Genomic DNA, 72,089 nt, shown 5'->3' with positions numbered 1-72,089 from the left:
TACAAGTGACAAGAGACACTAAACTTGAGGACTACAGTGGGTGTTGGTGTCAAGTCTTGGTTTTCTTTTGATTTTATCTTTCTGGTGACATGTCTTTTAGCTTTTCTAGGATGTCTTTGACTAGAGATTCTATCTCCAAGATGTCTTTGACTAGAAAGGCGAGGATGGGGTATCGTCACCTATTTGTATTTTCTGTCTGTGGATTGTCTCTTAGTAATGCTATGACTTGTCCAAGGATATGAGGACACTGTGAGTCTAGTATGAATTGGGGCATTCCTTGTTTGTGACTGTCTTATCTCCATGCAAACAGGTACAATGACTTTCTGGGTCGAACATATACCTCGATTGTCATAACCTATTTTGCCATAATAAAGCTCAATGATGATAACGCACAAGAAGCTCTTTTCACTTTCATATCTTCTGCCTTCCATCCCCCTTTCTTGATTGACTTCCATCATCCTTCTCGAGTCCGTGTAGCTTGCTATCATATGACTGAGTATAATGACACACCAAAAACATTTGCATTTCATGTAGTTGCACCTGCATTACCACATATAAGCATTTCATACATACATATAGCTATCACGACTGCATCACATCCTGCACACAATACCTGTTAGCATAAATTTCATTTTGTATTTGCATTATCATATTCATTTGCATTACATACATTCGCATTTGCATTATCATAACATTTTAAAACATAAAAGAACAAAAATATTGCATTACATACATATTTGCATCCATAGCATAAAACATACATCATAAAACATCTCATCACATAGGTACACATGCATATAGCTGCCGCAAAGATGAATCATCTCATATATATAATCAAAAGTGTCATGATACAATGATGTCAAAATCATATGGCTACAAAAGCACCCGCAGGTGTCTACAATACAAAAATGGTACAAAACTGATACATAGGGAGCCCTCTACGGCTATGATGAACTCCCTCCCTCGGAGCCGCCTGGCCTCGGTGGAATCTGAGCCCCTGAAGGACCCACCCCAGGATCATCCCTCCTGTCTCCTCTATCTGGTGGTGGTGGAGGACCCATAACCCCACCACTCAATGCCTTTCTCCTCTGGCTCCCTCCCGTAGCTGTCACTGTACGCGACGGTCTATGGAAGCTCCTCGCCCGCTGATCTGCTGGCACTGCACCGTAGTAGAGGTCTCTCCAGTAGGCTATCTCCTCTCCTGCCCGCAGGACATAAGCGTATCCTGCCCCTGTATCCTTAGCTGCATGTCTCCCTGCCCTCAGTGTTGTCTCAGCCTCTGTGTAGCGCTGGATAGCCTGATCCCGCTCTCGCTCAGTATCCCTGAGCCTCGTCCTAAGCCGATCCCTCTCCAACTCCTAGAACTCATCTGCCTAGCCCTGGCAGATCTCCCTCAGATCTAGCAGCTCGGCCTCCACCGGGTCATCCCCCTCTGCCTCTTCCTGTGGCTCCCCCTGTCCAGGTGCCTGCCCCTATGCCTGTACCTGTACCTGTACTGGTGCCTGTACTGGTACCTGTCTCTGCCTCTGCCCTTGTGCCTGTACCTGTCCAGGACCCTATGCTGCTGGTACCTGTAGCGGCAATCCACCGTGACCCCTCACCACCCGAGCCTGCCTCTCCTCACCACCCTCCCTCCGAGCTGCCACCCTCCTCTCTCCAACTACTCCCCTACTCCTCCGTCGGCCTCGGCCCCCATCACCTCCACCATCATCATCATCTCCCCCACCATCTCCCTCTAATGCCTCTCCAAGATCTGTCAACCGTGGGAACGGATGCTCTACCCAATACGCTGTATACTCGGCATCCATGCTGGCATCCTCGATCTCTGGCCACATGTCCTAGGGTAGAGGTATCATCTCCACCAACTGTGTCACTGCCTGATCATGTGACAGCAACGGCCCAAACTGTGCCTAATCTCTAACTGTGCGGGCATACATGCCTGAGCCCCGGGGCATCCTCTGAATCCAGCCAAACTGTCAGCCAATCCTGTCTACCAGCTGCCTCTCCAGCACATAGGTCGTCCGCCCAATCAAATACCTGCTCTGGAAGGTATAGGGAAGCTCAACTGCATCATCCTCCCACTGCTCGCAACCCAAATATGGTCGCCATATGACCTCATCAATGTCATCAATCACCCGCCGCCAATGCTCTAGCCTGCCAATCCATGGCTGCGATGTGATCATATCATATAAATGCACAAAGTTGCGTCCATAACCTCTGCCCCTGAAGTGTATCGGTCGGGTAACTGGCAGATGCTCGCAAGCCCATACCTGTAGCAAGGTAACTCCACAACCCAATCCCACTGACCCATGGTAAACAAATTGATGAAGCTCATAATACAGGTGGGCCAACACACATGGTCCCCAGGCATATCTGGTATGCTGTGTCACCAGCGTCTCCAATGCTCCTCCCCAGCCCACAGCCAAACCCCGTGTCGCCCTATCCAGACATAGAAAACCACTGATAGCTCCTTCGATCACTGCCGACAATGCTAACCCGGTGGCTGTCATGGTGTCCCATGCCACGTGTCCTGCCCTCATCTCCAGTCCAGGGTCCTGGAATACTCGTCTCAGGGCCTCTCTGTCGCCATCTTGATCGTATGGGATCAGCTCCCCATTGATCGGTATCCTCATAATCTTGTACACATCCTCCAGGGTGACTGTCATCTCACCCATCGGCAGATGAAACGTGCACGTCTCAGAGTGCCATCTCTCAGCTAATGCAGTCAGCAGTCCCATGTTCGCCCGAAACTCAGGCACATACAACACGTCTCAAACCCATCTCCTCGATAGCGGCTCTGTCCTCGACTGTCAACTCAGGTCGCAACCTCTGAGTAGACGGGAATCTCTCCCGTGACTCTAGCATCGGCAAATACTCCTGCAGTCAAACAACTCAATCATGTCAGTTATAGTGACACTCACTGTTCATCACAAAGTGTTGCTTCTACCCTAGTGACACTCACTATTCATCACAAAGTGTTGCTTCTACCCTAGTGACACTCACTGTTCATCACAAAGTGTTTCTATTTATCCTAGTAGTACGCCCTGTTCATCACAAAGTACTACGTGTGTGACACTCCCTGTTCATCACAAAGTGTTACTCACATTTGCACTCCCTGTTCATCACAAAGTGTTGCTCATATTTCAGTACTCCCTGTTCATCACAAAGTACTCTATCTTGGTACTCACTGTTCATCACAAAGTGCCTTGATCTATCCTAGTCTTCCTAGAGGACCTGCCTGAGTGTATCCTCTCAGCAGCTTATCCAATCGACAGCGTATGTTCATCACAGAACTGCCGATTTGACCTAGAAGATGCAAATTCATACTTTTCAAACGCAAACGCGCTTACATGACAGAAACGTGCTCAAAGACTGCACAGACGTGCCTGCCTGACACAGATGTGCCTATGCTCTACATAGAAGCGCCTAGTTGACATAGACGTGCCTTCTTGGCACAAACGCGCCTGAACAGCACAGACACAGCCGCAATTGACGCAGACGCAGGTCCAGACATAGACGCGCCTGGCACAAACACAGACATGCCTAGCGAACACAGACGTGCCTGGCACCAACGCAGACGCGCCTAAACATTTTTTGACACTTTTTTGACCCTAGTCTAAGCGCATTTATTACCCTATTCGACATGCATTAATGATAAGATTAAATGCGTCAAAGTACGAGGAGGTTTGGTGGTACTTACCGGCTCTCCTGCCTCTGCTGGCCTCTGAAATCGACGAACGCGGTCAAATCTGTGAGTGAAAGCCATCGCTGTTGACTACTCCTGCTCTATTTTTGCTCTGCAATATGCTCTTGTGAATGTGTAGATGACAATGAGGATGTATTTTCCCCCGTGGTCTATCTTATAGCCTACCCTAGCTCTCGCATTCATTTCCCGAGTCAGTCTTCGTTATCCCGTGACTTTGTCACTTTATCCAGTCAGTCCATTCTAGGCTTTCTTTCTTATCGAGAGATTGTCTGCGATCTTTTCAAACATTTTCATCCAATCTCTCGAGGGGGCATATCATTCCCATTCTGGGGCAACTCTGTATTAGTTCATCTGATCTTCTTTGAAACAACGCGACAAGCCGCATTGTCTCAAAGAGGGGCAAAATGTAGACACCTAAAATTGTCATGTCTAATTAAATAAATATTTTATTTATTTAATTACGTTAGCCTAATTCTTCTATTAATTAAATAAATCCTTATTTATTTAATTAATTCATTTATCCTCTTCTAGCCTTATTTCTCATTTAAATAAATACATTTATTTATTTAAATTATCCTTTTCCTAAATTAAATAAATATTCTTATTTATTTAATTATCCTACTTCTTCTATTAATTAAATAAATCTTTATTTATTTAATTAATTCATTAGCCTTTTCTACCCATGACACATGTCATTCATCTCTTAATTCATACACTACCTACCCCTTTCATTATTTTATTATTTCTTTTACCTACCCTCTAATCATAGCCGACCTCCTTTTACACCTCTCAATCTTATCCCTCCATTTCATATAGTGTCTTCTATATAAGGAGATGCTTCCCTCATTATCAAACCCTAATGATGCATGCTAATGAACTAACTAATTGATCAATTGACTACACTACGATCCTACTTGCAACCACATTCCGTTCTTTGTTGAGCTCTTGTGCATATAAAATCTGAGAGCAAATATATCAAGCAAGATCAATGGAGATAGGAAGAATGGAGATCAAAACCCTATTGGACATGTGATGGTATAATCTTTGTGATTTCATGTGATTTGCATTGTCTTAGGTAATCTTCATATGTTATGGTGGATCTTTGTTGATTGTTAGGCTAGGGTTTTGTGGTTGAATTCATTTAGCCTTTCAATATTGTTATTATTGTTATCCATTTTCACCATATACACTAGGAAAGGTGTGGTGTACACCTTGTATTATAATGTGATACTTTTATTTAGTTATTATTCATGTTAGGATATGCATTCCAAACTGGGATAGGCATTCTTGTGACACTAGTAAGTTGTATGGGACATTAGACATGTATTTAATTTTGGGGTCATGGTTTAGTTAGCATAGGGTTTTGGGTTCACAATTTATGTAACTGTACTTAATGGTTTTGTGCAAGATTGTCTTATAAAAGGAAGCAGGTGGGTAATGGCATGAATATAGATTGGAGAGTATCTTAAGGAGATTGCATATGTGATAGGATCTTAGAAAGGCACAAATTGGGATGCATGTTTCTCACATACTATTAGATTGATCACATGAGTTGTACAATTAAGTTTTTTAATATTGTTGAAGTTCTACATGTAGAACTTTTTAAGTGTATTTTAATATAACTCTTGAGATAATACAATGAGTTTGTGGTGTTTTGGAGGCCCTACTTTTTCCTGAAATGATTTTTCCAAGGTAAATGTGGTGTTACCTTTTTATTTATGATTTGTTATCCTTTCATATTATGGATTTTGTATACACTATTTCAATGTAGTTTTTTCATAAAGGTTAAATGGAATTAACATTCCTAGCTTGAAATTCATAAAAAAATATAGTATTAGCTTGCCTAGTTTGAGGCTACAAGAGAGTACATTCTCCTCCCTTAATTAATAGAAAAGAATCTAGAAATCAAAATAAAAACACACTTGAAGTCATGCCATCTTTAGGACGAGAACTTTTCCATGAATATTGAATTCAATGGTTCTCTTTATTGTCCACCACCTAAAATTGAGGGAATAATCCCACCAAAATGTAAAAAGGTGGTAAGTTTTATTAAGGATAAATTATTTGACTCATTTGCAATATTTTTAAATGAGGGTTTAAATAGGTATAAAAAATAAATCTTATCAGAATTGAGGGACCCACAAAATCACCAGGGTGCCTTATAACCCTAACAGAAAAAATCAAGGGATAAGACAATATTTTCAAGGTTGAAAATTAAACCTATCTATAAATTTATGGTACAAATGTAACTTCATGGAAAAGTATCATGGAACATTATTTTAAACTTCATGTTATATATGATAATGCAATATTTAGCATATAAACCTTATTAATGGTACCGATTGGTGATGAGTGAAAGAAAGGGAAATTACTCAGTTGTAAATAAATTAGTAATGACTTAGTAGTCACTATGAGAAACAATAGAAAGGGAGCTATTTTACTCAGCTAAAAAATTTCAAATAGGGTCTATAGTCGAATATAATGTTGAGCATATGAGATTGGAAAATAAAACTCAAGATGTGACACCTTATTAAAGGCTACAAATCTACATCAATAGATTTAATGGCCAAATTAAACATGTTTTTCATTTGTTGAACCTTGTATAGGTAGAAAAGATATGTAAAATGCATTACATATCAAGCAAAAAAACCTCACTACCAAAATAATGCATTACATATCAAGCAACAAAACCTCACTACCAAAAGATTGCATTACATATCAAGCAACAAAACCTCACTACCAAAAGATCAACACAAGGGAAAACATAGGATGAAAAGCTACAAATGTCACCAATCCTATTAACGAAAATGGGGCTAATGTATATAATCCACATGTGATAAATAACTAAGACCTCTCCTCAACAAGAGGCATAGAAAAGAGAAAATGGTCTATATTGGCATTGTGATAGAAAATGATCTAGGTGTTATAAATGTGGCAACAATGAGAATGAGAAGAGTAATTATTTTTGAAAATGAGGTTGAAGAAGATGAATAAGTAGCTCTATAAGAACTAAATATTTATTTTATTTAGCATGCAAATTTAGAGGAAGAAGAAAGTGATACTATTACCTTACACACATTGAATGAAGAAAGAACAGGCATAAACATTTAAATTGTTTGGTTATATGAAAAAGAGGAACATGTGATAGTGTTTATTTATACAAGTAGTACACAAATTTATTGGTAGAAGAATGACTAATGAGCTCAATTATTTTGTTTATCTAGTCTCTAACTTCAAAGTTGTGATACCTAATGGAATATAACTCACTTGTGTTAGGGTAAGTGGACCAAGATGGTGAACAAAAAGGGGGTATAAATGACCACCTTTTTTTGAAATCAGCTAAACTTGAACTTGGAAGAGCAATTTGAGACTTGTCCACTCAAAATTTGAAGATAGCCAAAGACCAAAAATTGTAGTATTCTGGATCTAGTTTCCAAACTAATAATTTCAAAATTGGATAAGATTAAGGGGGTCAAATCTTTCGCGCACACAAAAGTGTTCCTTTTTTTTTTTTAGCAAAACATAACATAGTGTCTGATGTGCGCATCAAAAAAGTTATAGTTGCATTTAGTATTTTAAAAAACCCTTTGGTGGAAAGATATTTAAGAGTGAGCACTAGAAGTATATTTTTTTGTAATTTTTTGTTGAGTATTTTTTTAATTATTTTTCGGAGTGTATCATGAAAAATTAGGTACCTATTCGTACGTGTCACTTTACTTGCATCAAAATAATAAAAAATCCATTTATTTTTTTAAAGTGTAAGGAATGAAGTGTAGAACAATAATATATAATTTTTTTAAAATTTGGACAAGGAGTTCAAAATTTATTTAAAAAATAATAGTACACTTATGTCTATGAGAACTCTAGACACATTGGTAAAAGAAATTAAAAATTAATATGTTAATGTTGTTCAATTTAAAAAATATATATATTCTTAGAAAACTTGAAAGATGCGTGAAATTATGGTGGGGATATTTTACAAATACCCACTTGATAACATGTAAACCTAATGACGAGGAAGTTGAGAAATAAGATTTGAAGAAGAAAACACGTAAAAAGGAGACAAATGAAGCCCCCACGCCTCAACCCTACCATCCAAGGCTAATTACAAGTTGTATCGCATTCGTGGTGTTAATTTAAAAAACCCAATCAGTCTTTTGTTTTTTAAATAACCCATTAGGGATTTTTATTCGTTAAAAACTCAATCAGGTTATGTTTATTTATATTCATATTTGTAGACATACATATACTCATATATGTAGATATAAATATATTCATTTATGTAGACATACATATATTCATATATTTGTATCTATCTCTCGCTGTCTCTCCCTCCTCTCCTCTCTCTCTCTCTCTATCTCTTTCTCTCTTCATGTCTCCCTCTCTCTCTCTTATTCTCTAGATCTCATTCCCTCCCTCTCTCTATCTCTCACACACACTCTCTCTCACTATATCTCCCCCTATCTCTCTCTTTCTATCTCACAACACCTCGCTCCTAAGCTCTCTCTATCTCTCTCACTTAACCTCTCTCTCTCTCTCACTCAACCTCTCTCTCCCTCTCTATAATTTTATCTCTCTCAACCCCTCACTTTCTCGCTCTCCCACTCTCTATCTCTTTTTCTCTCAACCCCTCTCTACATCTCTCTCTATCTCTTTTACTCTCAACCCCCCTCTCTCTCTCTTTATCAACCTCTCTCTCTCTCTTTATCAAACTCTCTCTCTCTCTCTCTCTCTCTCTCTCTCTAGTGTCAAAATAATATTGATCATTTTTTTAATGATGAAAACTAACCGATCGGGTTTTGGTCACTATAGGTGGATTCATAACAACCGAAAAAGCACAATTTCTAGTGAGGACCCACGACATTCTCGGACACTATAATTTTTTTTGTTTTATATAATTTCAAATGATTGAAATGCATAATTAGTTTGATTTTTCAATGTTTTTTTTTCTTTAATACTTTTGATTGTCAAATTCAATGATTTTCATGGATTTATGAAATGATTTGTTTGTTTGATTTGTATAATATTTACTAATGTATATGATGTTATTTAGGATAATTTATATTAATGATCGAAAGGAGCAAGTGAGGAACCATTGAGTCACAAGAGGCAACAAAGGAAAGGCAGAGGAAGCACATGAAAAGACTATGTGAAATGAGAAAATTAGAAGGAGAAGGTACACCATCTACACTAGCTCAATTACATGAATTGAATACAAATTTAAGAATAATTGCTAATCAATTATCAAACAAATATACTTAATGCAAGCCAAGAACACACACAAATATTAACACCTCCTAGAATTATTTGTAGAAAACCAAAGTATATAATTGACATTGATGAAAATATTTCGAAGCCAATGCCCAATTAAATTTTTGAATGCACTTGTCGATGAATGGCTAATAGAGTATGGAAAAATTATTTTGAGAGCTTAAATAAAATTGTAAGATGACAATCAATTGTTGAAATGATAAAAGATTTCAATTTTAGAGACACAATGAAAATTATTGGCTTAAGATCATCTAAAAATAATAATGAAAAAACTATAGTAAAAAATCTATTTGATGCATATCAAGCAATTGGTTCAACATCATGCTCTAAAGATGCAAATTTTACTCGACGTGTTCTTACGTCAACCATAATGAGCAAGCAAACTAAAAAGTCATGTTTAATAAGAAAAATAAGTAAGACATTAAAGATAAGTAGAACACCACTACACCATGCCTTAGGGAGGCGTGAAATTTTGAGAATCCTAACAATAACTCTCTTTGGGCATTTTCGGGTAGACTTTCACAGAAAGACAAGGTTATTGTCGATGCATTAAGATAATTAATTGAAAATTTTTGGCATGACAACACAAGAGTTTTGCCCAATCAAAGAGATGTTGTAGAAGGCGAATTGGATCTAGAAATAGTGAGCCACATCTGAAACACTCTTTGGATATGACTCAAACACATTTTAATGAGAAATTCATTCAAACCTATCCTCAAATAAGAATTAGTCAAAGGTTTTTTGAAATGATAGAACCCTTTTATGTTAAGATAAATCATGCACACACTACATGTTGTTGTAGAATTCATATTGATTTTTTCATGCATTATTATATATATCATCATATATGTTGTACTTTGCACACTAACGATGTTTTGCAATAATGTGGTATATAAGTACCTTCAAAGTCATCAAGAGATTTTATTTCATGTGTATTATATCAAAGAGATGATGGGTGAACCTTTTATAAGATTACGTGTTTGAAATATTCATGTGCTACATGCGATGGTTCGCAATAGTTGCATAGATGTATACATTTAGAGAGTACACATGAAATTAGAAAGAAACTAGTCTCTTATGGAAATTACAAGTCAGACAAATATGGGGTTAAAGATGGAAAAGAGTTGAAGAGATGTGAATTGGTGAGTCAAGATATACCTATAGTAGAGTTTATGAGTATTTTTTAGGAGAAACTAGTTTATAACTATACAATACATACACATGATCTCGATGGTTGGATGAGCAATTCAAGATATGTAAGGATACATTTCCTCTCGGTGCCATCATCTCTATTGTAGATTTTGCAAAGAATTATATGCTACAACCTCAAAATGAAATGCAATCCTAGTATTACCACTCTCAACTTGAGTTACTATTTTTTTACACATAGCATTCATGCATGCACATGATAGCATAGAGAAGGATAGAAAGATAGTAAGAGAATATCACTTCTACATAAGCGATTATTGTAGTCATTCAATAAAGTTTGCACAAGGATTCTTTCAACTCTACTATGAGAATTTAAGGGAAAGTAATATCAGATATAACCAACACATCATATGGTCGGATAATTGCACATCACAATTCAATAATGCAAGGATGTTCTATTGGTTGAGTAGGATGCACGTGAGGGATAGTGTACAACATTTTTAGAATTTTAGCGAGGCTGGACATGAAAAGGGAGAGAATGATGGTGCAAGAGCATGTGTAAAAAGAGCCCTTGCTAGAGAAGAACTAAAGTATGAAGGTGGTGCTAAGTTAATAGATGCAACAATGATTCAACAATGGTATAATTTAGTAATGGGACTGGGTAATCAAGGGACTTCTACTATTTATAGATATTTTTGGCTGATACATGAACCTGATGTTGCAGACTATATAGATTAATGTACACTTACGAGATCGAGTGACTGGCACTCATTTAGAAGTTCAAATGCAAGCTCACCAATTATTTATACTAGAGAGATTGTATGTTTTTTCTCTTCATGTATGGATTTTTTGTGGGAAGACTGTGAATCACATGAGTGGCTTGATGAATGGTCTTGTAGACCTTTACTTCCCATTGATACATATCAACTTCCCAAAGCACTACAATTGAAATGGATCGAAGTTTCTATAGATTTTGACCATGTATCCGACCTAGTGCAACTAGATATTGTGACTTATTACTTACTTGAAATTAAAAAAAAAGCTCATTTTATTTCATTTTAGATTGTTTTTGGTACTTATTTACCATTCAATAAAATGCAAGTACACAGTTATTTGTGATGAAAATAATGAAGAAGGCACAAATTACTTTTTGTGTCATTGTATTGAAACAAAAAAAATAAAATTGACAACCACAATCATCGATGGAGAGGGTATTTAGTACCCAATAGAGTTTATTGTTGTAACAAGAGCATTGCTTAAAATGTACCCTATCAATAAATCTTATGTTTGGTTGTTCGAAGACTTCGACGCATATAGGCATATTCTTCATTACTCTAGCCTTCTTGTTGCAATAAATATTTAGTTGATTAAATATCGTGGTAGACCGCTCAATAAGAATTTATGAAAAGTTCACAAATATAACCATGAGGCAATACTTGACACAATAAAGGTTAGAGTTGATCCACAAGGCTCATAAGATTGAATTTGGGCCAATCATAAGTATTCAATGTGCTAGAAAATTATGGTCAAGAATGATTTTGCAAAAGGGTAGAATGATTTTAGAAATTTTGTATATATATCCTTGGCACTATTTTGTATATAGATGCCCATGAGCTGATTTGTACCTATTTAGAGGTCATTTTTTGTATATAGATGACTGTGAGCTGATCATATACCTTTTTAGAAGCCAAATTTTGTATGTAGATGGCCATGAGCTGATTTGTACCTATTTAGAGGCCAAATTTTGTATGTAGATGACCATGAGTTAATGTGTACCTATTGAGGCACAATTTTGTAAATAGATGGCCATGATCTAATTTGTACCTATTTAGAGGCCAAATTTTGTATATATAAAATGACCAAATGATTATAAATGCATCAATAAAATTTGTGATGAATTCAGTATCTATGATTCTACTTGAAATTCATGCATTAAAATTGTCTCAATGTGTAATCCATGTGTTATTATTTTTTCAATGTATAATTCATGCGTTATTCCTCTGTAAATTTTTAAATTTTGCATGCTTTTGACAATATTTGCATTAATAGAAAAACTGAACGTTATGGTGCTTAAGAGATAGTGTCACTACAGTAGGGTTTTGAATATTTGAGCAACCTAGGAAGAAAACCATGACCATACCCAACATAAACATGCCTACCTAGACATGTTTGCGCTAACAGATTGTGCTTGGGATGAATAGAATGAAAGTTACCCTATCTTGCAACTTTACATTGCATGCATCTGACGATTTTTGCATCAACAAAAAAAATTCTACCTTAAGAAAATGGCTTCGAGTCTTGAAAATCAATGATGAGGCTATTGTAGAGGGGCCTCACATGGCCCCATAGGGTCAAATGAATTGATCATATGTACCTCAAATTTTGAGAAACGGCCTGTTAAATTTTGACAATTTTTCAACTTAGGGAACTTAAGAGATAATGTCACTATAGTAGGGGATTGAATGTTTGGGTGACCTGGGAAGCAAACCAAGACCATGCCCAACATAAAATTGCCTACTTGGATATATTCACATTAACGAATTGTGCCCAGGTTGAACAAAATGAAATTTACCCTATCTTGTAACTTTGCATTGCATGCATCTAATGATTTTTGTATCAACAAAAAAATTGATGCCCTAAGAAAATGGCTTCAAGTTTTGAAAATCAATACTGAGTTTATTATAGAGGGGCCTCACATGGCCCCATAGGTTCAAACAGATCAGTAGTATGTGTCTCGGATTTTGAGAAACAACCTACCAAAGTTTGATAATTTTTTGAACTTAGGGAACTTAAGAGATAGTGTCACTATGATAGGAAGTTGAATGTTCGAGTGGGTTTGGACCATGCTTAGCATAAACCTACCTACTTAGAAATGTTCACGCTAACAGATCATTCCCAAGACAAACATAATGAAATTTACCCTATCTTTCAACTTTGCATTGTATGCATTTGACGATTTTTGCATCAACGGGAAAAATTGTTGCCCTAAGAAAATGGCTTTGAATCTTGAAAATCAATACTAAGGTTATTGTAGAGGGGCCTTGCATGGCCCCATAGGTTGATTGGTCATATGTGCCTCTAATTTTGAGAAACAACTTGTTAAAGTTTGACAATTTTTTGAACTTAGGGAACTTAAGAGATAGCATCTCTAGGATAGGTTAATGAATGTTTGGGCGACTTGGTAAGAAAACCTAGACCATGCCCAAATTAAACCTACCTACCTGGACATGTTCGTACTGATGGATCATGCCCAAGACAAACAAAATGAAATTTACCATATCTTGTAACTTTGCATTACATGCATTTGACGATATTTGCATCAAGAGAAAAATTGTTGCCCTAAGAAAATGGTCGAGTCTTCAAAAGATGAGATAGATTATTGTATTGGGGCCTCATGTGGCCCTATGGGTTCAAATGGATCAGTCGTATGTACCCTAGATTCAGAGAAACAACCTTTCAAAGTTCAACAATTTTTTGAACATGGGACACTTGAGATATAGTGCCACTACAATATGTTCTTGAATATTCGAAAAACTAAGAAGCAAACTAAGACAATGCCTAGCATAAACTTGCCTACTAGACATGTTCGCACTGATAGATCATGCCCAAGACAAATAGAATGAAATTTGATATTTTTTTACAATTTTTAACCATTGTGCAATTTTTGACAAATTTTGCAAATGTTGACAACTTTTGCAACATTTGATAACTTTTAACAACTTTTGACAACTATTGACAACTTCTAACAACTTTTGAACCTAGGTCATTTGTAATGAATCTAAGTCAGTCCTAATGAAGCTAAATCATAAATGAATGAAAATGAAAATGATGATGAATGCAGAGACAAAGACTAACACCTCTATATAAAGTCTTGATGTAATCATAGTTTTTCATCCATTGTTTCTAAGCATCTATACTTTTCATCATGATTAATAACAATACAAAAAGTATCGTAAAATTTGGTGAAGTTGCCCAAGACAACCAAATTTAACACTTGGAATTTAGATAATACCAATTGTCATTCATAAGTTCCATTGAGTTTCAATATCATTAATGCATAACATGCTAAATTATTCATAATTGAATATACATTGTTCATAAGTTGTTCAAAACATAACCAATCTTATTTGACTATACATTATTTCATAACTTAACCATTCTTAAGATGTTCATAAATTGTTTAAAGTATAAATATATGAACACAGTGAACAAATTAAATTGAATATCACCTTTTATATATATCCAAATGTAGAATACAATTTTTGAAAAAATGTGGCATATGTGACAACTCAATAAAATATACAAAATGACATATGTGCCAACTCAATCAAATGTACAAAAATGACATATATACCAACTCAATACAAGTTTTACAAAACTATGGCATATGTCATCTCAAGATAGATATACAATAGCCATAACCAACAATATATTACTTTAACAAATCATATAGTTGTGGTGGATCATCAAAATCGAGCCTATTTGAAATACTATGTGGCTTTGTAGATGCCTATAGAATAACAATTCAAACAACAAATTAGATTACTTATCTCAATAATAATTTATAGTTGTTAAATTAACATCAAAATAACTATTAGAGTTATCTTTTATTAGCTAGTAATTATTTATTTAATTATTAGTCTATTATAGTCTATGTTTAAGCTAAACTTAGGAATCTTATAATTCTTTAGGGTTTTCTCCTTTAGGGTTTCGATTATCCTCTTATAAAGATTCTCTCTTTGTATTTTCATAACAACTGTAATTATTGAATTGCATTCTTGTTTCACAATCAATATGACTCCTCTTTTCTGGATCTCTGAATTCTAGGCTCCATAGCTTTTTTGCTTCTCTCCTTCTGTGACAGGTTTGCATGCAGGTGATTTTTGGGAGCTATAGAGTTGATTTTTCCTCAACTTCAATATGGTATCAGAGCTCCAGATTTGCATGCCCATGTTCCCTTCAAGAGAGATTTTGGCCCTTGTTCTTCAGATATGTGTATTCGGGGATTTGTGCGGTTGCTTTTTTCCATTTTTGGGGGTAGCTGATTTTTTGGTATATTTTGGTGCCAAAAGGACCTCACGGTTGGATTCAGGAGGTTGTTTCCACAAATTTTGATATAAAATTTGATATATTTTGGTGTCAGGTGTTCGGGAGGCAAAAAAATTTGGGCCCCATGCCGTATGGCCTCGGGGCATGTAGATCAAGAAATTTTTTTTATTTTTTTGGCAGTTTTACAACTTGCCTAGGCCGAACCAAACATGGGAGCCACCGACGGTCTATAACCCGTCAGGGCCAGCCTAGAAATTTACCAAGCGGTCTTAACACCGTTGAATCCCATGGCGGTCACAAGCGCCATCGCCACTACCGCCCGGGAGCTGCTGCCGTCACCACCTGGAAAGGACCCATCGCCATCGCTCGGAAACCCACCTTCAGCTTCCACTCGAAAACCTACTAGCCCTCCACCTGGCTGCCACCTAGCCCCCGCCCGGCCGCCACCCAAACACCACCTCCCTGCCACCAGCAGGGGGGATTTTTTTCTTGAAGGGTTTTTTGGCAGGCTATTGGTCTTTTTGCCATAACTTGGGCAAACAAAGTCATTTTTTGCAAAACCTTATATCGTTGGAAAGCTCTTTCTAAGCTCTATCTAGATCTAGAGGTTTGATCTTTTGATTTTTATTTTTTGATGGTGTTTTTTTCTATCAAATCCAAAGGTTCTTTTTTGCACTCTGGGAGACATAACTTGAGCATCCGAACTCCGTTTTTCGAAAATTGTTGGAAATCTTGTTATGTGTTCTTTCCATTCATATGAGTTTTCTTTCTAGATTCTGCTCCAGGTATATTTTATTTAGTTTTTTTTCTTTTCAACACTCTGGTGAATATCTTGGATGTTTTAGGTCCCGGGATCTCTTTCTTTGAGTAGGATGTCTCGTCTTTGGTTGTTCCTTTTGTTTCTAGTCTTATGTCTCTTCTGATCATTGTAGCATTTTATTTATGCAAACACACTAAGATAAAGTACCACCATGCATTGTATACTTGGGATCTTGCACATCTTGTGCCTTATTGTACATGCACTACTTAGAAAGTGCCATGGGGAGTTGATGTTTGCCTTTGTTTTCCATCTACCTTTGTCACATGAGTGTTCCTTCCATGACATTAGCCTCATGATGTGTGTCAAGTGAGTGCTCCTTCCATGATACTATGTACTTCCTTTGCACCTTCAATGTTTATGGTTAATCGTCATGCAGTTATTGTTGGTTGTTCTTTTTAGTGTACTTGTCCCTCTCCCTTTTCAACATTATGGGGATGTTTGTCCTATTGTTCTAATGTTTCCTTGGTTTGATTGATCAGCTCTTCAGGCTTTGGTGTTTCATGCCACTTGTATCTTCGAGTTCAATTATTTTCCTTTATTTGCCATATGATTCGAGTAGTATCATTTGAGGGCACTCATGCAGATTACAGTCTTCACTACCTGGTCATGTTCTATTTCAAAGGAGGTTCTTCAGATCAACAGTTACTCTTCAATAGTGCTTGCGGCTATTTTATGCTTCAGTGGTGTTCTTCATGCTCTTTTTTTGGTTCCTATCTTCTAGAACACTCTTGTTTGGAGGCTTCTTAGTCCTTCACTTGAGCTTTCATCTCTTCTTGGAGAGGAGTTTTGTTCCTACAGGGTTTTCTCCTTTTTATTCACTTTACAAATATTTTATTGTACTTGGGTACCTTATCAGGCCTAGTTGTCCGAACCCATAGTTGCTTTCATGCTTTTTAGTCCTTAGTTGTTTTTTAGCTACTCCCTAAGTTCATCTTAAGGAGGGGTGCTAGAGTTATCTTTTATTAGCTAATAATTATTTATTTAATTATTAGTCTATTATACTCTATCCTTAAGCTAAACTTAGGAATCTTATAATTCTTTAGGGTTTTCTCCTTTAGGATTTCGAGTATCCTCTTATAAGGATTCTCTCTTTGTATTTTCATAACAACTGTAATTATTGAATTGCATTCTTTTTGCACAATCAATATGACTCCTCTTTTCTGGATCTCTAAATCATGGCCTCCATATCTTTTTTGCTTCTCTCCTTCTGTGACAAGTTTGCATGTAGGTGATGTTTGGGAGCTGTAGAGTTGATTTTTCCTCAACTCCAATATTAACTATATTGTACTATTATTTCTCTGCAATTGAATTGTTGATTACCTCATGTCATGGTTTTTTTTGCTGAAATGCATTTTGAAAATGATGGTCCCTTTGACGATTAGGAGTCCTACCAAATCGGTGAGGTAGAGGATCTGTGTTATGCTAATATCATGAAGGGGGCTACACTAGTTAATGTTGGACATTGTTACTGCTAGGATATGTTGTTGTCATTGATGTCAACATATTCCTATGATTTATTGCTCTAGTGATTGCATATTGGTATATTGGGATCATGGTTTGGTATTTGGATTATTTCTAGTATCAGTACATCTTTCTATTTCTATTTCAGTGATCTGGGAAGCTTAATTGATCATATCATATGATTTGGTTTGAAGTTTGGTTTTTTTTATCAATGCTTTGTAGAGTTCGGTATTTCCTCCAGTATATTCTGGTGTGATTAGATCTTGAGCTAAGACTTTGGGATATTGTTTGGGATGTTCTTGTGTATCTTCATTTTAGATGGTTCATGATTTGGTGCTCTGCAGGTTATCTTTCTTTGTGACAGTTGTTGTTGTTTGAGTGTTCTTGAGGTTCAGATGTTGATCGATGAAGATTTGATAAGTGGTGTTGGTATAGTTGTTATTGATAATTATAATGTGCTTGTTAGTGTTTCCTATTTATGTCCTATTTGTTTTGATGATCTGCATTGATCGTTATGCGATTTTTTTGGCGATTTTGCTAAACCGATGTTGTCTTCGTGTTATGCGGTATTCATGGTGGTGTAGCGTGTTGCGATTGATCTTGGTGAGATTTCTAGTTGTGTTGTGTGTTTGGAGATTTGATTTAGGTCCATTTTATGTCATGTATATCATTATATTGGTTCAATGGCCATTCTTTGTATCGCGTAATGTAATTTTGTAATTGGGTGCTGAGGATTTGGTCGACCTTGCTGTCAAGGCTAAATAATTGTATAAATAGGTGTCATATTCATGCAATTTAATGTATGGGTATGATCTCTGCATTATCTGAGAGTGGAAAAGGTGCAAACAAATGAATACATCTTTCGGCATTGAGGTTGAGCAAATTTTTTGAATGGTGCGGAGAATCCATATGTGCTTAACTGGAACTATCATCAAGCATTAGCAAATGCTATTATTACAGTTCATTTGACTCTAGATTGTTGTCCAAATATTGTGTAAGTCAGTGAGACTTCCTTGTAAAGTAGTGAACCTTCCCTGAGGGTTGTATCCTTCTAGGTTATTATATTTTGAGCAATGAGCTCTAGGGAGTGAGCCTGAATGCAGGTGCATTCCCCATTGTAATATTTATACATACTACTGTAGAGTATCATCTTATTGTGGGTAGGTTCCCACTGTGGTTTTTCCCTTAACCAAGTTTTCCACGTCAAAATCTTGGTGTTGTGTGTTGTGCTGTTAATTTTCTTATCCTTGTTGTTACTGCATTTTATCAGATTTGCATTTGTGGTTAAGTTTGTTAATCTAGTGAAAACAAATTCACCCCTCCCCCCCTCTCAGTTTTCCTTCTTTATTGTTGCCAACAGTTAAAATACAATTGATACAAGTTAACAGTAGCAAACAAATAAATATAAACTATAAATATATCTACTTCTATCTAAATGAATATTTACAATATAGAATAAATGTGTATCAGAGATTCTAATGATTCTCATGTCCTAGAGAGGTCATCATTGATGAAACTGATATTGATGTTCCCTATATATGTTAAATGATAATATTGTAATACAATGAATGTGTTGGTGCCCAAAACCACAGATTGGAAAACCCAAAGACTTGCCAAATCCTCAAGTAGTCCAATCAGCCTTGGCCAACGAACAAGGATAGTCAAAGACTAAATTCCTCTGCACTTTAGGCTCCACTAAACCTAGGCGGGTATACCTCAAACTCTCAAGCACAAAAGAGATTATTTAAAGTGGATTTAAGCCTTTTGGCAAATTACAAACTGGTAAATTGTTGTCTACAATTATGCTTTATTATGTGCTTTAAATAAATGCCTTTGAAAAGAAATGATTGTGAATGTATATTGAAAATGAGATTGCTTTCAGGACCTAAAAGACATATGCATAAATCAGTTCATATAGGATTTGGGAAGAATGTTTTTCTGTCAATGACCTTGAATGCATACAGATCAAAACCTTGAAAAATCAATAGCAGACCAGTGCCTCTATCCAAGGATATATATGACACTTTATGGATAGAATATCTTATCAACTCAAGAGACAATTTCTCATCAACTATGAAGGTTCAGTGTGTGTTACACAAACAATAAGAACTCAATCTTTCACTTAATGCAACAACATGTGATTCACATCATAGAAAATCTATAAACAGATTTATCCAGAGGACAAAGATAACTCATCAACACAAAAGTGTACACAATATTTGGAAAAAGAGACAGTGAACCTTGTATATTAATCTTCAGGAAATAATTGCATACATAAGTTGCACTTTTAAATACTTCATTACATATTGCTTGCACAAAATGATACTTCTTCTTCCTATAGACTTCTCTAATACAAAATGATATTCAATCCTTACATCATTATGTTGTTCTTATGACTCCCCCCATATCTACATTTTTTAACCACTTATATATGTGGTTGAATGGGCACCATACCCCTCTTGGGGTGAAAAGTCACCATTTTACATTAAAATTAACAAAACTCTTTGAAATTAATATGCAAACTAGTTAGTCAATAACCTTTCTTTAAGCTATCTTTCAGATTTTTGTTTGGTCAGTTGCTTTAAACTTTAGATAAGAATCTGAAATTGTTTTAGGTGGTAGGAAACATCCACTTCTAAAATGGGTCTTCATCAGATTTGATATTTTCATACATTTTCATTCCAAGTTGACATCTTATTTCATGCAGGTCGAAATAACAGACTTTTCAGCCTTCTTACAGTCTTTTGTATGGTCTACAACAAAAAACATATTGTACAGATCTAATATTTTTACTGGAGCTTAGAAACTTGATTTTCTGAAATGGGTATTTCTTATATTTTCATTTTTCATTCATTTTAATTCTTTGTTCATATCATCTTTTATACAGATCAAAAACACTAGTCTTTCATGGGGTCCATTGGAATTAATTTATTCATATCCTCCTTTACTCTAGTTGTTCAAATAATTAATCATCCATTATGTGTCATTTCCATGAAGTGACCACCATTTTTAATAGTAGGGTGCTTGAAATTATTTGGAAATTTGAAGCCCCAACAAAATGCACATGTGCATATAATCATGAAATTGAGAAAATTGTATGTGTATATATATATATATATATAATTTTCTCAATTTCATGATTATATGCACATGTGCACTCATTGTATTACAATATTATCACCTCCTTGAATCTCTTCTTCCAATGCATCATTAGGTGTATTCATCATTGTTGTAAATGATCCTAGTTGTTAATGTACATGTGCAATTCAAAAAATGTTAGACTCGATCAATCTAGATGTATGTGTATACTCATAATACATATGAAAAAAAATTCCAAATCATGCTACAATAATTCATGTAAGCTCTTGAAACTATTATATCTTGATTAAAATTGTGCTCAAATACCTTTTTCTAATTAGGTGTCCTTGAGAATGACCTTTGCAAAGGAGGAATCTCAACCACTAGTGACATACCCTAAAAGAGTAACATAATGAATATACACCAACATATAATGTTAGCATATAAGTTAACTAATCATAATTCAAATGGTATGCATATTCAATACAAATTGTAAACAAGATGTTTACAAAGAAGAATACCATATAGCTTTCTAGGCCAAATCAAATGGTTGTAATGGTGGAATCATGAACTTCTGAAATTGGTCCACAGTCAACACCTGTCAAACCCCACACAAATATACACTACAAAGTTAATATACATTACAAAACATTAATTTTAATTCAAATTTTTATTCTATCTTGACATGCACTATAAATTTTTTACCTCTAGTGAAGACATGAGTGCATGAGTTGTGGCAGGAATGGTCAATGACGTACCAAAATCTACTGCTACATCTTGAAATGCATAATGATTGCATTAATTTAATTAAACCAATAATTAAAAATCTATTTACATTTGGAAATTTAAAGTATTTAATAAATAAAATATTATAAATTCAAATCAACTTACCTGAGTAGCAAAGACTTGGTCCATTAGGTCATCTGTGAGTGCCACATTATCTGGTCTACCAACCTAACAACTAACTCCACAACATGTGCACTCATGGGAACTCGAATCATCTGCATGTGAAATTGTATGTACCCCATAGCACACATCATAGAAGGTGATGCACTAGTGACTGTCGGGCATACTAGAAGTAGATGGTCTAGTTGCAACACCATCATGTGTTGCTACACCATCATCTGAGCCAAGAGACCGGGATTACTATGTCCCATGTTGGATGATGGTTTTAGTGTGGCAGCTACCTAAAGAGTCTCCATCTTTATAGATTCCTTAAAGGCTACATGGACCTTCACATGCACAAAGGGTTTCATAGTTAGTGAAACCCTATTTTGAGGGTTATGTACCTGTTGAGCCCCTGGTCTATCCTAGGCAAAGCCTCTCACCTCTACCTTGGAACTCCCTCATATCAAAATAATTAGATATCTTATTAAGGATGAACTTGCAATATAGTTTTCTCAACAAATATAAAGGCACCTCAAGATTATTGCAATGAGGTTGGTCAAAGACCATCCACCACCTATCCCAAAAATGTATTTTCATGGCCACGCGATTGCACCAATACATAAGAAACCTCTTTGAATTAAGAGGTAAGGTCTCCTAGATTTGAGAATCGGTGAAAATAGCACATATGCGTGCTTTGCTTATTTCTTTATTTTTTATTGTATCATATAAGAGAGCTTGTGCATAAAAGTTATGACATGAATCTCTATATGCATCTCATTCAGTCACTTGTTTAGAAACTTTGTCAATACTTCCCACCATTATTTATAGGGTTGTGGCAAGGTCTACATGGTGTTGGTGTTCTGATGCCTTCAGTCTAGATAATATATTACAAACGGTAACTCTAATTTGTGCTAGACAACCTAGTAAATCCTCTTGTATGGTTTGGGAAGGGTTTATCAGAGGATTAGGAGGATTACGGGTCATATTTTGTTGAGGCAGATTGTTTTGTTGAGCATTTGATATCAAATTTTAAAAATAAAAAATCAAATTAATCAAAAACTAAAAAAAAAAATAGTGGAATTTTAAATAAAAATGCACTAACGAATCATAAAATTACCTCTGTGATGATGTGGCATCTTATTTGCCTAATTGAAGAAAAATCATGATCGAGTTTTGCACACTATACCTTAGGTTTTACACTATTTTTATAGAGGTCACGGGTTAAAATGACCCAGTCATCTTTTTCTAAAAAAAATTATAACTAGAATAACCCAATCGGGTTTTTAAAAATAAAATAACCTGGTTAGGTTTTTAAAAAATTATAAACCCAATTAGGTTATGGTTTAGATTTTCCTAACCATAACCCGATTTTTTCAAATAACCCAATCGGGTTATATGCAATTTTGGGTTTTTTGAGTATGTGGACACTTTTTTGTTCACTATCTTGGTGTACTTACCCATTAGTAAATGTCATCATATAAAAATTTCAATGGGAAATTCTCATCTAGATTTAAAAATTTGTTATTCTCGAATTGGAGGAGTAGATGTGGTTTTAGGAGTACAATGACTTAAACAATTGGGAATAATGTCCTTTAATTTGTAGGAATTGTTTATGACTTGTTCTAATGGATAAAAGTATAAAATTATAGAAATAAAATAACCACCAAGTCAAAATATTAGCTCCCATAATATGGAAAAATTACATCTAATGACACGAACACAACTACATTTTGTAGAAGCATAAGATATGAAATCATAATATTCTAACTTCAAGAGATTATTCAAAATCGTAATTTTTTTTGAAAGAACCCAAAGATATCTAATAAAATGAATTTATGGATAAGCTTAATCTGTCTTTAGCATGTCAATCCATGCTTCTGTCACAATATCTTTTTGTATCGCATGTTCTTAGTGTGGGTCTATTTCTTAAGTTGTGACAATATGGAGTATTGCTAAGTGTTTTATCTCGAACATTGTTTTACTTATTAAACATTTTTTTTGTTTCTATCCATGTGGTAATTTTCTACTGGATCGTGTTTTGCCCTTGTGTCACATGATTTGAATGATCGGGTCTTCTTAGGTTACAATGAAATAACTAGTTGCCACATATCTTTTTGGATCGGTATCATCTTGGTATGGAGGGGGGAAACATCATAAGTAGGTGGATGTTTCTCATTGAATCACATCACTCAAATATATCAAAGGTTTAGAAGAGGGACACAATTTAAACATCTACGAGGTTAAACATAGTCTATGGGATAACCTATCCAATTAAATCAACTTTTGTAGATCAATCATTTTTCTATTCAAGTAAATGATGAGTGACCCCAACTTCTCAAGTTCCCCCTCAAAAATAAAATTCTTGTTGTTTCCACTTTCCCAGAAGTGCAAAAAATACACTCTTTCTTCTCAAGCTTCTTTTGGCTTTTTCCAGCACTTTGTTTTCAAGCGGAGGTGATGAGAGTTAGTTATTAGCTAAGCAATAATAATTTTAGCTCTCCGTGAAATATTGGCCCTTGTGTGTGCTTTTTTAAGTTGATCACGTGTGGGATTTAATTCATTGATATAATATTTATTCTTTCTCCCTATCCCTATACCCCCAAATGCACTTGTAGAACTTATCCACAATAAAATCCTTTATCTCTTTGCTATTTGTGGGGCACATATTCAAGTAGATGTTCCATTTACTCATCTATTTGATGTTTTGTTGCATCTAGGTCTTCTTTCTTTTGCACAAAATGTCATTATAAAAAACCTTAGGCCATTTAACTTATTCCATTTGCTCGATTCTTTTTAAATAACTTATGAGATGCACCATAGAAATTAATTCAATAGGAGAAACTCTAGTTTTACTTAACATGATATCATAAGGAGCCATACTTTTAATTTTGAACTTGCTTGTGATCAAACACTTTTGAATTCTCTCAAATTGCTTCCATTGTAAGACTAAGGTATTGCTAGCCCACAATTCAAATGCATAAAGAACAACCAACAACACTAAAATCCTATAAAGAGTTTGGAAAATTTTCCAATCCCATAATTTTGCCTTTCTACATATAGTTTCAAGAGCATAAAATGCTTTCCAACCTCCTAAAGTTCTTTTCTTTATGTAGACTTTGCAACTTAGATTTTTGTTGAAGTCAAGCCTAAGATATTTGTAATTTGTAACTTCTTCAAGAATATTGCCTTCAAAGTAGAACATTTGCTAATTTTATTTTCTTCTATTAGATAAAACCATAAATTTGGTCTTGTTGATATTGACTTGCATCCCCACCATTCTCAAAATCGTTCAAGGGCATATAAATGCTATTGTAAACCAAGAGTTGATTTAGCAATTAGAATGAGATCATCTTCATAAAGAAGAATCCTTATCATGAGCTCGCCCAAGTGAATACCCTCACCATATTACAAGTTTAACCACTCTTCAATCTTGTCAATATATAAGACAAAAAGGGTAGGGGATAGGGGGCACCCTTTGTTTGATCCCAAAATCACTCCTAAAACTTTCTAAAATGACAACAAAAGTTCTAAATTTTATTTTAACCTCCTCATAAGTCCTATGGACAACTACTCTAAGATGCATAGGAATCCCAAGTTCTTCCATTATGTGTCAAAGCTTATGTTGGCATTGTATTGTCATTGATGATGTCAACCGATAAGTATGTACATCGGTATGCAAGATGTTGTTATCGGCATTGGAGATTGTTGGCATGTTGATGTCAACCGGTATGGGATGTCAACCAGTAAGTATGTCAATTGGTAAGCAAGCAACAAGACTAGGTTGAAGACTGCCACCGATAAATGATGAAGATTGTGTTTCGTGGTTTGGCAAGTGCTATCCGGGATAGCATGTCCTAACCAATAGAACAAAGAAGTGCACAATATGGAGGTTAACCGGTTAGTGTATACTGGTAGCATGTTTGGTCGGTGACTGAGTTTGAATCAAGACAATCAAGTGATCTGGATGCTGATAGAGATGTCACATGGACTCCAGGTGGCAAACATGTTGCGGTAGACGAATGGTGCATCGATGAGGTAGTTGCTGACTAGGTCCATATTAAATGAAGACTATGAAAATCAAGGATCGATTGTGGCTCAAATCAGATTGAAGGGCATATATTTTATTCTTTGACATTATGATTGAAGTAGGATATATGATTTTCTTGTTGATCTAGAGAAAGAAATAGCTAGATCATTTATTGTAATCGACAAAATCAAGATCGAAGAACATGATCCAGTTTGCTAAATATAGTAAACGTTTATTGGAAGAATAAAAAAAATAGGGCAAAGCTTTTTTTTGAACTCTTCCAGGTTGTCGATTCAAGAAGATGAGATTCGATTTGATACAGATTGTGGTCAGTGAAGAAAACCCTAAGCGCGTGAAGTTTGAGTTTTTGTTTTGGTGGGAAAGCATGTGTATAAATATGTAGATCAAAAACATAAGCTGCGAGAGAGAGGATGTTGGATGGTTGATGATAAAGTGTTTTTCTATCAGGTGAGACTTGATCAATCTGAGTGTTGATAGAAAAATATTGAAGTGACTGAGTGTTAGTCGAAGAACCAGTAAGGAAGGTTTAACGGGCAAGGTTTAAGGTAACCGGTAGACACTTACATAGTGTAACTCATCTAACCGACAGTGTCTGAACTGATAAGACAACAATAGAGAGTGAAGGAGAGAAGATAGAGTATGAGACGAAATCTGGTAAGGCATAAATTGAGTTGTAAAGGATTCAGATAGAAAGAACAAAGGACCGGTAGAAAAGAAGTAGTGTGACATAAAGGAGTTTAATTGGTAGAGAGAATTGTTAGCAGGGGTTACAAAACTCATTTGTAACAAGTATTTATCATTGCATTATTTCATACCTCATTGTATTTCATTGAGTGGGTGCTCGGTGTAGGGGTTGGTGCTCCTTGAGTTGGTGCTCAGAATAGAATAGGGGTTGGTGCTCCTTTGGGTAGGTGCCCATAAATTTCTAGGGGTTGGTGCTCCTTGGGTTGGTGCCCTAAACATTGTAAAACTGTTATTACATTGTGAGGCTAGATTGGAGCAGTAGATCTCTAACAACATTTCTCACCGAGGTTTTTCCCACATTGGGTTTTCCTCATATATCTGGTGTTATGTGATGTGCTCTTGTGTGTGATTGCTTGTTTGTGTTTTCATTATCCTACTGGTTGCACACATTGTTTGAAATTGTTTATAATCACTAATTCACCCCGCCTCTTAGTGATATCTTGTGTTCTACAATTGGTATTTGAGCATTAGGTTCCCTATTTGTCAAAGCTTTATCTAGCTTGGGTAGATTCTAGTTTAAGAACACAATGGCAAGGAATGAATCCTCCTCCTCCAAATCTCCCATGTTTGATGGTACCAACTATGCCTTCTGGAGCAGAAGAATAGAAACTTATATGTCCTTCCTAGGTTTTTATGTTTGGATGTCTGTAAAGAATGGGTATACTATCCCTAATGCTCCTCCTACAGATCCAGATGTTAAGGAGTATGCAAACAATGCCAAGGCCAAGCACACTATTCTCAATGGACTATCTGATAATGAGTTTGTTAAGGTTATGCACTACTTATCCACCAAGGAAACTTGGGATAAGTTGAAGAGATTGTTTGAAGGAGATGTCAAGGTCAAGGAGGATAAACTACAAACACTAAGAGGTCAAGGCTTGAAGATGAAAGATGAAGAGAAAATTGTTGATTATCTTTAAAAAGTTGATGAAACGGTGAACAATATTAGAGGACTTGGAGAGGATATAGCTAATGAAGTCATTGTAAAAAATATACTTAGGTCTCTCACATCTAAGTACGATACAAAGGTCTCTGTAATAGAAGAAGCCAAGGATGTGAAAACCTTTTCAATGGATGAGTTATTTGGGTCCCTAACCACTTATGAGATGAGAACAACTAGTGAAGGAACTTCAAAGAAAGAGGTTGCTTTCAACTCCATCAAAAAGGGTAAGAAAGAAATTACTCATGGAGAATCTATGAAGACTCGGATGCAGTAGTAGCAAACTTTGTAAGGAAGCTTAAAAGAGGATCTGGTAAGTACAAAGGAAAATTACCTCTCAAATGTTTTAATTGTGGTAAAATAGGACACTTTGCTTCAAACTATCCCTATGGTGAGAATAATGGAGAGGAGCTACAAAGCACCAATAGACCTTCGGGTATGGATAAAAAGAAGAAATCCTACTGACAAGAAAGAAGAAGCTACCAAAATCAGAATAGTTTGTATGCTTTTGAAGATGATGCCATAGATGAAGAAAGTGCCTCAAAAAATGGTTGTTGTGAGGATGAAAGAGAAACTAATCTCTTTATGGCACCAGATGAACCAGTTGATGAAGATAATGAAGATGAAGACATTGAAGTTGAAGTGGGCTTGGAAGGTGAACTCATAAGTGCACTTGAGGAGTTGAGTAAAACAATAAGGGAACTCAAAAAGGTTAAGTATGTTGCTGCAGAAGAACAAGATCATTTAGAGAAATCTCTGGAGGAGTCCAAGAAAACAATTTCTGATTTGAAACTCCATTTGGAAGAAACTAAAAGGATATGTTAAGTTACATCCTCTTATTTGATAAAGAAGGAGAAGGAGCATCAGAATCTGGAAGAAGAAATTGTAAGGCTCATAAAGGAGCTTGAAAAGAGCAAGAATGAATTGAAGATGAGAAGAAAATATGAGAGCAACACTGAAGCCTTGGACAAGATGTTAAGTAGCCAAAAGCATTTAAAAGATACCAAAGGTATAGCATTTGAAGAGGGGCAAAGTTCAAACATCAAAGACACATCAAGTAAGGAGATACAATTTACTTCTTCAAGTGAAAGTAAAGAAAAACAAACCTTTACAGTCATCAAAGCTACTAAGAAGAAGACCTATGCTTAAGTTACTAGAAATCATCCTGTGAACCGGAAGGCTCACTCATTATATCAGAATGTAGATCCTAAAGGCAAGACCAAGGTTGATAATGAAGGGTTCACTAAAGTCAATAACGTGAGTAGAAGACACCCAGTGAGACAAAGGTTTGCCGATCCCAAGAGACAAGATTGGTATGTACCCAAATTCCATGGTTACTATTACCAGTGTAATAAGTTTGGACATAGAATTATTGATTGTAGTTTGATACATAATCCCCCTACTAGTTTTGAAAGTAGAAATATGTTTTCTGCACTGCAGGAAATGAATGTTATTTGCTATCAATGTAATGTGTTTGGTCATAGGAGTTATGAATGCAGGAGAAGTTTGCCGATGTCCTATAATAATTTTTCAAATTCATCTTTCAATGTTGTCAAAAGTTTGGCCATATTGCAAAGCATTGCAAACTCAGGACATCTAAGCAAAAGAAGTCGGTACCAGATCAGACACCGGTACCAAAACTAGAGTAGAAAATTGCATTTGAAAAGAAGTAGCAAGCCAACCCGGTTTGGGTTGAGAAGGATAAGAATAAAGCAGAATCAAGTCTAATTGTATAAACCGCCCTACATGTAGAAAGAAGAAATTTATGGGTTGTAGACAGTGGATGTTCCAATCACATGACCAGAGACAAAAATAATTTCATCAAGTTCGATGATTGGAATGGAGATTCGGTGAGGTTCGAAGACAACTCTTCCATCAAGATAAAAGGCAAAGGTACTCTGAACATAGATAGAAAATTAAAAGCACATGATGTATACTATGTGGAAGGCCTAAAACATAATTTACTGAGTGTGAGTCATATGTGTGATAAAGGATACAAGCTCACATTTGACTCTACCAGTTTTCAGATAAGGAAGGAATGTACCAGACAGATTGTTACAAAAGGTAAAAGGACAGATGGAAATGTGTACAATCTGAAGGAATTATTTGAGTCCCAATGTATGATGGGACAAGTAGATGAGAGTTGGCTATGGCACAGAAGATTAGGCCATATAAACTTTGATAATTTGGTTAAGGTGAGCAAGCAAGGATATGTGAGACATATACCATCGATCATCAAACCAACAAGCACCTTTTGTGATGAATGTCTAAGAGGTAAGAAGACCTTCAAGACCAAAGAACATAATACCTCAAGGCACTTAGAACTTGTGCATACAGATCTGTGTGGTTCAACTAGAACAAGAGCTTTAGCCAGTGAGAGATACTTCATGTTGTTCATTGATAATTTTTCAAGAATGGCATGGGTCACTTTTTTACATGACAAATCATAGGCGTATGAGACGTTCAAAATCTTTTGGAAGATGGTTGAGAGGGAAAGTGGATGCAAGATGAAGTGTTTGAGATATGACCGGGGTGGTGAGTTCACATCAAATGAGTTTGTAGACTAATGTGAGAGACATGGAATCAAAAGACAATATTCAACCCCAAGAACACCACAACAAAATGGTGTTGTAGAAAGGAAAAATTGGACTGTTAAGGAGATGGCGATAACTATGTTGAATGAAGCAAACATATCGGATATAACTGGAAGGAAGCAGTTCATACTGTTGTATATACACTAAACCAAGTTCAGTTGAGAACAAATAGCAGAATGACACCTTATGAATTGTGGTATGACCGGAAGCCATCAACTAAATATTTGAAAGTTTTTGGAAAAAAATGCTTCATCAAGAGAGATGAAGATAGTTTAGGTGGTTTTGATTCTAGAAGTGATGAAGGTATTTTCTTGGGTTACTCTACTCACAACAAAGCCTACAAATGCTACAATAAAAGACTGAGAAGAGTCATTGAAAGTGTGCATGTAAGAGTTGATCAAGATCTACATAAAGGCAAATAAGCACAAGTAAACTGATATGATGATTCGTGTGATGAAGATGAAGTTCAGTCATAAAGTGAACTGGGAGAAGCACCCAACAAGACCCCTAATAGACATGTACAGAAAAATCATTTGGAAGAGTAGATTATAGGTAATAAAAATGATGGTATACAGACCAAAAGAAGACTTGCCCGAAACAATGAGAAAATAAACTTCTGCCTCATGACTGAAATGGAACCCAAGACATTAAATGAGGCCAGCAAAAGTGACAAATGGATGGATGTTGTGGAAGAAGAGCTGTAGTAGATTGAAAAGAACAAGACTTGGGAATTAGTTCCTAGACCAGCAAATAAAAATGTCATTGGTACTAAATGGTTTACTGGAACAAGATGAATGAAGAAGATAAGATTGCCAAGCATAAAGCAAGATTAATGTGTAAAGGGTATTCTCAAGTAGAAGGAATCGATTTTGAAGAAACCTTTGCATCGATTACAAGAATTGAGGCTATTAGAATGTTCTTAGCATTCTCTGTCTACAAAGGATACATGGTATATCAAATGGACGTTAAATATGCCTTCTTGAATGGTACTTTGGAAGAAGAAGTCTACATAGAACAACCGGAAGGTTTTCTGCTGCATGACGATGAAACTTTTATATGCCGATTGAAGAAAGCATTGTATGGTTTAAAGCAAGCTCCAAGAGCATGGTATTCAAGGTTAGATAATTATCTTAAGGAACAAGGTTTCAGAAAGGGAAGTGCAGATAGTAATCTGTACATCAAAGCAAATGGAAATCACTTGATTATTGTTGTTGTGTATGTGAATGATATAATATTTGGAGACAACAAGGATACCTTGTGTAAAGAGTTTACTGACCAAATGCAATCAGATTTTGAGATGTCAATGCTTGGAGAGTTGTCATACTTTCTTGGTTTGCATATTTCATCAGCAAGTTAAAGGAATATTTATATCTCAAACCAAGTATGTCAGAGATATGTTGAATAAGTTTTAGATGGAAGACAACAAACCGGTAAGTACCCCCATAGTGATCGGATGCAAGTTGAGAAAGGTTGATGAGTTGCCAGAAGTGGATCAGACCCTGTATAGATCCATGATTGGTAGTATGTTATACCTTACTGCCTCAAGACCGGATATAGTGTAGGCAGTATGTATGGTGGGAAGATTTCAAGTTGCACCTAAACAGTCACATGAGAATGCAGTTAGAAGAATCTTCAAGAACCTACAAGGAACACTTAATTATGGCTTAAATGGTATCCAAAGCAAGGAGATTTCACTTTACAGGCCTACACTGATGTTGATTGGGCAAGCTACATTGATGACCGAAAAAGCACAAGTGGTGGAGCATCCTTTTTAGGTGATTGACTAGTTTCATGGCACAACAAGAAGCAAGATTCGGTCTCCTTATCTACTACTGAGGCATAATATATTGCTACTGCTACATGTTGTTCTCAGGTGTTATGGATGAAGAAGACCCTCAAGGACATTCAGATAGAAATATCTGACCCTATTTCAATCCGATGTGATAAATCAAGTGCAATCAACATTTCAAAGAATCTAGTTATGTACTCAAGGACAAAGCATATTGCCATCAAATACCATTTTCTCAGGGAGAAGGTTGCAAAGAAAGAGGTAAAGGTAGAATATGTCTCTACAAGTGAACAAGTTGTTGATATCTTCATAAAACCTCTACCGACAATCACATTTGAGTATCTAAGAAACAAGTTAGAAGTAGTCACACTAGCTTTATGCACTTAAATGTGTATGGAGATCTGTGGTTTAGGGGGAGTTCACAACCATTCATTTTTTTGACTCTTGGACTATATGTTGGACATAGGGGGAGATCAAATGTTTGTGTGGCAGTACTGACTAGTTTGAAGCTTTGGGAAGTTGTCTATTCAATTTGTTTATCTACCAAAGTCGCCATCAACTTGACCGGGAGAGTAACTTCACACGGGGAGAACTTGATCATCAATCCTCGTTTGTGAGTTTTATAATTGTCTATTCAATGTGTCTATCTACAAAGGTCACAATTGGCCTGCCGAGAGAAAGGGTAGAGTGGTCTGGCCTACCAGTAATTGATGTTTGAGCCCTTTGTCATTGTTGTCAAAGGGAGAGATAGTGCATGTTGTGAGCCTGGATTGTGGAGAAAGAGCTTGGATTGTGAATAATATGTGTGTTGACATCAATGCCAAAGGGGAGATTGTTGGCATTGCATTGTCATTAATGTCAATCGGTAAGTATGTCTACTGGTATGCAAGATGTTGTTACCTGCATTGGAGATTGTTGGCATGTTGATGTCAACCGGTATGGGATGTCAACCGGTAAGTATGTCAACCAATAAGCAAGCAAAGAGACTAGGTTGAAGACTGCCACCGGTAAATGATGAAGACTGTGGTTCGTGGTTTGGCAAGTGTGGTCCAGGATAGCATGTCCTAACTGACAGAACAAAGAAGTGTACGATATGGAGGTTAATCAGTCATTGTATACCAGTAGCACGTTCGGTTGGTGATTGAGTTTGAACCAACACAATCAAGTGAGCTAGATGCTGACAGAGATGTCACATGGACTCCAGGTGGCGAACATGTTGTGGTAGATGAATGGTGCATCTATCAGGAAGTTGTCGACTACATTCGTATTAAATGAAGACTATGGAAATCATGGATCAATTGTAGAGGATTGTGGCTCAAATTAGATCGAAGGGCAGATATTTTATTCTTTAATATTATGATCAAAGCAGGATATCTGATCTTTTTGTTGATTTGGAGAAAGAAACAACTACATCATTTATTATAATCGACAAAATCAAGATCAAAGAACAGGATCCAGTTTGCTAAATATAGTAAACATTTATTGAAAGAATAAAAAAAGAGGACAAAGCTTTTTGTTGAACTGTTGCAAGTTGTGAATTCAAGAAGATGAGATCCGATTTGATAGAAATTATGGTCAGTGAAGAAAACCCTAAGCGCGTGAAGTTTGAGTTTTTATTTTGGCAAGAAAGCATGTGTATAAATATGCAGATAAAAAACTTAAGTTGCAAGAGAGAGGATGCTGGATGATTGATCAGAAAAGTATGTTTCTACTAGGTGAGAGTTGATCAGTGTGAGTGTTGATAGCAAAATATTGAAGTGATTGAGTGTTAGTCGAAGAACCGGTAAGAAAGGTTTAACCGACAAGGTTTAAGGTAACCGATAGACAGTTACAGAGCGTAACTCATCTAACCGGCAGTGTATGAACCAGTAAGATAGCAGCATAGAGTGAAGGAGAGTAGATAGAGTGTGAGAGGAGATCCAGTAAGGCAGAAATTGAGTTGTAAAGGATTCAAATAGAAAGAACAGAGGACCGGTAGAGAAGAAGCGGTGTGACAGAAAGGAGTTTAATTGGCAGAGGGAATTGTTAACAGGGGTTACAAAACTCATTTGTAACAAGTGTTTATCATTGTATTTCTTTATATCTCATTATATTTCATTGAGTGGGTTCTCAGTGCAAGGGTTGGTGCTCCTTGAAATGGTGCTCAAAATAGAATAGGGGTTGGTGGTCCTTTGGGTAGGTGCCCTTGTAAAATTGTTATTACATTGTGAGGCTAGATTGGAGCAGTAGATCTCCAGCAACATTTCTCACCAATGTTTTTCCCACATTGGGTTTTCCTCGTATATCTGGTGTTATGTGATGTGATCATGTGTTTGATTTCTTGTTTGTGTTTTCAAAATCCTACCAGTTGCACAGATTGTTTGAAATTGTTTATAATCACTGATTCACCCCCCCTCTCAGTGATATCTTGTGTTCTACAACTTATCCCTAGGGATTGTGCAAAAGCCTTTTTGAAATCAACAAAGCAACAAAAGGCTTCTTCCCTTTTCTCCCAAACTTTGTCAAAGATGTATCTGAAAGTAATACCATGATCAAATATAGAGTGATTAGACCTAAAAACAACTTACATTTATGCTTTTTTTCCGCACACTTGTTAATTCTATATTCTATCATGCTAAAAACTATTTTTGTAAACAAAGGATTAATCATTATCGTCCTGTAAATAATTTGAGGTCTTATTAACATCACTACTCTTTAAGAAAAGGTATCATTATTTAACTAGTTGTCCAATTTTTAGGTAACCCATGTTGAATGATGATGTTGAATTTTTTCATAGTATGTGGTGCAAGGGTTTCCATACCCCACTTGAGATACTTTGTTTGAAGCTCAATCAAGTCTTTTTATTTTCCAACCCCTAGCTTAAAGAAAAGGTTTTGGATGGTGTGCCATATCAACACAAGATTCCCACTCAATGTGGGACCATGTCTCCTTTACATGGTTGAGGTAGGTGTATGCATTGGTGTCTATGTTTACACATGTCAAAAAATCACAAGTTGTCTTTGTATTGTGAGTTCTTAAGGTTGAGGTAGCTTTTGTCTATGATAGTGCATATAATTGACATATTTTCTATTTCAAGACACATCAACCCACTCATCCAAGGACTAATACACCTGTGGGGGGTCATCATAATGACTTGTAAAAGGTTTTTTCGTAGCTTTAAAAGAAAAAAAAATCAAATGAAGTTAAGGTTGTGATAGTCGTGGATTTATCCATGTTAAATGAAAATCAATGAGTACCATTCAAAATAAAAAAAGGCTACATGTAAACACCTTGGTTGTTAGTAGGAGCTTCAATCATGATTTTTACCAATAGCTACATTTTTCTCTATACTTTCAAGTCAATTGCATTTATTCAAGTTAGTAGAAGCCACACAAAGTGACCAATGTAAAGAAGTTGTGGAATTCAAGTCATTGGGCATTTACAAAAAAATATGGTTTGTAGAAGCAAAAACCTAGTAAGCTCAAATCTTTTGACTCGAATTGTGTAAAATTTGTATTTGAGATCTTTATTTCTAGTTTGATAGAGTGTGGGGTTTGTCTCCTGAAAGGGTTTTCTCCATGTATTTATATATGGCATTCATGATTATTCTAGTTGTATATGTGTTTATTTTCTTATTATAATAAATTCTATTAAATTTGAAGTTATTTGTATTATCCTCCCCTTAAGCTTAGTCTAAGAAGCATATTCCACACATCTTTTTTTATCTTACACCATTAACCAAGGATATCCAGATAAAATTTTGTCACGATCTATGTGATGACATACAACCATGAAAAAACATTTTTGAAAGGAACAAGGCTCGATGAACCAAAATCTATATTTCCTTTATCCATTTTGGAATGACTTTCTTTGTACACTCGTACTTCAAAAAAATTCCAATAATAACCATATTCTTTTATATTTTGAATCTTGGCACCTAGATCAATGTATATGCATATATTAGAGAAAATGATGTTATTCTTTTCTATGACCTAAAAGAAATTGTGTTTGTTCCAAAGGCCACTTTTATCTCATTCAAAGTTTGTGGTCTCATAGAGAAGGGCTTCCTAAAATATCTTAGTGAGTGCTACTGAGAAATTTTAAGAGATTCTCTAAAAAGTTAAGTAGTTGGTGGTCTCATGATTATTTTTTAATAACAAATGCTAAATCTATAGTTATATAGTTAAATCTAAAAAATCATATGCCAATTTTTTTAAAATTATAGAGAAATAATGGGCAAAGAAAGCTTTTAGTCCCACCCCAAAGACACCCCCTAAATTTAACATATAAAACTAGGTGCTTGTATTTTTTTTGTGCAATATTCTAAATTATTATGTAGCAAAATTTTCTTCTTCTCATGTGACCCCTATGCAAAATAGTTTCTTTAGTGGTTCCATGAGACCCCTTGGACTAATTATCTATAATCATTATCAATGCAAAATTAACCAAATGACCATTAATATATTTATGTTAAATAGATAAAAAATCATATAAACATTTTTAATTTGCCTTTTTTACAGTTATACTAGAATGGTTTTTCTTTAATATAAGTTTATTAATTTGTAAATGCTTTTTTATATTAGAAAGCAGTAGAAACAAGGGCACTATCCCTTAAAAATACAACTCGAAGGTGTTCAGAAATAACAACACATTCACAACAAAAATTTAACCAAAAACATAAACAAAGAGTCTAAATAGAGTAACAACAACAAAATAAGTATCAACGGCCTAGGATAAAACCCTATAAGTCTAAAATAACCATGAAATAAAACACCTAGACCTAGGGAACAAACTTCCAAACACTAGCCTATGGAAGGACATTGTCTTAGTCATTGGTGAGAAACTTGAAGTGCTCACTGCATGGTTCCTTGTCTTCATCCTCCTTTCCTAGGGTCTTATACTGCAATAAACAAAGGGTGGTTGTTGAGCTATGTATAACCCGCATGCTAAAAATTGATTATGCTTGTCACCTGCTTGTCATGAATATCCCATTTGTTCTTCATTGCCCTCATCTCCATCTTTAGGGCTTGTAGCTTTGAATTCACCCCTTGGATTTCCAACTTGTTTCTTAGCTCTTGTACTTCCAATTTCAGGGCTTGCAACCCACCATCCCCTATCTAGCCACTCATCTCAGCATTTTCATCCACCTTTAGGGTTTGTTGCACACATCCTCAATAATTTGACAACTCCTCTTTCCTTGCCCCTTTCTTCTTGCCAATCCATTTCCTCCCCTTATCTTCTCCCTTCACAACGCCAACTAGTATTTCCTCTTCCCTCTCATTGTCCTCATCATCCACTCTCAACTCTTTCATAAGGTCCACCTTCTCCAGCTCTTTTGCAAGGTCCACCTTCTTCAGCTCTTCTGTAGGGTGCACCTTCTCCAACTCTTTAGCAGGGTCCACCTTCATTTCTTGAGAATCCAGAGGAGGGCCTGTGCCAGCCAAAATCCCCATGTCATCACTAACCCCAACATCCCCAATTGTCGTGTCCTCCTCACTAGTCTTCTGAAAATTCTTATTCCCACCATCACCCTCCTCAATGTCCTCTTTAGACTCATTAACAATCTATTTGGCTCCTTTCCTGCCACCCTCATCACGAGAGGCACTCATGTGCAATCACCTCCTCCCTTCAATCTTTTCATTAAGGTCTTCTCTGTCATTATCTTCAGAGCTCAAATTACCGATGACAATTTGCTTCCTTCTACCCGAGGTTTTTCTCTTGCCCTTAGAACATGTTGACTTGGGATTGTTAAAAAATAAAATAGTATACACAATGTCAAAGTTCCTTTTATATTTAATTTAATTTTTAGAATAATATTAGATAGATAAACTTTAAATTTATTAATATAAATATTATTTTTGATATTGTTTAAGATAATATAACCTACACAATATTTTTTTATTAGAAGATATTTAACAAGTTTTAAAGGGACCCAAATCAAATAACATACATAATATTAAAGCTCATTTTATATTTTATTTAATTATTTATCATACTTTAAACTTACCCATTTTCATTATTCAAACATATACTTATTTAAACTTTTAAATTATTTTGAAACTGTTAAAAAATAAAATAGCATGCAAAATGTCAAAGCTCCTTTTATACCTTATTTAATTTTCAATGATAACCTTATCATTTAGATTTTGAATCTTGGTGCCTAGATGAGTGTCTTCTAGATTAGGCAAAAATGAGATATATCATGAATTGATTATTCTTTTATATATATATATATATATATCTTAAAGGAATTGCTTTTGCATCAAAAGTCACCCTTCTCTTATTTTAAGGTTGGAGACTCATGCAGGGGGCTTCCTAAAATATCTTAGCAAGTGATGTTGAGAATTTTTATGAACTTTTATGAGTCCCATGGTTTTTAAGGTTGCAGAATCATGGATGAGGCTTCCTAAAATATCTTAGCAAGTGATGTTGAATTTTTTTATGAACTTTTATAAGCAATGAGTCCCATGGATTTTGGTAATAATGGATAAGCTTGATTTTATTTCTAAATTTCATGAAAGTAGTGGTCTTATGATAATTTTTTAATAAGGAATGCTAAATATTCAATTATATAGCTAAATTTAAAAAAATATTGACGAGAAATTTTAAAATTTATGGACCAATGATCTGATAGCAAAATTTTAAGAAGTGAGTGGAGAAAACTCTCAACTTCACCCCAAAGACACCCACTTAAACCTAAAATATTAATGAACAAAGCTTCTATCTTTTTTGCACAAGATTTTAAATTATGATGTAGCATAATTTTCTTCTTCTCACTCACAAAAATAGTTCTCTTAATAGCTCTAAGAGACCCCTTCCTAATAATTATTCTACAATTCTTATCAATAAGAAAAATCAAATAATGATCCATTGATATATTAAGATTAATTTAATGAGAAATCATTTAACCATCTTTAATTAACTTTTTTATATTTATGTAATCATATTCTAAAATGATTCTTCTTTAATTTAAATTTATTAATGTAAATGTTGACATTAAGATTATACACAATTCCAAAACCCCTTTTACATCTTATTAGTACTATTGCAATTGGTTGCTCTCCATTTTTGTTAACTGGTTCTTATTTAATTGTTTCTCCACCAATTAGACCTGCAATTTTTGGTTTTGATATATATTTTTTAATTTTATAAAGTTAAGATGCATGGATTTTAAGTTTGTAAATGTTAGAAATTAATGAAAAAATTTCTTATGAAATTTATTTTACACATCCACCAAACAATATTTACTAATTAATTTTGACTTTGTATCTAAATCTTTTAAAGCTTTATATAAATAAATAAACATATATAAAATATTAAAGACATAAACTAATAATATAATTTTAGTTATCCTCATATGCAATAAATTAGTAATATAGTACTAATATATATAATAATAAATTAATAAATAACAACAACATAATAATAAACATATAAAAATTTATACAATAATATTATAATAATATAATAATAAAAATACAATATTATAAGAATCCTAATGTTTGTAATTTAATATAATAATTAAAATACAATATATTATTTATTGTAATTTAATATTATATCACTTTTAAACTATATCTTATTATTTCTAATACAATCTCATTTCTCAAAATCAAAATCAAAATCAAATTACAATTTACGTATATTTCTAAGTTTCACTTTCAATGACTATTTCTATTTTTAATATCTTATGTATTTATCTTATTATATCTATTACTCTATTAAAACTACAAGTACTAGCCACTAAGTGACACTTGTTTAATTATTAGAATAACTTAAACACAAAAAAATTAAATTTTTAATAAAAATAAAAATACTAATTTTAAGATTATTCAAAATAAAAATAACATATGCAATATCAATATTTCTTTATATTTTTAATTAATTATTAACAAATTTTAAAGTTACACATTTTCATCATACAAACATATATTTATTTTTTATCATAATTTTAAATTTTAATTAATATTTAATAAATACAATCAAATTTACATCCAAAATATTTATATACAATCAAATATCTTTCACTTCTGTATGCTCTTTTACTTGTTTCATCTTAATGATTGATCACTAGCGTGATCTGAAAAGTTGATAAAAAAAGATTTACACAATCGATTCAGGAAATAGCTGAAATATTGAATATTACCAATTTTAATTTTTTATATTAGATTAAAGATTACATCACATTTAAAGGACGAAACAGAAACAGTCATCAAAATTAGATTTATAGCATTATTGCTGCAGATGGGAATGTTCCAACTATAGTAGACCAAAACCAAAAGCAAAGTATTTTGGTTAAAATCCCGAGATCCATGGATATAGCCTAATCCAGTACGATTATCCGACGTGGCAATGTGGGCCCCTCCAGCTTCCGTCTATATCCGTCGCTCCGCCGTTAAACGCTAGGCTCTCAAAAGCGCTTTTCTTTCCCACGTTAGCTGCGCACAGGTATGATAGTGGTCCCCACTTAATTTTATGCTTTTATCTGTTTTCATTATGGATGTCTTTAAAATTATTCATTTATTTATGTTTTCTAGTTGCAGTCATAATTAAAAAAAATTGTTACAAATTTATTTTTAAATTGTTTCTCCCATTCAATTATTTGAAAATAGGTAGAAGATTTTTCAATGGAGTTGTTATCTAAATCAATTATTTTTGGGGAGGGTATTACTAGAAAAGAAAATTATGTCATATTTTTAGTAAATATAAATATTTATCATGATAATTAATAAAAATATAAAAATGAAAAAAAAAAATATGATGAAGTGAAAGCTGTCCATTTATTCTAAATCTCTTTGTCCAACATCTAATCAACACTTTAGATAAATTAAATGGAAAAAGAAGTAAGATAAAATAACAAAATTAAATGGAAAAAGAAGTAAGATAAAATAACAAAATAAAAAGAAAGAGAAATAAAAATTAAAGATGATGCTAAATCTACAAAACAATTATATTGAAGTAGGTAAACTTGAATGTGACTCAACAATAAAATACCAAGAAAAGAGATAATTAATGATATGGACATAGGCATCATGAGGGAAGGAGTCCATTTGAGACACCATTACTAAGGTCTGACCCACTCTTCATGGTTCCTCCCTCCTTCTACTCCGCATTAGTACATCTTCAATGAATTAAGTGTTCCTTGTTCCTCAAAATTTTAAAACTTACATTATTATAAAAACCATGAAACCTTCTAATTATGAAATCTTCTAAAAAAATTTCAACAATGGGGTTTAGGAAGGGGCGGTAGGAAGGGGCGGGGAGAGGGTGTTGGAGCTTGCTTTATTTTTAAATTGTTCCTGTGACTCAATCAATTAGAAATGGTTAGATGGTTTTTCATGATAACTCATTTTTTGGGGGGAGGGTATCATAAAAAGAGAAAATTATGTCACATCTTTAGCAAATATAAATATTTATCATGTTAATAAATAAATATATAAAAAATGAAAAGAAATTATGGTGAAATGAAAGAAGTCAATTTATTGTAAATCTCATTGTCCAAAATGATGATGAAATGAAAGAAATCAATTTATTGTAAATCTCATTGTCCAATATCAACAATCTAAACAAATAAAATAAAATAAAATAACCAAATAAAAAAAAAAACAATTAAAATTGAAACTAAATCTACAAAAGAAGAAGTCCATTTGCCACATCATTACTTACTTTTGACACACCCCTCTTAGTTTCTACCTCCCTCATCCTCATTATTACATCTTTAAATGAAATATAGAACTAAATGAATCAATCAATTCACTATTGAAAGTTTCTTCATGACCACCTCAAAATTTGTTGCCAAATATCATTTATTTAATTTTTAAATTATTATAAATATTTGAAATTTTTTAATAATATAATTATAACATCCTCATCCCTTTAAAATTTACATTATTACAAAATACATCAAATCATCTACTCGTGAACTCTTCTTTAAGTTTTGTAACCCCACCACCTCAACACCTCAAATATTTTAGGCATCCCATCAATAAGACCAAGGCTTTATTTACTCTTTAAAAAATGTGATATAAGTAACAGGAGCACTAGACACTTACTCTACTCCGGGAGCTCATACACTTTTCCTCACTGGGCTTTGGATGCCATGACCTTTCCAATTTCGTTGCAGAACTTTTTAAACACAACATAGTGAAAGATCTGTATCATACAAGTTAGTATTTTCACTTCTTGCTTTTCGTAAGGTATTTTTTAACACAGTTCTTTCAATGAAACCATTTGTAGCTCAAAATGGTAAGTTTTGGCAATACAAGGGTTACTTTCTGATATATGTTCATGTTCTTAAAACAATTTCTTCTTGAATGTATCAGATTTTTACAATTATTAAAACAATTTCCTCTTCAATATATCAGATTTGGACAATTCATTATAATTTTTGGTAGCGATTTTGTAAAATTAAATATTTGTCTTTTTTCTAATAATTCAGATAGTGTGATCTGACATGTTATACAGAATAAAATTTAACATAATTTCTTGCTATTCGGATTTGAATTTGGAAAAACCTATATTTACGAGCTCTCAAAAGCTTTTTCCGTTGTCTGGATCTTCGAATACCGTGCTGTAAGTCTCCTTTTAGTTGAGAATTTTGTTTGGAAGTGAGACGCTGCAAAAGGTTTGAAGAGTTTGTTGTAGATTTGTTCTGTAGCAAGATCTTTTTTGTAATTTATGGCTCCCTCTATAAATTGATCGTCATAGTATTGCATCGGATTCCATCTCAATCTTTACTGACCGATTGTTCTGTTGAGACGAAAAGATTTTCCCCTGCATTTGATTTAATATGGGGAGCTTAATGCGTATGAAAATAAGCACACTGCTTGTTAGGGTTTTATTTCTGTTTATGGTTCACATCTCCGCTCGATATAACCTCCCAAAAACAACAATCTGGTTACAAATATGGAGCAATTAGATGTATGTGGTTCAAATCGGAGCTGCAGTGGCGCCATTGGAGACAAATAATGCTTCCCAGCACCCTCCAGGAAGGTTTTTTTCTCAGAACAGAAGAGGGCAAATGGGCGGCTCGCTCATAATGTTGAACGACCGGCCACTACCGACTGAGAGAAGGGACAGCCACTGAAATACTTTTTTCTTTTTTCTTTTCTAAAATTCCTGCTCATTTCATATTCGGTTATTTACATGATTGTTTTCCTTTTCCACATATAAGAACAGCGGTTCCGGCTCAGCCTGTGATGTAAGCGGTTAAGTGGAAAATAAAGCTTGTTGAGTGAGTGATTAGGGCAGATTCTTTAACTTTGTTGCTTATTTTTTAAGCAATTAAGTGAAAATTAATAATAAATTTTTTATTCATAAAATTCGAAAAAAATTGAGATAAGTAAAGAAGAGGGAAATAATTTGTGGAACCACACACCATTATTTGCAGCCTTTTTGTCAAAAAAAAACAAAAAAAAAACTGTTCCACTAAAGTAAAAAATATTCCAGTTTATCCTCTAATTTGCATGAGAACACTCATGCATGCTGCTTGCATGAATACTTGAATCAGTATATTTAACCGCAGAGCGACAGGTGTGATACGAGTAGACGGTTAAAGCTGGGGGGCTCCACATTGTATGAAAAGCATTCAGTGTGCGGGATGAGGGCGGCCCTCTGTATTGAGTATATGTAGTAAAACTAAATTCGTGGTTTTAGGAAAACGCCTACATCGACGATAACGCCGGGGGATTTTTCTATGCGCATGTTATATGGTCGATTTATCGTTAAATGTTAATGCGATTGTCCATTGCATGGTCATGCATTCTAAAGTCTAATGTTTTTGACCAGTTCGCAGCTGTAGGAACATCACCAATCTTTTAAATAGGAAATCTGTGAACTTATTGCAGAGTAGGGGTATTGAATAGTGGTGGAAAACTCCTCTGGGTTACATTTTAGGTGATAAGATTTTGGCCTTCGATTTACAGTTCTGAATGTTTACATTTACAGGTTCATAGTATTGCTTAAATTTCTGTGCATGCTGTGACTTTTCATTTGAATGCAGGGATAACAAAATGGGCCAGTTATTTTGCTGTGTAAAAGTGGAACAATCATCCGTGGCCATGAAAGAGAGATTTGGACGGTATCAGGATGTGCTGGAGCCAGGGTGCCACTTTGTGCCATGGGTTTGGGGAACCCAAATCAGAGGTCATCTTTCTCTAAGAGTTCAGAAACTGGATGTCCGCTGTGAAACAAAGACTAAGGTATGTGTTTAGGTTTTCTAAATATCTTCGGTTTCTTTTTAAATCAATATAAATAAATGATAACGAAATTCATATAATTTTTTTTTTGAAATCTTTGTTTACAGCTTTAGATTTTTGTTAATAGATGTTTAGGTTTTTTTAATCATATTCATATTTTGGTAAGAATGGGTTTGATTTTGATTAAGTTTCTTTAAATTATTGCAGGATAATGTTTTTGTGACTGTGGTGGCTTCTGTTCAATACCGCGCACTTGCAGAAAAGGCTAGTGAGGCATTTTATAAGCTGAGTGATACAAGGGGACAAATTCAGGCATATGTATTTGATGGTAAAGTTTATTTGGGAGTGATTTCTTCTAAGGATAATTGTAAATGAACAATTTGTACATATATACTTAGTAGAGTTGCAATTTCTGATATACAATAATTTTGTGAAATACAAATTTTCACATACGACCACTTTAATCATGCTGTTACTCTCTTTTTGAATTTGATTTTTTGAAGAAGACAAACCCTGACCAACAATTATGAAAGAGGATTTAGGCTCACTCCTCTTTCAATGTTTGATTTACAGTTATTCGTTCTAGTGTCCCAAAGATGAATCTGGATGATGTCTTTGAGCAAAAGGGCGAGGTTGCTAAAGCTGTTGAAGAAGAACTTGAAAAAGTTGGTATCTTCGTGTTCTTTTATTTTATTATTGATTTCTATTGTGGTTACACAAAATGAATCAATTTTTTTTTTTTTACTCTATAACTTTCATCCTTTATGGTTCTTCATATCTTTTTAAAAATAAGCAAATATTGAAGGTTTGAATGCTTTATGATTGAATTTTGATTTTCTATGACTACAGGCTATGTCAAACTATGGATATGAGATAGTGCAAACGCTTATTGTAGATATAGAACCTGATGTGCATGTGAAGAAAGCAATGAATGAAATAAATGCAGGCAAGAAGTCAAATTTGACTTTTATGTTCAGTAGTGCATGTCCTTTCATTTTAATAATTTTGAAGATTATTGGCATATACTTCTCCATTTTGTCGATGGATAGATGGTATTTGCATTTTATGTTATTAAATAGAAAAATCACATCATGATCAATTTTAGAAGAGGGAGGTTTATATAACTATTCCACAGGGATGTCCTCAAGTCTTGGGGAAACGTTCCCCACAACACCACCACATTTGCCACCTCCATCGGGGACACTACCGTGTCATTTGCTATATGGCACATGTCATTACATGCTGATTGCAACTTTTAACTTTTTGAAACTAGTTTGCCTTTAATGAGGAACTCGCGCAGATGTTATATCACAGATCTTACCTTGAATATTTCAATTCACCTCAATTTTTATATCAATGCCGCCCTTCACCGCTGCTCCACAGTTGTCCCCTGCCTTCTCCTTGCCGCCCCCAAATTTAGGCCCTAGATCCACCATCTCCAAAAACCCGTCTCCATGTCAAGAAACTCCGTGGAACTATTATATTAAAACGAGCCAATGTTTGATTTACTAAGCTTTGATAAGCAATTCCTATAATTGCCTTAACACCTAATTTGCTAGACTGATCTCGCTCTCTTATTGTTTTTATAAGCTCAGGATTACATACTGTTTTCCAATTTGGATGCTTTTATAAGCTTGGGCTTACACTCTGTTTTCCACACAAATCTATAAGGATCAACAGTTCCAACTTGTCACAATCAGTTTGCCGCTGACCTTAATCATTCAGTTGTCCCAAGCTGTAGATCCTTAGAAAACACCTAATCTGCTAGACTGATCTGGCTCTCTTATTGTTTTTATAAGCTCAGGATTACATACTGTTTTCCAATCGGATGCTTTTATAAGCTTGGGTTTACACTCTGCTTTCCACACAAATCTATAAGATGACCACAGTTCCGACTTGCTACTATCAGTTTGCAGCTGACCTTAATCATTCAATTGTTACCAAGTAGGAGCTCCTTAGAAAAGAGGAACACTTAATGATAGATTAAATTCATCTTGAAACCATTTCTTAAAGAATGTAGTTGCTACCAGTTTCTACAATCCATGACCAATTGTTTTGCACACCCATATGTCTAACTTCAGAAACCCAACTCATTATCCAACTTCTTTCATATTTTTGTTTCTGTTTAGTTTCTTTACCTAAATATATCTAGTTTATGATCATTCATTCATTGTTTTATATCAGCTGCAAGAATGAGAGTAGCAACAAACGAAAAAGCAGAGGCAGAGAAAATTTTACAAATCAAGAGAGCAGAAGGGGAAGCTGAGTCAAAGTATCTGTCAGGACTTGGCATTGCTCGGCAAAGGCAAGCAATTGTGGATGGGCTGAGAGAAAGTGTACTTGCTTTTTCAGGGAATGTGCCTGGCACAACTGCAAAGGATGTGATGGATATGGTGTTGGTGACACAGTATTTTGACACAATGAAAGAGATTGGAGCACATTCCAAGTCTTCATCAGTCTTTATACCCCATGGGCCTGGTGCAGTTCGTGATGTTGCTCAGCAGATCAGAGATGGACTGCTTCAGGGATCACATGCTTCTCATGACTAACTATCATCTTCTCCTCTCAGCAAAACCAGCAACAACAATCAAGTTTGTGTACATAATAAGGATTTCAAAAACATAGGCCCAAGCTTTTCAATTTCAACATGCATTTTATTGTGCCTTTTACACTACTTATTATATGTAAATAGACATAAGTATGTTTTATAGATTACTTTAGTACTTCATCTTTAGATTACATTGGTACTAGGTACTTCCTCTTGTATGCTGAAATGCTAATTTTGGAAAACTAGTATATTATGTGTGACTTTGCATCCTTTATTTTTGGATGCCATGAATGCTATGTTTGTCTTATAATATATGTGAAGAATATAAATTGATTTGGTTTGTATTATCTGATTATCATTGTTGATGACTCAGACTATAAAAAATGGGATCCACCATCCTTAAATTTCCTTTTTTGTCTGATGCTTGTTTATACTTTCATTGGATTGAAGATAATTAACACCCTGACGTAGCATTTTCGAATGTCAGTTACTTGTTTGTCACAGAATGAGAGAAGTCCCTCTGATCTCTTCTGATCTAATTTGGTCAATGTTCATTTCATTGCAAATGTTGCAAAATTTAGAGGCTACTTTTTCAAGATTTGGAAAACTGAAAGGCTAACTGTCACGTGCAGGCACAATTCGTTATGTAGGTGGTGTTTTGAAACACTTTGGATCTGTTGAGTTTTCTTACATGATTATCATGAATTATATTGACTAGCACAAAACATAAATGAATTTTAACATTAGATGAGGAATTATATAAAATATAGATCTATAAACATGTATAATTGTTTAATATAGTTTTGTACATAATTTTTTTGAACTTGCTCTGAACATTTAGCATCTTTACATTGGTGTCCTTTTGCATTTTTTTAAGCTTTCTCTACTATTCAAATACATTGAAAATTAGAAAATCCATTATTTGTAACTATTGTACGATATGTAAAATTAAAGAAAAATAATAAATTTTGGAGAAAGATGGTAAATCTCTTTTTTCTTTTGTTGACCATGGAATGTGTAATAATTTTTTAAGAGAATAATTTAAAATGTATAACTTAAAGAAAGTAAGTGATTGCACATACCTAAACTTATTTGTTTACATGGATTGAATTTATTGATAAATGAGTTTTTTTTTTCATCTTTACATTCAAATGTTGTTAAAAGAATTAAAGTGAGACTTTGTCTTGTTATGATATTTTTATTAAATAATTTTATATATATATATGATCAATAATATGCAGTAGAGCTGCAAGAAATATATATTAATATTAAGTATTACAAAATTTGTTTGGAATCCGAAAATACCTCAAGGATCCAAACATTCATGACAAAAACATATATTGTCCCTATATACATGGACTATTGACATATACTGTCCTTGATGATACAAACTAGAAACAAAAACCAGGCTAGTCCTCAATAATATACAATTCGCAGGCTCATATATCAACCAATCTATATCAAAATCCAAGAAGAAAGCGACAAAATAGAGACTCTTATGCGAAGCAGACACAAGATTAGAGGAAAGGCAGATGAATCTCCATAGGAGGCAGAGCATCCCTGAGACCTTAGTGATGGCTCGGTCTCTGAATGTCTGCCCCCACCGCACCTGGTGCCCCGGGTATGTCACGACTCGGACCAGAGGAGTCGTCTGTCCCATCATCAGAAGGCCATTCTTCTTTTTTAATTTCCACACCAAATTTCTCAGGTTCATAATCTGTGCCAAGCCCTTCCTCATTGATGTAGGCTTTGAACCGATCCTTGCCTTTGTTGAACTTCAAACCCAGGATTTTCTGCCCGAATTTCATATGCTTAAGAATCTCTGGCTTCCTGGATTCAAACACATCCACAAATATCCCAGTTAGAATAGGCATCCTACGAACTTCTCAACCCCCATGACAACCTGCAAAATAATCCTTTGGAAAGGGAATGGTGAGATTGTCGTCAATATTTGCAACCACCATGTCAATTTTCTCCCAAAAGGAGTCGTTGAAGAGCTTCTGACACAAATATGGCCGTCACCTTTGCTTCACCCGCCTTTAGGAAGACGGTCCAAGTATATCTGTATTAACCCTATATCTGTGGGCTGCCATAATGAAATCCTCACCCAGGATTCGTTTGACTACATAAATGATAAAGGGGATTGGAGTAATTCATAACAGTTAAGAGGCGTTTATCTGTAGTTTCCCCTAAAAAAGACATTTGTCTTTTGTCGTGGACCAATTGGATAGGGGAATCCATGGAGGCAAAGCAGAAAAATATCGGCAACAAGGGCGAGTGTTAATGTAGGATTTGAAATGGCATTGCTAAAATGCTGCAAGTGATTATATAGATAGATAACTTCACCAGCCTGGTTAAGTTGAGAAAAAAGATCCTAAATGTGAGACATGAGATGAAGTCCTAGAAATTCAAAAACATATCCCTTATGGAGGAAGATTTAATCATTCTTATTCCCGCCGTATTTCATATGTCCATTGACAATGTGCGAAGGGAAGCATAAAACGTAAGGTTTGTTGCCAAGCATTAAATGAGTTGTTAATCATACTTATCTTGACGCGAATAATTAAAAATTTCTTGTAAATCCATCTCACCATACCTTGATCGACCAATGTGGGTAATCAACCTTTATTTGATGGTAAAGTTGAAAGCAGCTATATGATAGAATAAGGCCACGCAAACGAACAACTTGGATGAGCTCGTATGATTAGTCGAAGTTACATTATCTCACAGAGTGCTGCTACCCAATCATGTCTCCCATATTATGCTACTCCAAATTGGCCAAACCAGGCAAAACCAGACCATGACGCTCGATGCTCACATTCTGTTCATGGATGCTTTTGATGTCCTGTGAAACACCAATCATTGACGAGGACCAATGGAGCCAATGTGATTCCCATCAACAACTTGGTTGGCTAGCTCATTTGCATCTTTATTTGCTTCCCTATACACATAGTTGATAGTGTATGCCTCAAAAAAGTTTAGGAGCTTCATTACTCTTTCCAACAAAGCATTCAATTTCCAATTAGGCGTGGAGCCTTTTCTAACGGCACTGATGACCAGTGCTAAATCACCTTCAATCTCCAATCTATATATAGCTAAGTCTTTACAGAATAGAAGACCCAATGTGAGGGCCTTTAATTCAACTATGTTGTTGGTGTCTTTTTATAGGGGAATTGATAATCTGCCAACTATATCCGCATCCCATAATTTTATGATGCACCCTACACTTGAGGGGCCTAGATTGCCTCTTGAAGTTTCACCAAAATTGAACTTATACAAGCCAAAACTTGGAGGCTTCCATTATGCTAAACCTTTGGATGTATTCTTTTCTTGTCCACCAGTGCCAACGAAAGAAGAGACATGTAATCCACCCATCTGAATCTCATTTGTCCATCCCATTCTATGAATACCTCTCGTCTTGGGGAATTAATGGAGATATTGTTGACTACTTCCACCATCGCAACCTCGCCATATTCTTAGAGGATGCTAATGTCCTTTCCTTGCCCTCAAAGATTCTTTTATTCCTTTTAGTCCATAATTTCCAAACCAAAAAAGATGAGCAGATTTTCCATAAACAGTTGAGGAGACTCGAATTTGTCTTCATTGGTCAACATTGAAAAAGGCTAAAAATATCATTAGGGAGGAAATTTATCCATCCTAGTCTTGCTCACATCGATTGCCAACATTCTTGTGCATAGGAGCAACCAATGAAGATATGATCTACAATTTCCTCCTCTTGTTTGCATAAAACACATTTAGATGGGCCCTCAAAACCCATACTTTTTAATTTCTCTATGGTTTTTTCTGGAGTGTAGCCCACATTAATGCACCCGCTCTAAGCACACAATGCTTGTCCTAGCAAATTTTTCTTGGGATATATGTCTTGGGTTGAGCCTCAATCCCAAAAATAACTTTGTATCCATACTTTGCGTTGTATACCCCATTCTTGGCTCTTGCCCAAATCAAATTGTCTTCCCTTGTTCTAAATGCAATTCTTTTGTAAAAATGACGTCTATCAATGTTGTTATTTCCGGTGCTGGCAAAGGCGGGGATTTGAAGTCCTTCCATTCCCAACCAAGAATCAAGTTGTTTTGAAGAGGCTTGATATAGTCTTTAACCTTATTGCCCCAAGGAGTTTAGATTCCTCAATTCTGATTAGATTATCTATACTAGGATAATCATCCCATGAATCTTCCCAAAAGTGGGCGTTGTTTCCATCATGATCGTCCCATGTTAGTTGATCCAAAATTAAAGTCATGTAACTCATTATAAAGTTCCAGACTCTGGAACTCTTTGGTGGATTGTCAATCCTAACAATCTCATTCTTATCATTGCTATTTAGATATTTAGATTGCAAAATCCTTACCCATTTTAATTGAGGCTCTCTGAGCATTTTCCAAATTAGCTTAGCCCCCAAAGCTTTTTTTTCTACACGTGATTCCTAATCCCTACTCCACCATACTCTTTTGATTTGCATATTTTCTCCCATTAAGTGAGAGAAAGTTTATCCTTGTCTACCAATCCTTGCTAGAAGAATTTCCTCATTTTCTGTATGAATGCTTTGTTAGCCCCAACTGTTCGGGCAAGATAGGATAGGAGGTATATAGGGAGTGAATATATGACAATTTTCAACATTACCATTCTTCCTGCCCAAGACAACCATTTGCCCTTCCATAAGATCATCTTTTTGTCCATCCCACCTTTTAAGGGATCCCATAGCTTAGTATTTCTAATCTCCTTATCTAGGGGGAGTCCCAGGTAAGTGCATGGTAGAGTCCCTATTCTGAATTTAAGTTGTCTAAGAATTTTTGCTTCTTTCCTTGGGTGAGTTGAAATGAAAATACCTTGAATTTGTTCTAATCGACTTCCTATCCTGAAGCTTTAGCATATTAGGAAAGAATTCTGATATGTTGTCTAGCTTCCTTCTTCTTAGCAACCCAAATAACATGGCGTCATTAGCAAATTGCTAATGCGATATATGAATATTACTAGTACATTGATTCCTTTCATCAAGCCGATTGAAGCAACATGACTAATAGCTCTTCCTAGAGCTTCAACTATGATGATAAAAAGGAAGTGGGACAATGGATCACCTTGTAGAACTTTAAGCATTCAAATCCTTATTACCAGAACACATAAACTCAATACCAAAATGCATAAACCAAATACTAGAATAACATATATAACAATTAAACATAAACATAAATCACATAATAGTTACCATCCATCCACAACATATGACACAAGCTTTGTACATGGAAAACCCGGTAAAGGGAAAAACCACGGTGGGAAGCCTGCCCATAGTCAGATAATACTTCTACAGTAAGTATGTGATTACAAAATGAAGGGGCCTGCACATGCAGGAAGGCCACCAGCCTAGAGCACACTGCTCATCACAAAAAGAGCCTCATTGACTACAAAAACATCAGACTACAATCCGGAATGAAGATTGAACTACAAGAATAGCATCTCCTATGCCTGAGTACAGTTCCGGTTAATCTCAATAGGCCTTAAACCTCTTTTACAAACCCAATTTGATCACTTATGATCAACCAAAACCTCTACATATGATTACAACATTATTCTCACACATATAATCCTATATCCCATAACATACATGATCTACAAAGAGATCTTACATCATATTTATACCAACTCGAGACCTAAATGATTAGGTCAGCCACCTAAAAGATAATAAAATAAAGTCATAACATAAACCCACAATCCAATGATCAACCAAGTCGGCTTAGGCTCAAAATAATGTAAACCAATCATTAAATATCGTCAGTAACACATCGGGATCATCCACCAAACATGTTACATAAACCGGTCCATAACCTAGATAACACCGGACCCAAAATAGGTCGCCATAAACTAAATCCAACACCATTGATCAACAGGAACACGAACAAGATAACCAACAACATCCCTAAAGCCATCTAGAAGCCGCACCAACACCACTTATCATGTGCATCAAAAGATCTTCAACAAAGCTCTGTCGGTAAAACCCTTATCGGTGACAAAAAGGCTTACTAGAACAAATGATAGCATCAGAGTCATCAAATCCCGAACCAACTGATCGTGATACACATCTGAATAGCATGAATGACAAATCCAAACCAAATCCACAAACCAAAGCATACCGGAGCATACCAGATCAATATCATAATCCAACCACTCTACCAGAACCAACTGGAAACTGGTAAACAACCAAAACTGTCGGTGTTGCCATCAATGACAAAACATCAATGCAACACATAATCAATTCCTCCAAATTGCCAACAATGCATGCAAAAATCCAATTTTTTTATTGCTTACTAAATCCAAAGGCCTATGAAATTTTGCATAAGAATCTCCAATCAACTTTGTCATAAGATTTTTTTAATGTCCAATTTGATCAACATCCTCGACTACTTCTTACTCTGAAGTGAATGAATTGTCTCCTATGCAATGATGACTCCATCCACTATAGACCATCCATGGACAAAACCTATTTGTTTATCTAAAATAATATAACGAAGGACTATTTTTTATTTGTTAGCCATCACCTTAGTCATAATCTTATAAACAAAATTGCAAAGAGAGATAGGACAAAAGTTTTATAGTCTAGTTGCTTTCTCTTTTTGGGGGGATAATGGTTAGAAATGTGTTATTCACTTCCTTGCTTAGATCCTACAAATACCTCCTCTTTCCACCAAGCTTCTATCAGTTGTAAGAAATTTTCATCCTTGAACCACATGTTCTCAAATTTGAAAGGAGATCTAAGAGTTTTCTATTCTCCAAATATATTAAGTTGGATCGAGTAGTGGTCTGACCCATAAAAAGGAAGGATTGACTCTCTAGGGTGAAAGGGAAGGTAGACAAGTCCCTGCCAAATAAGAATCGATCCAGTTTCTCTACAATGCTACTAAAATCCAATCTCTTCTTGTTCCAAGTGTAGACACCATTTTTCAAATCAATCTCAAACAAATTGCTAAAATCCAATCTCCTATTGTTCCAAGTGTAGACACCATTTTTCAAATCAATCTCAAACAAATTATTCCTAGTGACCCAATCTACAAAGTCCTTTTATGTTTGCACTGGTATGCCAATACCTCCTCTTTTGTCTTGACTGCATAATATAGCATTGAAGTCTCCACCTAGAATAGCGTGTTTTGAAGGATGATTAGCCAAAAAGTTGTCAATTTCTGCCCATAACTCTCTTTTGCTACTACAAGAGATTGGTCCATAAACATTTATAAGAATGAAGTTCAAATTGTAGGTTAGACTTGCTAGTATACATCCTATCCAGTTTCTACAATAACCTAAAATTTCAAATTTTACAGATGTTGTATTCCAACACACAACCAGCCCCCTTGAGGCCCCATATACTTGCACCGCCTCAATCTTCTAATGTCTAAAACTTTGAAATACAAATTCCACCTCAGCTTTTGTTTGTTTGGTTTCTTGGATAAGAATAACCTTTGCCCTAGTCGTACTTATCTTGTGCTTAGCCAAGCACCTTTCGGTAGGGGCATTTAAGCCCCTAACATTCTAATATAAGAGCATCATGGCTCCTGTGGAAGGGGGCTTCCCTTCCCTGAGTTCATAAGTGTGGTAATTTTGAGTTGGCCTTTCGCCTTCCCTACCTTGAGTATGAGCTCTTGATAATATTTTCTCCCTACCTTCTTGCTAGAGCTATTGCCACAATCTAGTTTTTGTCTATTTGAAGGAATATGATGTATTCCCAAATTTTTAGAACATAAATCAATTTTCTCTTCTTCTTTGTAGAAAGCTTCTTCATTGAGGCTTCCAATTGTCTCATCTAGCTCCATAATTTTCTAAAACACCTCTATCTTCTATCTTCTCGTGGCGTCATCTTCTTGTTCGGGGAGTTGGAATATCCCTAGAACTCATTTATTGCTTCTAGTTCTATATTGGGATCCCCATTTTTAGGGCCTTCAATAGTTTGTATCTTTGTTGTATGTGAGCCTTCAATCTCCCTAAACTCACTAAGTGGAGACTATGCCCCTGATCTAATAGTTTTTATTAAAGGTTCATGTGATATTGTTCTAATTAGTGAATTTCTTAGTCAAATATTTTGATGGTAGTCGTTCTATTAATTTAGTTGGGTCATACTTCCTGCATAGTTCTGTGTCCATATTGTGATTCATCCACTCACTCTCTTCACGGATAGTCTTATTTAGTTCATCATTGATTTGTTTGCATAATTTTTTTAATTTTTGAGACAATTTGTCTAATCTCAACTTGATTCATTGTCTCTATCTTTTCAAAAATAAGTCTCTCCTTACCCAAGCATTGCTCTATTTCCCCTGCTACAAATCCCTCAATTACTATGGGAGGTAAGAAATCTTTTCCTACATCGATTACTTTTCCTTCTCTTTCCTTCCCTTTGGTTTAGTTTGATTCATAACCGATTGTTTCTTTTGGTCTCTATTTGTGTAGAGTATTGCTATCATCAAGAAGCCCTACTTTTGCCCACATTGCAATCTCAGAACTTGCCCTTTAATGCTCGAGGTTATGGTTGATAATACTATCTACCATTATGAGACTACATACTAAGCTCCCATGGATTTTTGAGTTACACTTGGAGCATTATGTTTTGATGCTGACACAAAAATGAGCACAATTCCCCAAATAGCAGTCCTCCCTGATCCCATCTATAGAGACCAAGGTTCCCAAAGTACTGCCAATTTTTGCCAATGTGTTTATCGGTCAATATTTCGTAGGAAGGCAATATAGATGAATTCAGATTTGATTTTTGTTCACTTGATTATTCCATAGATCAAAATTAGGGCACCAATATGTGGTATGCATACTTACTCCATTCAAAAAATAAGGGGCTAATGTGCTCCCTAGACCAAATCTTTTCAACCTTGCTCTTCACTCTGGGATTGGTCATCTCTGCATATCCGCTCCCTGGGAATTTGCTCCCTACAAGTCTGCTCCTCTTCATTTTTCAAATCTTGGTCATTATTAAAACAACATTTCAATTATTATTATATATTTTTTAATATTATTTTTATTACTATTTTTAAATTATTTTATTCTTATTATATTTTATTATTTCATTACATTATTATTATTATTATATTATACTATTATTAATTAGAGGAAAAATGTAAGTTCAATAATTATTATTATATATAAATGAACCTAACCCCAACTCAATTGCATATAATTAATTTATTAAATTATAGAACTAACTACATGTTTGATTATTATAATATTATATTATAATTACATGTAAATATAAACTCAATTTAATTATTGAAGTATTATTGTATTATATTATTAATATAGTAATAATATTAATTATTATTATTATATTATTACATTATATCGTAATTGCATAATAACCTAACCCAATTTCTCTTATTCAAAAAGTATTAAATAAAAATCAATTAGTAAATTAATTTTAAAATAATAAAAAATATTAGATTCAAATTAAGAAACGTTAATTTTTTTTTTGTATTAAATATCGAGAGTAAAAGAGGGATTACAAGAGTATCAAGGAGGCCCAACCTCCAACCAATAAAAAGACAATCAGAGAATTTAGAACAACATAACTATAAAAGAGTTGGGCGAGCCAATGCCAACCATCACATAACTACAAAAAGAGTCTAAGCATAACTATCTCCGAGATACAAAAACCGCAAAAGCAAAAGGGTAAAGACAAGAGCAGGCTAGTACAAAATGTCAATGTGGGACTCCACCCACATAGTCCATCCTTTGGATCCCTCCATCCAGACGACCTTCTTCCGATCCTGAATCTGAGCAAGCAAGCCAATACTGTCAAATGAGGGAACTCTGTTACTGTTCATCTCGTTGTGCAGCTTGTTGAGGGCCTCTTCGAAAGTAGTGTGGTTGTCCGCAACCCTCCTCCAATTGTATCCATCGTTCATTGCATAAATAAACATAGTCGCGTGCCCGTCCTTCAGGAATCAGAGGAACTTATGTCTTTCGACTTTCATCACAAAACAAATCTGCACAACAATATTAAAAAAGTGAGTCTATGGAAAGACTCAGTAAGACATCTGCCATTACCTTGAAATTTATCTTCATTTCTAAGCTTCCAAATAAACCAGAGGATATAAGATGACAAAATAAGTCAAAACATATCAACATCTTTCTTTAACCCAGAGATAGAGCCAGTGATGATATCTAAAACATTCACATGATTTGGGATACATATGCCAAACATTAACCAAATATCTCGGGAAACGCTAAAATTTAATATTAATTATATTGTAAATAAGTTTAAAAATTCCTTACCCTAAAAAGTGCAAATGATTGATTTATTAAATTATAAAACTAACTACATGTTTGAGTATTATATCATACATAATATTATTTATAAATTCTATATATTATAATTTTATTTGAAAAGTAAATGTTCATTTTAAATAATGATTTTATAATGATCATTTCTTTTTTAAGAATAATTAAAATCAAGTTTTATTTTTATTTTATTTTTTTAATATTTGATTTCAATCTTTAAAAAATTATAATATTTTAAACACGTAAATAATTTTATGATTAATTTTTTTTATTTTTTTTTATGTCTAGGATAAAGTAGCGGCAAGTCTAACTTACCGCAATAGTAAAAAATAAAAATAGAATAAAATAAGTTAAGTGTTAAAATAAAAAAAATTGGTGAGATAAACATTTACCTTGATCCAAAAAACTGCACGGAAATAGGGAAGAAAAAGATTTCATTTTATAAACTAACAATATAATTAATTTATAAATTAAATGTCATAAAAAAATTCAGTTTAATGGGAAATTAACAACTTTTTTTTAGGTAGATTAAGTTATTTCACGATGCCAGATAGGTTAGCATTTTGTGGACTAGCAAGTCCACAATAAAAGCCTATCGCTAAATATGGGTGATTGAACTTAAGGGCTGAAAAATGTATGGTTTTATTGTTTTTCTTCATTTCAAATGTATTTAAGTTTTCTTTCAATATGACGATTAGTATTTAAGTTCTATATTCTTATGTAAAAGTTTATTATTAATTTTGTAACAACCACCTTTTAGTTACTACTATTTTATTTATAGTTCAAATCACAATTACAAACTTAATCGACCAAGCATCTTCTACCCAACTTAGAAGTATTGACTTCATAACTTCTCCAATCACCATAGGGGCAAGACTCTATGCCACCACTTATATGATTACATTCAAAAGAGGTAAGTCTCGATTGTTAGGGTCATTCCCAAACCTAAACTTAAACCTCAAAGGTTCATTTGTGATGAATTTGCCTATGTATCCCTTGTGGAAATCAAGGTTTCATTATTGTTAGTCATTGTTGAACCTAGATTTAAACTTCAAAGGATCATTTGTGATGACTTTGCCTATGTATCTCTTTTGGGAATTAGAAGCTTTGTAGTTTGTACACCAATAATAAAGAGAATCCATCTTCTCCTCTTGTATGAGGTCTTTAATCTCATCTTTAAATGATAATTAAGTGTAAGATTTCAATTTAGTTCAATCACAATAAAATGATAACAAATTGCCATCAATTGTCGGTCTCATACATTAGTATACAAACACACAAAATCATATAGGGGTCATATCATTCTAAAAACTCAAATTTCACATAATGATTGATTAAAAAATACATCACTTATACAAGGTGATTAGTTGGTGCACTTATTATATGTACAATAGTGACTAGCTCATACACATGTCACAGGTACAACAATCACTTAGCTTATACATACATTACAAATATAATAGTGACTAGTTTAATAATATGCATATGGAAGTGGATGCAACCTACTACAATCACTTAGTTTATGCATACATCACCAGTATAATAGTGACTAGTTTAATAATAGACACCATGGAAGTGGATGCTACCTACTATATGCATCATTTGACTACTTGCTTTACTAACACATAAGCTAGTAATTAGATCCACTTTGAAAAATGAATGTCAATGCTTCCTATATTGCATAGTGGGTCAAATAATTTTTTCAATCCACTTCCACCTATGATGACAATCAAGCATTTTGTATTGCTTGATGTTGTTATTGACAAGGATGTCAATATAACAATGTGCACAATACTTGAGACCGCCTACACAAGTATAAAATCAATGATTGTCATTTACATAGTGAGTGATTGATACACACACAATGAGTGACTAACATAGGTACCCTTTTAGTGCATCCCACTTAGAAAATGAATGTTGGTACATCTCATATTACATTGTTGGTCCCATCATTTTTTTGATCTCTTGTACGAGTTGTGATGATGACAAACATCTCACGCTACTCGTAATCATCACCGTATTTACACAAGGCCATTAAGAAGATTCCCATAGCTTGTAAAACCATTGAGTCATTGGACTCAACCATCTATTACCCCTAGGCCATTGGTGACAAGTTTTTCCAAACAAAGAGGATTAGCATTTGACATATATTACCTTTTTCTCTTGGGTAATAATGTCAACTAACCCCCTCACAATATGGGTAGCACGTGGCATGATCACCTTTATGCTATAGCTAATTGTCTCTTAACCTTCTTAATACAATAGTCAACTCATGTTTTTGTTACATGCATGATAAAGATAAGAATTAGCTCAACCACTCCAATATCATATCTAGGATAGCCCTTGAAATTATTTCACCTTTGTGATATAGTTGAATGTTATCTAGTGCATAAGATACAACAGTAGCTCTAAACATCAATCATTGGAACAATCTAAGAACAACCTGATAAGTACTCTAATATTAGACTTGGTATTGACATGTGGGGAGGTCTTATATCCATGTACACATAATTTGGGTATCACAGGGTTCACAAGTATTGGTCAACTGGACCTAGATATGCACATGATAGTCGAGTGATTTAGGAGCCTACACATAGAGTGTCATAGGTTTGGAGTTGAATTTTATAAACACATAAGAATCACATTGAACCCACATTATTTGGCCTCTACTCAACATGGAAATAAAAAAGTGTCGACTTATAAGATAATCAAATCCACTCACTTAATTCAAATGGTTATCGAGAACACACTATTCAAAAATACATTCTTTATTATAAAAATACAAAGTGAAGCTATCCAACCTTAAGGAATGTCATGGGCAAGCTTAAAGAATGCCATCCCAAGGTCAACCCAAAATCAAGTGCATAACAAGAAGTAGACCATTCATAGCTAATAAGAATACCCATTGTTCATCCCATTACATTCTATTAACTGAATTTGACAACATTATTAGATACAGATTTTCAAGTTTCTTTAGCTCAATCATAGCCATCTAATGCAAATTTTAGCCTCAAATTGAAGCATACTAAAGAAGGAAGGTAAAAAAAGTTTAGCAACAACCTCAAAATTTAGAGTTATCTCCCAACCCTCCCATATAAACCCGGGATCATAGGTTTCATAACCCTACTTTTATACTTTACCTCCCTCTATTATCTTCAATAATATGTAATATCAATATGGCAACAAGTGCACCATAGTGGCGAGTACTTGCTTTTATAATATTGAAATCGAAGTTGTTTGATAGCTATATGAGTAAAAAAAATAGTTAACTTAGTTGGGTTAAGAAGGATTTTGAAAAATAATAATAATAATAATAATAATAATAGTAAAATATGAAATAATTGACAAATAGTGTAATCATTTTTTTGGAATTCTAACAATAATAATTTCATTTATAATTTTTTTAAATTATTGACATAATTGTTTTTTTATATTGAAAGCAACAAAAACTGGGTGCAGTCCCAAAGATACAAAAGCCCAACGGCTACAAAACAAGACACTAGTAGCTGCACTTTAATAGCATATTAAACACAGACTACCAGTAGAAAACTATACTAAGAGTAGAGAAAATTAACAAGAATAGCCGTTCAAGAGGATTGAAATAATAGTCTTAAAACACTAGTAGATGCACTTTAATAGCATATTAAACACAGACCACCAGTAGAAAACTATACTAAGAGTAGAGAAAATTAACAAGAGTAGTCGTTCAAGAGGATTGAAATAATAGTTTTAAAACACACACTAAATTACTATAATAGAAATATAAAGAGTTTTGAAACCCCAGCCAGAATGGTATAAAGCAAAGAGAACTAAAACTAGGGACAAATCTCTAACGGTTCTTGTGGATTTTGCATCCAACTTGTTGAAAGACATTTGTCCAGTCTTTTGTCAGAAACTTGTAAAGTTCCCTACAATTTTCATCGTCCTTTCCCATCTGGCTCACCAAGTCTTGTTGCAGTAGGTAAAGCATGGTGGTAGAATTGTGCATGACTCTGAGCCCGAATATGGAGAAGGAGCCCATTTTCCTTTCCATGTCAGTTAGCCTCTCATTCATTTTGATCAGCTTGAGTTCTAGTATCAAGTACTTAGAACAGGTCCCTCCCTGAGCTTTTTGACAAGTCCCATATGTAGCTTTAATCGCTTCATCTTCCTCATCGGGCATCATCTCCTGAGTGAGGTTGATAGGCCTAACATTAGCAGAATCTAAGACGTGGGTAGAGCTATTGGTAGTATCAAAATCTTCATCACCCTTATCTCCCCCCTTACTCGCCATGACCTTTTGACATTCCTTGACAATCTCTTCAATATCGTGATCCTCATCCGCTTCAAAGCTCAATTTGTCGAGAACACACTAATCAAATTCACTCACTTAATTCAAATGGTTATCGAGAACATGTTAACCAAATCCACTCACTTAATGCAATAGATTAATTTGTAGCAATCAAAACAAATAACCTAAAACAAAAATGACTAGAGAAAAATTAGATGTTGGAATCCTTGAACAAATTAAATATAACATTATTATTTCCTTGAATTATTGACAAAAAAATACAACACAAAAATAAGAGAAAAATATCTCCATATCTGTTCCTATATGCGGGAAAAGCATGCCGATAGAACTCAATATGTGAAAAAAACTAAGCTCTATGGAGCCTTGTTCACACACCCACAAGACTTCTTGGTGCAAGCTACGGAGTCATGAAGTATGGCTTAGCTTCCCAAGGATGGTTCCATGGTTCTCTATCTTACAGGGTCCCTCAAACCAATGTTTTTGCTCTCAGATCACTGAGCAAAATGGTTTAGGGATGGCAAATGCAAGAACGAAGGATGCTTTTGTTGATTTTAATATGAGATGCATCCTAAGCTACGCATGATGCTACAAATGCAATAAACTAGCTATAAGATGACAAGGTTAGTAAACAAAACTATCCTAGCATGCTATATTAGTTCATGATTTAAGCTATATGATAAGGAACGTACTCTAAATTAGCATATTTAGATTAATTCCTATTTTTAAAAGAGAAGCTAAATGATGAGCATATAAAATATGAAAGCTTGAATGGATTTGAGTATAAGTATGATGCTAAAGACTTCGATATATGAAAAATGGAGGAATGAGAGCTCTATTTATAGCAAAAACAAGGCAATGGATGGTCAGGATTGAAAGAGGCAATCAAGGGCCAAGTTTGAAAGTTGGGAATCCATGTTTGTAATTGGCACCAATGAAATGGTGACAATTGTCAACATAAGGTTGGTTGAGAGGAGATGTAAGAAGCATTAAATGCTTGAGAAGACCTCGTAGTTACCCTAGGGGTTAAGGGTTAAGGTTAAGTTAGGGTTATCCATTGGATAAAGCTTTTACCCAAAGGATAAACTCTTGTGCAAAGGTTTAAGGATAACCATGGTCAAAGCAATAAATGCTTGATGAGACCCTTGGGTTAGATGGAGGTTGAGTTTATGGAAATTCTTTAACCATGTAAGAGGGTTGAGTTAACCATTAATGGCTATGAATACTTTGGGGATAACTTTGTAAGAGTCCTTCCAAATTTGGGGGCATTCAACAAGTTAGCTTGTTGAATGGATAAAGGCTTTAATGTCTTTTGAAGACTTTGCTCCAAATTTGAGAAGTGACCTCCTCAAATTTAGGGAAAAGGGATAATGGATGGGTTTGGGTTAATTAATTAGGATTAGAAGAATCTAGAAAAAGTTAGAAAGAGGGTTAGGATGCAAGTGGGAGGTGTAGGATTTTGCAAGTGGGTAAGGAAAAATAGGTTTTAATTGAATTTAATTCAATTTGGTTGCAATTAAATAAATTAGATTTATTTAATTTAGGATAACCATTTTAATTAAATTTGAATTTAATTAAAAAGTGGATAGGGGCTTTAATTGAATAAAATAAATTTATCCTATTAAATGGTATAGTGAACTTAATTGAGTAATTTACTTAATTAAATAGAGGAATGTGGATTATTTAATTAAATTAGATTTAATTAAATAGAGAAATAAACATAAAATATTCATTTAGGAATATGGTCATTTTTATACGTCTACATTTTGCCCCTCTTTGAAGTGACGTGTGTGCACATGTTATTTCAAAGAAAATGATGTGTCGTTGCGATTTTATGATCGATGTCGTTTTTTTTTTAATGATTTTTATGTTATGCCCTAGATTTGATGTGTGATGCCCCATATTTGATAAACAATGGTGATAATGCCCCCTCGGGAGATGAATCAATATTTTGAAAAATTTGATTTGATTTGATGATTTGCGTTTGCGGCACAAGATTTTGGCTAGGTGAAACATTGAAATTGATTCATCTCCTGATAATTGATGTGTTTTTATGGTAGGAGGGAGACCGCGAGCAAATTACATGCTCATTTCCCTAACCCTAATTTCATTTTACCCTATAAAAGGGAAAAAGTGCTTTGTTTTGTCTCATTTGTGCTTGTTGACTTTGGAGAAAAAGACTTTTGGAGAGAAGACAAAATGCCTATTCCTTATTCTACGCATCGATTTGAGCGTGTTCGGAGGCATCAGAGACCTGCCGCATACGGACCACCAGTAAGTCAATGCTTTTGACCCTTTTTTGATTTTTTATTTGATCGTTTTTGGCTCATTTTTTATTTTTGAAATTTGGTTTAACGGTTTAGCACGTAGAAGTCGTAGTTTAGTGCATACGATAAATTAGGTAGTGCATAGGGTATCAATTAGGGTAGCACTCAAAAATAAATAGGGTAGTGCATGGTCTTAGGTTAGCGCATGATGAACATAGGGTAGCGTGTTAGGTTAAAAGGGTAGCGCATAGGTTAGACCTAGCGCATAGGGTTCGCAGGAGGTCGCATGGGTAGGGGGATTTAGCACATAGGTTAGACCTAGCACATAGGGTCAAATAGGTAGCGCCAGCATGGGATAGGTTAGCGCATAAGTCAGTTTTAGTGCTTAGGGTAAGTTGGGTGGCGCATGGAGGAAAAAAGATAGCGCGTAGAGTCAGTCTAGCGCATAGGGTAGACATAATAGCGAGTGGAGAAAACAATGTAGCGCATGGGTGCATTTTTAGTGCATAACCAAGTTTTTGTAGTGCATGGATCAGGTTTTGCAAGAGTTAGTAATTAGGAAAAGGTCAGTTTTGCTTGGGGAGGTGGATTTTTGCCATTTGTTGTGTCTTTGATCATGTTTTTGAAAATGTGTCCAATATGAGTGTTGATGTAACTTGATTTAATTTGCGATTTGTTTCAAGTTATTGATGTAGATATGAATGTGTTGTTTTGATCGAACCATGATTTGTTTTTGCACTGTTTCAAGTTCAAACTATGGAGCCTGATTTGTGTTACAAGCTGATATGGGTTGGAAACTTGTTTTACAAGCTGATATGGGTGGAAAACTTGATTTGTTTTACAAGTTTATGTGATGTGGAGACTTGAGTTGTTTTAGAAGTTTTGATATGGTTTTTGAAAACTTGAGTTGTGTTACAAGTTGATATGATATGATGTGGAACTTGAGTAGATGAGCAAATTGTTTCATGCTTTTCATGTGATTTTGATTTTGATATCTTTGCTTGGATGTGGAAACTGATATTGGACTCATTTTTGCATTTTGACAGGAGCAATTGGGAGTGTTGCAGTCGCGGGAGTAGTTTCCCAGACCTTGGGCACTGATACCAAGGTTGGTACAGGATGACCTAGATGTGATTGAGAGATGTGGTTTATCATCTTTGCTAGACATGCCTTAGTTCACTGTGAACCGGGGTCTACTGACAGCGCTTGCTAAGAGGTGGCATAGTGATACGAACACCTTTCACTTTGCTACGGGCGAGATGATAGTCACTCCAGAGGACTGTTATAGGATCTTGAGGATTCCAGTAGCAGGTGCTTTATTGCCATATGAGAAGACGAAGGAGGGTGGTACTGAGGCACTGTGGCACATTTTTCATGATGAGACGGTATGCGGGTATGAGCTCCCCTCCCGTCAGTACTAGCAGGGTTCATCGGTGGATTCCTTTGTCCTGATCGCAGGTCAAAGGGATTCTCTGTGGGTTGGGGATTGGTTCTTGAGGAGATGGTGACCCAGGGCCGCAAGTTTGCTTGGGGATCAGCCATGTTAGCCCACATGTACAGGGACTTACATGAGGTTGTGTATCTAGGTTACGACAGTTTGTCAGCTGGCGTGACACTTTTACAGGTATGGTGCTAGGAGCACATTCCAGCAGCGAGACCACTGGTAGATAGAGACAGGCCTATTGGGCGAGCATATGCTTATGGTTATAGGGGTCTAGTTGTCCAGTGTAAGCTGGGCAAACTGGAGCATTGGAGGAGGGTTTTGGATGATATAGATATGGTCGTCTGGCGACCGTATACAGATTGCGAGGTCTGGGCAGAGGATGGGCTAGAGATGCCATTTGTGTTCATGAGCCAGTTTTTGATAGGGCGGACGCCCTTTGTGATAGAGAGATTCCAGGTGGGCAGGGTGTTGAGGCAGTATGGGTAACAGTAGGGTATACCACAGGGGACCTGCTTGTATGCACGTCGGAGGCAGGATGTACCTGATTGGGGTCCTACCATTGATAGCGGAGCTGCTGTAGAGGAGTTTTCTTGTTTAGCAGCTTAGCTATGGGACTATGCTCTCGAGGTACTCGACGCAAGGATGACCCATGAGTTTGCGGGTTTGTTTGTAGCTCGTGTTGTTGCTAGGATATCAGATCCTAAGGAGATGCAACCGACCTTTGATGATGATGAGGAGGATGTTGGGGGAGATGGAGATAATGGAGATGATGGAGGCGGAGGCGGATGACGGGGGAGAGGATATCGAGGGAGGAGAGGAGATAGGGGTAGGGATGGGGGAGGTCGAGTGGAGAGAGAAGTTCGGCGAGCTGTGATGGATAGGGGGAGAGGAGGGCTAGCTATTGGAGCAGGGGAGGAGGGGAGAGTGGGAGAGGTGATGGCAATGGTGGGAGGGACAGATGAGTGGAGGTGATTGGCACAGAGGAGGAGGACTAATGAGTTACCTCCATCGGCACCTAGGATAGGTAGAGGGATAGGGGTACCCCTTCACAGGTGCCCCTACGGGTCCGAGTCCCAATGCATGTGAAGGATGCGCAGATCAGGACCCTATAGTTGACAGTTCAGTAGTTGCAGGCACAACTATTGGCGCAACAACATCAGATTACTCAGCTGACGCTAGAGCAAGACACAGAGATACAACAATGTGGTTGGGCAGAGGAGCTGGCATCTAGCATTCAGAGAGCGGCAACAGGGGGCCCGATGAGAGATATTATGAGGGAGCTATCCTCGAGAGTGAGGGAGGTGGAGTATTACAGATGCCATTACGAGGATGTCATGCCCAGGGTGCGCAGAGTATAGAGTTTCACACAGGCGAGATCGATTCGATCTCAAGAGACTGGGACACAGTCAGAGAGCAGAGGCGTGACGGGGCCTTCAAGACAGGATCCTCCTGGAGATCTAGGGGCTAGGACATCAGCTGTGAGACCATCCCCCTCAGGAGATAGTCATACCTGAGAGACGATGTCTCTATTGTATTTTTAGATCATTGTTTTACTTGTATTGCGCATAGTCATGACAAATTTTGTACATTTTGATCATTTTATATATATATATATATATATAGATGGCATCATTTTCTTTGATCATGTGATGTGTTATATGGATGCATGTTCTATGTGCTCTTTCTTTACTTTATGATGATGCAATGCTTAGATAGATGAGATGATGCATGATGTAAATGTATGATGTATGCTTTGATATGCTATGAGATGTATCTTGAAAATGAGATGTATGATAATGATAATGATGTGAGATGTATCTTGAAAATGAGATGTATGATAATGATAATGATGTGAGATGTATCTTGAAAATGAGATGTATGATTTGAATGCAAAATGATATGCAACAACTTTTAAAAATGATATGCAATTATGTTGAAATGATATGCAACTCTGTTAAAATGATATGCAACTATTGTTTTTGGAGCATCCTCATTCTGCATTTGTCATCCTAATATAACCATATGTTTATTTTGCTTTCGATATAGGTATCATCATTGAGCATTGATTTGCTTTTGGGATATGTTGAAAATTTATACAAGCATAATGGTATAATTTAAACCATAATGACCTGAGAAAAATTTACATGATGTTTGATTTTGCAAGATAGCACAAGCGTCAAGGTATAATTGAACCAGGATGACTAGAGTGTGGATTGCGTATAAACAGACAAGATTAAACCATTTGTATGCGTAAAGTGGAATCATGTCTTCAGTGATATTCGATGTATCACGTCTCAAGACAAATATTTACACGATACAAATGATCGCCTCCCAGACAGAAGACTAAGAAAATATTGGAGTTTCCCCATGATCTCTAGCTTTGAAGCATGTAGAGAATCCAATAATTAAAAATTTTAAATGCAAAAATAGTCAAGACTTTATGCGATAATGCAACATTTAGTACTTCAGAAAATCATCCATCTTTGGTATTTCTGTGATTCTTTGTTTTGTTTTGTGATGAAGTGTAGTTTTGGTCGTTGGATGTGATGTTTCTGAGTTTGGCAAAGAATCTTGATGTCTTGAATGTGTTGCCAGTTTTGACGATTTATTGCCCCTAGCCGAGTGTGCCTCTTGATATGAATACATTTAGTGATTACCAAGCCATGGTGGAATGTGGTAAGAGGATATATGGATAGACCAGGATAGTGACTGCTAAGTATGTCCTGAATGGATATTTGATAAGTGTTGGGCGATGGCCGATAGTAATTTACTGCAAGTGCCTAGATGTAGATGGAGGAGCTATTCTTTCACAATAGCGCCTGTTATCAGGTTTTCACCAGTTGCTTTTATTGTACCTTTTTATTTGTTTTTTCTTGATTTTTTTATTTGTTTTTCTTGTTTTTTGCTTTTTTTGTGCATTAGACTACTCAAGTGTAGTATTTCTTCATATGAATGTTGTTAGTTGGTTCATCGAGCACATCTCCCTTTGAGGTTGTGAGCTGATAGGCACCTGATCCATAGACTGATATGATGACATAGGGAGCCAACTAGTTAGTTCAAACTTCCCTTTCTTTTCTTGATCTTGTTGATTTCTTGGATTTTCTTTAAGGACTAGGTCACCAACTTTGAAATTGCGAGGGATGACCTTGTGATTGTAGCTTCTGCACATGCGTTGCTGATATGCTTTGAGATGAGTGTAAGCATGTTGACGTCTTTCATCTAATAGTTTCAGTTCTTGCAGTCGGTTGACCCAATACTCTTCATCTGGGATTAAGCCTTTTAGAGAGACTCTGAGAGATGAAATTTCTACCTCCAGTGATAAAATAGCTTTGGATCCATAGACCAATGAGAAAGGTGTTGCTCCTATAGGTGTACAAATGCTGGTTCTATATGCCCAAAGTGCTGGATTGAGTTGTATATGCCAATCTTTGCCTGCATCATTTACTATTTTCTTGAGAATTTTCAATATTATTTTGTTAGATGCTTTTGCTTGACCATTCCCCTGGGGGTAGTATGGTGTAGAGAACCGATGTTGTATTTTGAATTGTTCACATAGTTCTCGGACATCTTGGTTTTTGAATGGTCGTCCATTATCGGTGATGATGGAACTTGGAATACCATATCTGCAGATCAAATAGTTTAGGATAAAAGACGCATTTTGTTTTCCAGTTACTGTGGTCATTGGGACTGCTTCTATCCACTTGGTAAAGTATTGTGTTGCAGATATAATGAACTTGTGTCCATTTGAAGATGAAGGATGAATTTTGCCAACCAAGTCTAGTCCCCACTGACAAAAGGGTCAGGATGTTGTAAATGGCTGCAGTTCCTGTGCTGGTGCATGTATCAGATTGTCATGGATCTGCCATTTAGGACACTTCTTAGTGAAGTGGTAAGAATCTTTCTCCATTGTAGGCCAGTAGTATCTCATCCTTAGAAGCTTTTTAGCAAGAGTAGTCCCACTTGAATGTGTTCCACAAATACCTTCATGAAGCTCGTGTAAAGCGGAATCAAAATCATTACCATCAAGGCAACGAAGAAGAGTACCATCTAGACCTCGAAGGTAAAAAGTATCAGCAGTAAGGGTATAACGGGCGGCTTGTCGGATAAAATTATGTTTTTGGTTTTGGGATAAGTCAATGGGTAGGATATTGTTCTTTAAGTAATCATATATCGGTCCATATAAAGGTGAATCTGAACTGGTTAAGGCATAGACAACATGGGATTCAGAGTGGTCATAGGCTGGGGAGAATAGTTGCTCTACCAGGAACTCATAACGACTCTGTTGCTCTAGAATTTGTAGTAATGAAACGATAGTAGCCATGGCATCGACTGCTTTGTTGTTCAACCTTGGTATTTGCTCGAAGGTGATGTGTACAAAATACTGTTTGAAATCATCCATCATTCGTTTGTAGGGTAGTAGCTTGTCATCCTTTGTTTGATAGTTGTTGTTGATTTGATTGACAACTAGTTGTGAATCTCCATAGACCATTAACTCTGTGATTTTCTATTCTATGACCATTTTGATGCCTATAACCAATGCCTCATATTCAACCACATTATTTGTGCATGGGAACATAAGCCTATATGATCTTGGTATAGTGTGTCCTTCAAGAGTGATGAAGAGAATGTCAGCACCTGAACCATGTTGGGTGTAGGATCCATCAAAGTATAGAGTCCATTGCGTGGTAGAAATAGAAAGAATGTCCCTGTCTAGAAATTCAATCTCCATAGTTTGTTTTCTTGGTAGCGGTGCTTCAGCTAGTTGATTTGCAATTGCTTGTCCTTTGATGGCTCTTCGTTCTGTGTATTGGATGTCAAATTTACTGAGAATCATGACCCATTTAGCCAATCTGCCAATAAGAGCTGCCTTACTGAGTAGATATTTGAGAGGATCAATTTTTGCTACTAGCTTAATTGTGTGTGCTAGCATATAATGTCGGAACTTTTGAGATGCGAAGACTACTGTTAGACAAGCCTTCTCAATGAATGTGTAGTTGAGTTCATAGCCATTCAATGTCCTGCTAATGTAGTAGATGGCTCGTTCCTTTCCTTGTTGATCTTCTTGTGCTAACAGTGCCCCCAGTGATATTTTTGTTGTTGAAATGTATAGAATAAGGGGCTTTCCTATGACTGGTGGTACTAGAACTAGTGGGTTCATCAGATATTGTTTGATTTGATAAAAAGATTCTGCACACTTGGTCTCCCATCTAAAAGGTACATTCTTATGGAGCAAATGATTGAATGGTAGACTTTTATCAGCTAGTTGAGCGATGAATCGCCTAATTGATTGAAGTCGTCCTTGTAGAGATCTGAGTTGTCTGATATTCTTTGGTGGTGGCATTTCCATAATGGCTTGTACCTTTGCTGGATCCACTTCAATACCTTTAGCTGAGACAATGTAGCCCAGTAACTTTCCTGATGTAACCCCAAAGACACACTTCTTAGGGTTAAGTCAAACTTGGAATTTCTCCAATCGATCAAAGATTTTTGTTAGGATGTCGAGATGTTCTGCTTTGGTGAATGATTTAGCTAGCAGATCGCCCACATAGTCTTCCATGAATGTGTGCATCATGTCATGAAAGATTGTTGTCATTGCTCTTTGATAAGTAGCCCTTGCATTCTTTAAGCCAAACGACATAACATTCCAACAGTACGTTCCCCAAGGACAGGTGAACGCTATTTTATCTTGATCTTCTAGGGCTATTTTGATCTACTTATAGCTTGAGAAACCGTCCATTAGCGAGAGCATTGCATGGCCCGCTATGAGGTCTACAATTATGTCGATGCTGGGTAAAGGAAAGTCGTCTTTTGGATAGGCTTTGTTGACATCTTTGAAATCAGTGCAGATTTTGATACTACCATCTGGTTTTGATACTGGCACTCTGTTGGAGATCCATTTTGCATAGTCGATGGGTCGGATGAATCCGACATCTAATAGTTTCTTTAGTTCAGTTTTGACCATGAGTGCCACCTGTGGATTCATCTTTCATAGTTTTTGTTTGACTGGCTTAACTCCTGGAGAGATGGACAAGTGATGTATGATTAAGTGTTGATCAATTTCGGGCATATCTGCATATGACCAAGCAAAGTTAATTTTCTTTTCTTTAAAAAAGATGATAAATGTCGATCTTTCCTCCTTTGTTAGAGATTCTGCAAGGTGTATGCTTTTGACTGCTTCTGTGGTACCAATGTCAATTGATTGAGTGGGCTCAATCAATATGGGCGATCGCTCATGAAAGTGTTCTGGAAGAGTGTCAAGTCTCCCATATTTAGGTGCCTTAAAAAGGTTTTCACCCTCAAATGTGTCCTTTATTTTTACTTTTTTGTGATCTAGAGCTGCCATTGACTGGTTTGTAGCATCAGATCTTTTATTTGGTTCATTTTTGCGACTGAGAGACTTGGCACTCCCTGGTGTGCAGACATCATTACTTTGTTCACTGGTAGAGGCTGTTTCCGGGTTAACGGTACATAGGTAATGGATAATAGATTCATTGTCTGGAAAAATTGGTATATTATGTATTTCGGGTTTGTCCTAGTCAATGAGGTCAGGAAAGACAAGCGGTAAGGAATCATTTGGTGGATCAAGTTCTGCCACTGTAAGTGTCAAGACATAGGTTTCATCATGATTAGTTTTGGTAAAGAAGCCAAGGATTTCATCGAGGTCTTTGATGGTATCATCTTCTGTATAGGCTTGTTCATAATGTTTCTGTTCACTTTCCTTGGTGTCATAGATATTTTGCGGTCCAAATTCAAGAGGTCTATCTTTTGTGTTATGTTCTTCTTGAGAAAGGGATATGGTACCAGTATTATCAGTGATATCTGTAGTAGCATTTGAGCAGCTACCCCATTCATATTCATTGGAATCAATCTCTGAGGAATCATCCCAGATTCTATCAGTGCTGTAAATAGGTATGTTGTAGGGTGAAAATAGATCTTTGATGATGGATACCAGTTTGATAGTTTTTGTTGATTCGATGTCAGATCCTGCTTCTACTTTTTGTATTTGTTCATAGACTGTGCCTCTTTGGGGATTAATAATGGTATCAAGAGAAGATACTATCAGTTCTTGAGATATTGGCGTTTGAATATGAGCTACTGCTGCAGATATGGCCTTCTTGTGGCTTAGAAGCTTTTCCTGATGTAGCTTTTGTTCTTGACGTTCACGTGCCTTGCAGATTGTTTCTACTGACTCAAATAGTGCTTCCTACCAGGATTCTTCTTTGTACTTCTTCTTTGCTTTCCATTGAGGTTTTGGAGTTATGTGTGGTGTCTTTCTTAATAGGAAAGTGATTTTACAACCCAATCCTGTTTTGTCTCTACTGGGCTGTGAAGGAAGATCTATGGGTTCAGTGACTCCTTCCTTGCGTTTTCCAATAGGTCCTCTACCGTCATATCCCATTTGCTGCATGATTAAGTAGCCCTTTCCATATAGGTGTGTTGGTAGAACTATATCCAGAGCAGCTACTCTATTATCTTCTTCGTCATCTTTGTATAACTAGCTAAGAATGTCTTTCTCTTCTGATTCATGTGCTAGAGTGCCTAGTTGGA

The 72,089-nt window shown here is 35.5% G+C and overlaps 1 protein-coding gene across 5 annotated transcripts; it reads left to right on the top strand.

Moving 5' to 3' along the window:
- The first annotated feature begins 41,565 nt into the window (after positions 1-41,565).
- On the top strand, positions 41,566-46,608 carry LOC131043019 (hypersensitive-induced reaction 1 protein). Of its 5 annotated transcripts, XM_057976371.2 has the most exons (7): positions 41,566-41,681; positions 43,363-43,411; positions 43,518-43,716; positions 43,921-44,041; positions 44,287-44,378; positions 44,563-44,659; positions 45,898-46,608. In XM_057976371.2, exons 3-7 carry the CDS (start codon positions 43,528-43,530, stop codon positions 46,260-46,262), a joined length of 864 nt encoding a protein of 287 aa, XP_057832354.1. In that variant the 5' UTR covers positions 41,566-41,681; positions 43,363-43,411; positions 43,518-43,527; the 3' UTR covers positions 46,263-46,608. The 5 variants fall into 5 exon arrangements, with proteins under 5 accessions (XP_057832354.1, XP_059063369.1, XP_057832357.1 ...); XM_059207386.1 differs by lacking the exon at positions 43,363-43,411 and having other exon boundaries at positions 41,566-41,682; XM_057976374.1 differs by lacking the exons at positions 41,566-41,681; positions 43,363-43,411 and adding an exon at positions 41,739-41,761.
- The last annotated feature ends 25,481 nt before the right edge of the window (positions 46,609-72,089 follow it).

Source organism: Cryptomeria japonica, chromosome 6, assembly GCF_030272615.1.
Source record: "Cryptomeria japonica chromosome 6, Sugi_1.0, whole genome shotgun sequence".
In the NCBI taxonomy this organism is placed as follows: Eukaryota; Viridiplantae; Streptophyta; class Pinopsida; order Cupressales; family Cupressaceae; genus Cryptomeria; species Cryptomeria japonica.
Note: the sequence above shows the minus strand (reverse complement) of the source record. Positions and strands in the feature narration are given on the sequence as shown.

Bases quoted from the DNA above. Each gene is read 5' to 3' on its own strand.
- LOC131043019 (XM_057976368.2), top strand. From the start codon at position 41,970: ATGTTATACAGAATAAAATTTAACATAATTTCTTGCTATTCGGATTTG. The intron at 44,379-44,562 runs GTTGGTATCTTC...CTATGACTACAG, and splicing joins TTGAAGAAGAACTTGAAAAA to GCTATGTCAAACTATGGATA. The intron at 44,660-45,897 runs GCAAGAAGTCAA...GTTTTATATCAG, and splicing joins AATGAATGAAATAAATGCAG to CTGCAAGAATGAGAGTAGCA.